This window comes from Ciconia boyciana, chromosome 1 (genome assembly GCF_034638445.1).
Source record: "Ciconia boyciana chromosome 1, ASM3463844v1, whole genome shotgun sequence".
In the NCBI taxonomy this organism is placed as follows: domain Eukaryota; kingdom Metazoa; phylum Chordata; class Aves; order Ciconiiformes; family Ciconiidae; genus Ciconia; species Ciconia boyciana.
Genome location: NC_132934.1, coordinates 12,764,007 through 12,836,095, shown reverse-complemented (window position 1 = coordinate 12,836,095; position 72,089 = coordinate 12,764,007). Strand labels below are relative to the sequence as shown.

Genomic DNA, 72,089 nt, shown 5'->3' with positions numbered 1-72,089 from the left:
CTGGGATGGGATGCAGTGCTTTGAGCTGCTGAGCAGCCTCACCTCCGTGGGCTCTGAAGCATCCAGCACTCGACAGAAACAGGCCTGTAACGTGCAAAGAGTGCAAAACTACACTGCAGGAAAGCGGTAAAACAACTGTGGTTAATATCTAATCTGAAACTCAAATGAAAAAAGGCGTCATGGGACATCCCTGAATACTGTTAAGGCCATGGGACTTACCACTGCTCATTACTCTTTCCTCTTGGCTTCTAGTTGCTGTGACAATTGGGTAACTTTTCTCTGCAGCCTGTTGTCCAGCCAACACTAATATGTTCCCACTTAGTGCTTTACAGTGTGCCCTGTCCACTTCACATTTGTCTGCTTTCTGCTTCTCAGTCTGTATTGGTCTTGAATCACTCCTTTATGCACAAACTAAATTTGCCCTTATAAACCTGCCTTAGCTGCAGAGCACCTGGCTTTCTAAAGAAATAGCTGGCTTTCTAAAGAAAAGGATTTAACAGACCTATAGACTGCAGAATAACCTGCAAAGGGAAAACTGTGCTAAAACTGTCACAAATCAAGCAGAGACCGAGCACAGCTTGCTTTGCCTCTGAACCTTTTTTCATCCCCCAAGAAGTTAATATTTAAAGAAAACAACAGGATTTGAGTTTGCTCCAGTCTGCGGGACCTTCCCTGCCTGTCGGTGAGACGACGGGCATGCAGCAGCTGGTACTAACCAGCCCCAGTCCCAAAGGCAACTTCAGTCTCAGGTTGTAAAAACCCTCTGACATCTTGTCTAAATGATTTCCATTCTGCTGTACCCTGTCAAATCAACACAGTGTGCTCAAACAAGAAACTAAAATGAAGAGTATGCTTGAAATATGCTGTGGTCCCAGTGGGTATCCCACATGAAACACCCTCTGCTCTGCACTGCAGCTTTCCCAGTGACTTCTTATTGGCCCTATGGACACACATCCAGGGTCACATCCCACAATTATTTAATGAAGTCATGAAATTAGGTCATTAATGGATGGACAAATTAAATGCTGAAAATCAGGAATATGAAATCAAGGTGAACTGGCTGGAAAATGGGAAAAAAAAAACCCACCGTAAATACTTCTTCTGCACCTACTGATTCAAATTAGTTATTGAAAGATCATAATTGTAAAAATTCTCACCAAGATATCATAAATATATTGTTGGCTGACATTTGTACCTTTGGTTTATACTATTAATCTCTCATAATAAACTTTTTAATTAACATTTTATTCTATAATTATAGTCTTCAGGGGAAAATTCACTTTCTATTTGCAATAAAAGATAGTTGCTATTTTGGAGTGGGGTCTGTATATTGGATTGAGGATGTATGGTCTGTTACTGACTGCAGGTATGATACACTGTCCCCATTTTAATTTGGGGTAAAGCCTCATTCACAGACCATTTTGAACAAACCATTAATGAATCCAAAGGTAAGACAACAATTTTTTTCAGGTTGTTGTTTTTTTTTTCCCTGTATTTTTTTATTTAATTCCAGAGCTTAAATATACATTTATACAGCAGAGAAGCAAGATCCATGTTTGGTTTTCTTGTGAAGAAAAGTCAGAGGACAGGACACAGATGAGTACCATTCAGTTTCTGGTTTGATAAATGCACATCATTTCTGCAGAAATACAAGCAATGTCATAGAGCCCATAGTTCAAATTCAATATACATCCACAATTCTTCCCAAGAAGACAGAGAGAGTTTACATGATTGTGGCATGGTGGGTAAATTATTTTCAGCATATCTGCCATACTTGCCAGTATATTTCTGCCAGTATGTTTCTGAGAAACAAACTGGAAAACAACTGAAACATTGATAAAACTTAACTAGCCCCAGGCAGGCTGTGTCCCAGGAATAGAGGAACTGATGTTATTTATGGAGTACTCACATTACAGAAAATCAAGGGAATGAGGGTGCAGTAAAGACTGCACTGACAGATGCAGAGCTAAATTAGTCAATATTATTGTACATAATTAGGCTAAAAAGTCACATTTGTAATCTAGTAGAAAAGCCTCTGAATCAGGACATGCTAACAGAGAGTCTATTCTCCCTTGAGTGGGCATATTGAATAAAAGACTATTTTTTTTTAAAGTCTGGGATATAAAAATGTAAATGAAATAAAGTACTGACCTTCCTAAAAATAATATTAATTATATTACAACTTAGCCTGATATTTTTCTTTTTATTCTAATCCCAATCAGGCCATACCTTTATAAAGCCTGGAGACTGAAAATGCAGGTTTTGCTCTTATTTAGTATGTGCCCTAACATCAGCTGACCTCTCGGTGCCAGCGGAACATATGTGCGTTACGCTGAAATTATGTTAATAACAGAAAACAGTGGTTGTGATATACTCTGGGAACTTCGCTGTCCGATATAACACACCGTAGTTATCACTAGGTGATTTTTGTAAAGTTGTCTGAGTTCTGGCCCTCTGTCAGAGCAGGTCTACAGAACCCAGGCACGATATAGGTGCCAGTGGTCACCGGAGCCTCAGAGGTGACAAGGTTCCAGCTCCTGCTGCCAAAACTGGAGCTGTCAGGCTGACAGCAATCATAGGCAGTTTTGAACAAAACCAATTAGTACAGAGCTGGTCAGAGAGAGTAAGAAAGAATCCTGAAGTCACAAATCCAGTAAGCAGCGGAGCTGAGACCCAGGAATAACTAGTTCACAGCAGCCTAAAAGCTTCCCCTTAGGCTATACCGCATTTTGTGTGTGCCATAGTGCGTCACACTCCGGCACAGTAGCGGACAACTTGGTTGCCCTTCTAACAGCACATCAGACTTCCCATGCTGTCTGAAAGTGATTCATAGCCCAAATTATCACAACTAATCATTTCAGTAGATATACTCGCGTTTATAACTAAATGCACATAGCTAATGTAAAACTGCATGTGAAGACAAAATATTGTCCCTTAGTGTTTTATTAAACAGTCGAATGCTTTCAAAAATTGAAATGTCAGAATATGTGATATTGCACTGTCTCATAGTTATTTTGGAGTGAGCATTCCAGCAGAAGTTAATATTTATTCATTTAAAATAAGTCAAATTTATACTTAGATGTATCACAGACACAGCATTTCTTACAAAACTGATAGAAATCATAAGCTATGACAGCTGTCGGTTTGTCCTGAGCAGCAAGGTCACATGCAGAACCTTTTGCTGATCATGTTAGTTTACTGTAAACCCAACACACCTTTCAGGCCACACCTTGTCCACATAGTTTTTGTGAAGGTGTTTGGGCTGCAGCCTGTTACAATGCAATGTTTGGATTCCTCGTCCCTGTGACTGAAGGGGACCATTATCAAAAGAATAAAAGTTAAAACTCAGATACTTGGGATAAAAACTATCAGAAGGATTTCATCTATTCACACACTTCCGTACTAATTAGAATTGCTTTGAGCAAATGAGGTTTTTTATAGAGCTTGCCAAACATGATTTGTTTGACCAAACTATTCTACGTTTGTAGAGGAAGTCGATGACCTATGAATATAATGCACGAGAAAGGAAAGTCTAGCAGTCTTGAATTTTCCATTCTACTGTTGGTAGCATTCCAGACTAGGCACCTCTCACACTTTTTGTACAAACATACAAATCTGATACAAAATTTACAACTTCCACAGCCTAGTACATTGGGCATCTTGAACTTATTTTATTTCCATAGTTTGCTTGTGGAGTTGATACTCCCTGAAATCACAGACCTATGCGTTCACATGCATTCATACAAACCCCCAAAGCCGGATCCCTGGCCACCACACAGCTGCAGTCTGTACGTTGCCACAGTTCTGGTGCAGACCTAGAGAGTTCACACAGCCTCATCTGGGAAGTCTCAGGATTCAATCATGTCTGCTGCTCTAAGCCCTGGCAGCTAATATCGTTCTTTGAGGATACATGAAAACATGGGATTGAGTCAGTTACTCCAGCTCTATTAATAGTTTTCATGCTATTTCAGATGAGCAGTGAGGTGCAATCAGCACTCCATTCAATTCATTTCTCCGAGAACTCCTTTTCTTCCTTGTGGGCTGCAAGCTTGAACAATGCAGCCACAACAAAATAAAGACTATGTTCTTAATTTTAAAAATGTATCTACATATGCTTCATGTATTTCGTTCACAGAAGAAACACAACATTTTCTAGACTGTAAAGCTGAAACATTTATTTGGGCATGCTGTCAAGATCATCTGTTTGAACTAGTGTCAGCCGCTGTTAGAAGCTACACAATATGCCAGTTGTTTCCATTCGATAGTTTACTGTGTATTATAAATAAGAATGCACAAAAGAAGAAAAGATGCAATTGTGTTTCATCTTGGACAGTTAAATGGAGTGAATTATTTGTTTTCAGATTTCTTTTTACACTTTTTATATTATGGAATTATTTTTCTCAAAGCTTTCCATCAAAATACATAGCTCCAAAATCACAGTTGGCATAAATCAGTATTGCTGTACTTACACCCATGGAATTCTGTTTATTTGTACAGTTGATAACTTGCTCACAGAGTTGATGTGCCTAGACATTGGCATCCATAGCTCGACGCCATTAAAATATTCTAGAACACTACCAGTGCATATAAATAAAACTACAAAACACTGTTACATTAGCTAATTTTGAGGGTTTTTTTTCAGTGGAAACACAATAATTTCAACACACAAGGTCAGGTCTCCACTTCTGGGGTGTACTGTGGTATTTTGTAACAAAGCTTCTTTACACTACAAACTCATTTACAGTACTTTACTACAATGACAGGTAGATCTATTGTTTTACTACTTCTGTTGTTTCACGTGTTAGCTTCTATGCAGTCCTATATTTCAGCTTTCCTCACTGAAGTACTTTTTCAACCAATTTTCCTGTCACTCAGGTTAGGTGGGATTCATGTCTCCAAGCTCTTATCATCTGAAAAGTGGCATAATCTAGGCTAGTCATATAGGTTTCATTTGTAATAAGTGTGGAGGGACTGATAAATCTAGGGGGTGACTCATCTAATCCCAAAATGGTTGAATACAATAGGAGACAAACTGTCTTTCAGAAGTTTCTGCCTTTCTCATTGCTTGCATGGCGGTAACACCGACTAGATAAATTGCTTAGATTAGATACCTAATTTCTAGATAGCTAAAATGAGAAGAAAAAAAATCTTGATTAGTGATGACAGCACAGTTTGGACATAGCTGATCTACCTTTAACCACTGTGGCAGCACAGATGCCAGCATGCACTGCAAACCCATCCTAGGTGAAGAGAAGGTTAACATGTGGCCAGTTCCATGGTGCTCTCCCTGGACTCCTACGGTACCAAGAACAGATCAAGTAACTCACCGCTAACCATGTGCTGCTGCAACATCCAGTGGGCCACCCAGGAGCAGAGGGCAGAGAGACGGAAAGTGAAGGCTGAGATAGACAGGTGGTGGTTGGAGAGCAGTGGTAGTACTGTTCCACATCAGGGTTCACTGAACTGGGCACATCTAGCTTTTATTGTCCCGGGGGAATTTGAGGATTCTTTTTATTTCTCTACATACAGAATTCTACAAAGCATTTTCACATCCGCTACATGTCAGTATGTTGTAAAAGAAACTCTGAGTAATATAGCTCCTCTTGATGTTTTTTGCAGTAAAATGAAGACATGTTAGCAGTAAGAGTCCAGGCTTCTCAGTTATGATCCCTCCTATTTCTTTGTTCATAACCTATCACACCCACTTGCTCTCTTCAGTCAATTATGACAGCAATTAAAGTGAATAGCTCATGAGCTTCTCTGGTAAACAGTATTTGTTGGATCTAGTCATGTATTACTGCCCTCAGCAGTCACTACATTTTCTTTGCAGTAGGTTATTGCATCTGCAATAGGAGGAGCAAAAGTTAATGTATGTCAGCTTCTCAACTGCTACAGTTGACTGCCAGCCACATTTGATTAGAAGGATACTAGGTGACAACAGGGAGAAGAATGAGCTGAATTTTCTAACCATAGCTCTGTCAGTTGTCTTTGCAAATTATTAGAAGATTTGTATTATTTTACAGAAGACTAATGAGGGACCCAAATGAACTTGGAGAACTCAGGCTATATGCTAATAGAAAGGACAAAGGTAATTTCTTGCAAGTAACACCAAAAATTAACAAAGTTGTCATGCTGATTAGTTACAGTTTGGGTGAATAACTGGGACAGAAGAGATGTGTAGAATTTGAGGCTCTAGCAAAAAAACCTCAACAACCCTTCAGCCTTTCCATCCTCCTCCTCCCCACCCCTACCAAAAAGATCCTCCTCCTTTCCTGGGACGTGAGACATGGCCAGTGACAGAATCAGAGCCAGGTTGTGAATCCAAGGAAAAGCAGCATAAAACTGCACAAGTTAATGATTAAAAGCCATCTGATTGAAAAGGAAAAAGTCACTAAAGGAAAAGTATTCATGACCTGGCTCTGCAACAAAAGATGTGAAGCCACACCAGGTACACAGAAAGACTATTGGAAGGTAACAACTGCAGTCAGTTTTCCTTTCCCACCATTAAAATATTTCTGTTGTTCAATAGTAAATAATATAATGTGGACAGGAGCTACATACAGAACAGAGATACGGTAACAAAAAACAGATTATACTTTTGTTACATTTGATTCTAACTGACAGAAGAACAATGACAGGCATTTCTCCAGTATTTCATAACTTGTTGAGAAGCAGAACTAATGAGGTTTTCTGGAATCAATAGTAGCAGTCAACAGCACTGGCCCCTTTGGGGCATGTTTTTCACACTAACCATGGTAACAGTGTTGTTTCTCTTAACGTAATTCTATGTCACTTGCCATACTATGCATTATTTAATGACCTTTCTCAGACATATAATTGCTTTTTAAAATCAGCAGGTGATTTGTAAGATTGTTTGATTATATCCCTTGGAGTTGGCTCATCATACCAGCCCAGCTTGTTATTGTTTTTAAAAGCACAGGAAGAAATGAACTGGCTAAATAGAGAGGGCAAGTGTTCACACAATGCCCAGACTGGAAACCTAGAGGGTTTTCATAGTAATGTGATGCTTAGAGAGTGTGATAATATAAATGACCAGTTCAAAGCCATAGAAACAGCTGTGGAGTTTAGTAAAAGGTCCTATGATTGACTGTTAGCTGCTCATTTTGAACAGATAATTTCCTGATGTTTTTCCCTGATTGATTCAATGGCTTCATCAGTTTTTAGTGACAGTATTTGATTTCCACATCCTTTTCAAAGTTTCAATATAAAATCAGAAGCTCTTTGTCAGACTTGGTTGTCATCCCTCATTCTTTCTTTTCAGCTGTGACTGTTTATTTATTGAGTTTATTCCACCTACCCTCCAGCTATTAGCTATATATTGTCTCCATAGCAATCCCTCTCTTCTCCTCAGCACAGAAGCACAAGGAGAGGCTTGGTAATTGCGATTTTAGATGCAAGGTGTCATTTGAGTTCTTTCAGGAGTGCAAAGAGCAGGGGATATGGCATTTCTGACACTTTCGGATAGCATCACTGTGTACATTGTTTTTTCCATATTCATGTTTCATCAACCATTTGCAAATTTTCTTTTAACTTGCCTTACTTGACCATTGGCTTTCCTCACATGTTATAATCATTAACAATATGAACTTAATAATACCGTGTTCTTCTCATCAGGCTGCTTTCATCATGCAATTTTACATTTACTCTACAAGTCGTAAGAGGCATTTACAAATTATCCTTCCTATAATGTGGAGGGGAAATCACTTGGTTAAACTCCCAAGATAAGAGGTGAATAGGACTCTTTCTCCCACAAACCTTTGCCGTATCTTTTCTATCATTTTGGCTTTTTTTACAACAAACCAGTATTGTTAATATTAAGAAAGTTCACTTTCCACAGCCGATAACAGTACACATCTTTTTCCTTGAATTGTTCACAACTAATCCCATACTTACGTGAAAGAAGACCTTTTTGTACGTATATGTTAAGAACGTCATCCAAGGGACTGGATGTTCTGTTTCTGCTTCATCCAAGTTTCTGCTTCCGTGTTCAAACGGCCTTTGTGTACTAACAAAAATGGCACCCTACATTTACAGTTTATTACAAAGAACTAAGCTGAGTAATGTACACATTTACCACTAATTGCAATGTTGCTAGATAGCAGCTGAAACATAGTAATGATATCTATGTTACCATGAAGTCTTTTATTTTGTATTATTATTTATAGAGTGAATTAAGTGCGGATGGTTCTTTAGAATATAGCGAGCGTTAGGCTACACCTTGGATAGTTTGCTGTCTAGCATAAGCCCTAACTAAACATTATGTAGAAACATGACAGTAGAGGCAGACAGGTTTATATATAATCATGGGGTGGAGCAACTAAGCCAAAGAGGGTTGACAGACAGAAAATTGATAGTTAAGGTAGTCACATTTAATATGGAAAAAGTAAGCTATGCCCCCAAAAAAGTCAGTGAAGTATAACATTTTCCAACTAGGAAGAACCACAGGGGAAATTTAAATGGAAGCTAATGACCTGAAGTGAAGTTTGGCCAGCAATCGTAAGACCTACTTTTGAAAAACACAGCAAAGGGTACTGTGTTATTAAACACTATACTTATTTCTCAAAGTCTATACAGGTTCATTCACCCAAACTAAATGGAAAGGATTAAATATTTGTAAGCTTGCACTTTTGCGTTGCCTTGAGGTAAATAAAGCCCACTATCAGATAGTCTGTGCAGCAACAGCATTATCTGAAGTTCACTGCAATTCTTTAAATATTCATTATAAATTCAGTGGGATCAAGATAAGGGTCTAAATAAGACCTTTATATCCTTTCTGTTGAAAAGTACTACAGTTTGGAGGAAACCTTGCTTTTCTCTCTGTATTTTTCAGTTTATTCTCACGCAAGATTTACCATATTTTATAAGATTTTGGTATATTATAGTTGGAAAGGTCTTTATTAATCAATTAGTATATTAAACAAAATTAAAGAAGCAATGATTAATCTGTCAGGCTCTTGACTATTTGTTGCCAACCAGTGCTTGATTGCTTTATGACTCTTTACATGTTTTTGGCAATGAACTGATTGAATACTACTTTCATAAAGAACACATTTCTTACTATCAAGGACCTGTCATTCCACAATTCTACACTGATATGCAGAGATGATGCACAGGTTCAGTTAAGGATCAGGCACCAGGGTTCTGCAAAAAGATGTAGCTCTACTTATTTATGTTGTTTCGCTAGCAGTCTATCCACACAAGAGCCCATGAGGAGGAAAGGAACTTGGAAGAGCAGAAAAAAGGTTTGGAAACAAGCCAACTTTAATAAGAAGATCAAATTATGGTTTATCTTCGCTGTTATTTAATAGTAAGGAAGGCTCCATGGAAGAGTTAAAGCTTAAATCTTTGCATATTTACTGTGTTAAGAGATGGAAGTATTTTGGAATGATTCCCTACCTAACTAGGCCTTGGAAAAAAAGCTCTGACAAAAAATAGCCTCAAGAGATTAATTAGCATCAAATTCAGGACAGTCATGTTGGTAACAGGCAACGATTGACAACTTAAGTTATAAAAACATTTCTTATTAAACAATGTTCAGTATTGTTTTGAATCAAATTTAATTTTCACTCTTCTCAGATTCAGCCTTTTGTATACTTGTTCCACAGATTGACAGCATACATCTTGACAAAAAGAAGTAGCAACCAAAACTAGCAAGCCTCAAAGCAGAAGAGACTGCATGACAAGTAGAGGCCTTTTTTTATGATTTAGCATAAAAAACCCCTGCTTCTTGATAAAATTCACCACTGTAATTCAGTTTATACATATTAAAAGCAGGAACCTAAGGGCAGATATGGAAATCTTGATTTTAATGCAACTTATAATTCACTTATTCACTACTATGAGGTATTTTTGTGGATATAAGAAGGTTTAAGGATGAAAAAAAAAGATCAGAGTGAATAACAAAATATTGTCTTTAGTCACACAAAATCAAGATATTAATATTTGCAACACCAGTTTGTATAAACAAACCATTTACTAGCCTCACTTACAAAAATGTTTCCTCATTGATTTGTTTTTACATGATTATCCTTTACAGTATTTTGGAATATTTACTGGGGAACATTAGGGGCCAGCTATCCTGAAAGAAAGTATATCACAAAAGAATAATTAATTTGAAATGATATTACAATTCCTGTATGTCAGTAATTAACATTCTTGGCCTCATCCTGGAAGTGAATGAGAGAACGCAAAGGAAGACCATAACTTATCCTTAATATCAACAGATTTATCTTCAGGCTACAGTGAAAAAAGAGTAGTAGAGATAGCAAATAAGCTTGTGCTATAGCTCCCCTGCAGCAGATTTTAATATATATATATAAAGGCTTTTTAGTGTACTTTATTTTTATAGAGAGAGAGAGAGATACATATATCTGTTTGTAAAGCCTTTCGCTTTTACAGTATAAGTTAAGTACACTGAAACTCCACAATTCCGTGTAGTTTAAGACCTTATTACCACTGGGAGAAGAGAAAATTCACACTGCTGCGGTTACCAATGTGGTGGTTACCAATGCAAGTGTATTTTTTCAGATATATTGTTGATATTTTTCTGTGAAATTACTGTTTTGGCATAAGAAAGAGCAAATAAGCATTAGCACAAAGTACTAAGCAACATTTTTTGCAGTGGAAAAAGCAGGAAGAAAAGCAGAGATGGCAGGACGCTAGCAGTGAGCTAAATTATTTGGATTTGTGAATTCTGGAACTCAGTTCTGTAACTAAATTAGTCTATAGCTATTTTAAAGGCATAGTAAAATATTTCTGAATAAAAATACATGTATTCCATATAGATCAATAGCATGTGTGATCACTAATCTGTAGTTTCATAAACCATTTACAATATATTACAGATGTTTTAGCAAAAGGGTGTGTCAAAGTTTGAAGACCTCCCAGATTTCTTATTTCAGCCTTTTCCAATCTTATTAGTATTTAGCTTTCAAGCTACAAATAAATATTTCTAAATTTGAATATTATTAATTAGAAAATTGATCAGCATATTGAAAATGAAAGCTTTTTTGTCTCTCCTTTTTTTTGGTTTCAACTTTGCTAAATGTGATTCTCGTTTTGCACAATGCCGAACATTTCTGTGTTGGCTGATCATGACCCATCTGCATTATGTAACTGTCAAAAGCCTGTCCTGGCCTTGGATCATGTTGAAAGCAACTATTGTACAGAGGGTCACTTGCCATTTTTATGTAATTGTCCAGAGAATGTCCTAGTTCACATTTAAATGACTCTATGATACGAAATTTCTCCCAGCATTCAATCAGGCTTTTGTCTTGCTCTGAATAGATCCTATTAAAAAGCAGAAATCTATGAATAGAGAGATACCCCACTGCATGCTTCAACCCACTAGAAGCTGTAACATGTTCGTGAATAAACAATATATGTACATATATAAAGAGGAAGTTAAAATGAAAAAGTTTGGTGTGAAAAATAACATTTATATTTGGATAGGCTAGGCTGGTGTGGCCAAGTCAGTACTGTAACACCTATTCCTGAGAAAACTGCCATGTTTGTATGATAACTTTATTGTTCCTTGTCCCTGAAATCTGGGTTGTTTGCTCTCTTATTATGGCCTTAAATAGGGCACAGCAAGCTATGAACATTTGTTACTGTTTTGTAGTGTGGACACTTGTAGGGGCTGTCTGGGTCACGCAGACACTTTCAAACCATGCTGAGGAGCCAGAGGAGCTGGGGAGCCAGTTCTGTAATTCTGCAGTTTAGGCAAGGTACTGCAGCACGCCTGACCTTATAAGCCCTCCTTGAAGCACAGTAATGCAAAGTGTTTTTCTTGCACGGCCCTGTTAGCTCAGAAATGTCCGTGGTCCTGAGCACTGCACAGTGTGGGCGTTCCTTATGCAAAATCAACTCACTATCAGTGCTGGGCACAGTGTCCTTTGTCTCTGTCATCGCCACGGTCAAGTCACATATTCGCATCACATGTTCACTCATGATGCCATAACTGGAAAGCACTATCTGTTCTCTCCCCAGTTCTTACTGTCATATTTATCAATTACGTGTACTATCCTCTTTAGATATCAGATGAGAGACTGAAGAGTCGGACTACTCTGCACAATAATATAACTACAAAAATGATTTTTTAATGCCAACACCAGCTTGCCTTTCCTGTCAGTCACCAAGGTCTGAAACTTTAGTAAAGTAAGAATCAAAATTGAGCAGCCAGATCCAGTAAACAGCTTCGTAAAGCTGGTAGACAGACCCGTACTGCATACTCACCTGCCCATACTTCTTTTTTCCAACAGCTTTTAGGTGATTTTTAATCAGCAACATAAATCAGGCTTTGAACTACAACTGTAAGGCCTAGCAGCCATTAGGCCAGCAATGAGCTAAGAAGGACCTCAAAGTAACATGAAAGTTGCCAGGTACCTCCCGCATGTTTCATAATGAATTAAAAAGTTCCTTTTATTCAAATTACAGAATTCTGTATCATAGCTATCTCTAGCAAGTCACACAGCTGTAGTTTAACTAGGGGACAATCATGCTGTATTGAGAGTCGGCTTCACTCACGGGATCTTTCGCAAGATCACACTGAGGCAACGTGTAATCTCTAATTAGGACAGATTTGCTACAGTTCATTCCTAAATTATTCTACCATAGATATGCTGACATTAAGGAAGTATAAAACCCAGGTGATCTAGTTTGATTTTCCATCTGTCACGGACCCTTAAATTACGTACCTGTCATTTGGGACAGAAGGTTTCAGCCGTCTCCTCGGTGCACTGCCTGGCATGAGGCGACTGCTCCGACCCCAGGCCTTCCCCCGGGGAAAGCAGAGATGGCAAGGCCGCCCGGGGGGGCTGGCCGAGCCCTGCGAGGCACACTGCAGCCGCCTCCTTCTGTCGCTGCTCACGCTCCTCATCCTCTCTACTACAGAATTCTCCCTGGGCATTTTTATGATGATTTATACACTGACTGTAGATTTTCAACTTCCTGTTTTGCTGCCTCCATACTAGCTCCGTAAGTAGTATTTCAATATTGGTCTCATTAAAACTTCAAGAAGATTGCCTCTTCATACACTTATTCTTCGTTTAGCTATATAAACACCTTTTTTTTCCACCCAGGGTCCAGCATTACAATCGTTCTAGGTCACTCTGTATAACTGCCTTAGCCTCATCATTACTTAATGTTTTGTTGGCCTGTGTGTCATATGCAAGTTTTATCAGATATGGTATGATAATGAATTCAAAATTATAAGATACAGTGTCGAACAGAACAGAAATGAGTCCTGTTTTCTGCAGAACCCTTCTACAAATCCCATCCACTGGTGAAAATCTGGACATAAGATTTACATAAATGTCACAAATGACAAAAATACATACCTATATAAAGACAGAAAATTTTATATATATTTTAAAAATCTGCCAGCTCACTTCTCTTAAATCCCTCCAAGGTCTGAATCATGGATAAACCATATTGCTGCATTTTCAGTCTGAATGTCATGGAATACTTAGTGAAAAACCTTACAGGTTTTCATCAAAAAATTAAAAAGATTTATTTTTGGAAAATAAAATTCAGCAAAACATTGATTGGAATTGATTTTATTCCCACCTTTTAATTCATAAGGAAGTGAATTGTATATCTGTTTTCTGTTCTTTTGACTCAGGCTGACCAGCCTACTGTAGCAGGGGATATCTCAGCAGCATTATTTTATTATTATGTTAATATCATACAGTTTTTAAAGTATTTCTATCTGTATTATCTGATTGCTACTTTTTAACAGATAATACAATAACATCAGATCTGTTTTTCTAGGAACAGAAACTCATTGTAGAAACCTACGCTTTATACATTAATTTAACATACTTCAGAATATCTCTGGAAATGAAAAAGCAAAATATAGCCCAAACTCATGCCAACTTTGCCTAGCAAAAACAAGGGTTGTGATGGGACTTACTCTTGCTTTGCTCCACTATGCAAAGGAAGTGTAGAGCAGTGAGAGAGAAGGTTTATTTGAGCTGAAGGAAACCTATCAAATGGGTCAGTTTAGAACTTCTGAGAATGTTATAAGGTTTTCGTGTTTTTTTGTTTGTGGTTTGTTTTTTTGTTTGGTTGGTTTGGTTTGGTTTGGTTATGTAAAAATGCAGTTTGTGGATTCCAAACTGTTTTGCTCACTACCTATCTGGTTTCAGTCTAAGAGACAGTTCTGGGGGAGACCTGCCCATTGCTTGCAAGTCTGCTCTGAAGCCAGAGCCTCAGGCTCCAGCCCAGCCCACCCATGGGAGACGAGGGACCGCTGTGAGCCTCGGGAAGTGGAACCTTGTGAACTGCCGCTATGCATTGACATAATAATTCTTATCCATCAGCAAAGGAGCTGCTCAGAATTGTAATGGTTTCTCAACTGACAAGTTTCATGAGCAGTGAGCCTTGCAAGCCTCTGGGTTTTCCGGTGCTAAGCAGCACTGCAAGCCCATCCGCCCCCAAGTGCCTGTCCATAGCCCACCTGCCTTGCCACACCCGTGGGAAGTGCAGCCCGTGAGTCACACCATCAAGCACGCTATCATGATGGCATTTAAACCATTGGCACATCTTCCTTTTTTCCAAGGCTTTCTGTCCTGCAGATAAGGACCCATTCTGTGCGCCAGCACCGTACCTGCTTGTACCTCCATTCGTGATCAGCTCCCGATTACTGTATCTGTACTCTATCACTCTGCTCCAGCTGGAGCTTACTGCTTGTCTGGACTTCACAGCTTGCCTCTGACTTCTCTCTGACCCTAGCTGTAATACTTTGCTTTCTTTAGAGTGCCCTAGATCTTTTTCTGATCATAAATCTTGTTTGCAACTTGGTCCTACTAATTTAGGGGACAGTTTGACTTCTACTCCCTTGTCTCTAATTCCATGTTCAGCATTTTTAACCAGCAAAATACCTTGTGGACCCCTTTGCACTGCTGACCTGGATTGCCTGACCTTGGGCTGAGTTTCTGTTAAAGCTCTAATCATTAGGGCAATGGTCGTTCTGCACACAGCATCAGCATTCTGCAGTCCCAAACAGTGCTCAGCCTTTCCTGTTTAAATTCCTGACAGCTCTTTCTCATCTAAAAACATTTCCTGTTTTTGTTCCCTTAGGCAGTTTTATCAAGACATAGTTTTCTTAATCTGGGTTCCTCAAATTCTTGCAGCAAAGGCTCACAGCTCAGTTTTATAGTTCTGCTTCAGTTAGGGAAATAACTGGATCTTCCAAATGCCTCTAATGAGAGAAGCTGACAACAGCATCTACTCTCTTGGGAATAAAGCCCAAGATACACTAGCCAAAATTCAACATGACGGAATAAACTGCATAGAATTGTCTGCCAGATTATTCAATCAGGTGATCTCGTGACACAGACAAGGAAGAATTATTTTTGCATAGTGGAGAAGAGAAGAAATTATTTTGTTAAGCGAAGTTTTTATTTCTAGATTCTTTTACCGCTTTCTTCAACACTGTGGAACCCAAAGTTACAACCAAGTCTTACGGATATTGATGACAGCATTCTTCTTTCATTACAGTGAATCTAGGATTTGTTATTAATAATGTTGACAGTATTTAGCTAATATATACTATTTCTATTGCTAACCATAACAATTTTAACACAAACTATTACTTAAAATACTTCCTTGTTACTTTACAAATAGATTTTATGCCTGTTTCAACATTGCATTTTTATAAAAAACATTTTTTGTGTTACTTGATTTTATTCTGTTAACACAATTGATTCTACAAACATTATTCAAGAAAAAGAAATCTTCTGTCAGAATCCTCCTCTGGTACATGTGATTTTTTTTGTGAGATTTAAACAGACCAACAGAGGCAATACTCCAAGGCAAAACTTCTTAGCTTTCAAAGGGAAGATTATATTCAAAATGTAATTTATAATACCAGGCACCATTAGACATAATGTATTATTCAGCTGAACACTATAATGGTATTCAATTCACGATGAAAATTAAAAATTAATAACTTTGCAACCACTGATTTTCTGTATTCTGCACAGATATTGAGAAAAAGTGAACTAGTCTACCTGAAAAAAAAGTAGCAGCCCATTATTACTACAAGCTTTAAGGACACTGAACATGTAAACAAACAATAGAATTAATAACATTACCCAGGCAACTTGGACTAATTTGATATTTATATAAAAGTGAAGCAAATGCCAAGGCAAACAAAGGAGCACTGAAATATAACCAACTACGGGCTGGGTTTACTTGTTCCTATTTGGAAGATGAAGGAAGAAGCATTAGAAACCGCTGTTTCCTGTAACGAGGCTAATATCTGTTTTGCGCTGAGTAATTATTCATTTCATATAAATCAAGAAAATACAACCCATCTTGCAACCGCATTAGAGCATATCCTGCATATTTATCTGCATCTCTGTGATGACAGGAAATGTTCTGCTTTTTTCAGGCAATTGAAGGAGAAACTGAAATGAGAAAATTACTCAGTCCACAGAAACACAAAATTTTGAATGGAGAATGAAATTAACTTAGATATTATCATTTCAAGGCCTTAACTATGAGTATATCTTTCCTCCCAAATCATTTAGGATCAGATCTTAGACAAAAAGTTATAATTACTTTCTTCATTTACCCAGTAAAAACAATGTTTTTGCAACACAGTAAGTGTCAGTGTAATCTGTCTAACTATATAAGACTTACTTTTGAAAGATGCTGAGTACCCTGGCTGTAAATCAGGAATGCACTTAAACACATGTATTACTTGAAGCACTTGTGCAGTTCCAAAAGATAAATTCTGGCTGTACTGAAGTACAGTAACAGTAAAGTAATAGTAATGGTAGTATTTCCATTGACTTCAGTATAGCCAGGATTTGAACCATTTGTTGCTACTAATAAACTGCTTAAAACTAATTTATTTTTGGTAGAGGTAATACCTTTTATTTAGATCCACTGGTGTAGCTAGGACAAGCTTTAGGACACACAAGCCCTTCTTCAGAAGCAGCAGAGTTCAAAGGTAAGTACAAGCTAAGAGTAAAAGAAAGCATAGATGTAAATATAACTCTGAATTGAATCTGAGACCTTGTATGACTGAGAGTGAACACGAACATTTTGAAGATTCAGAATATATGTAGACATAAAACCATGGCAAAGGCCTTCCTTCAGGCCTGCTTGATGTTGCTGCTCAGTAATAATTACTAAAAGGAGACAGGCAGTTTTATTACTTTGTTCCTTCTCCATCTCTTGTAATCAAGAGAATCCTATAGAGTCACAGTAATAGAATCCCAAGGTCTAGTATTAGACTTTATGTCATCATGCCTGGGGAAGAGAAGGGCAAACCCACTTCGATATATATTTCAAAGTTATTTTACTTGGTATTATTGTTCAGTACTCACAGTTATGCAACATTCTAAAATGGGAAGACTACTGCCATAAATGCCATAAGTGCCATAAACACATAAATGTTTGCAAAAATAAAAAGGACCACTTATTAAGAAATTATTTTTCATTTACATGCGATTTTCCAGAATATCTCATTTAGTATAAGATCTTACATGGTTGTTTCACTCACTATATTTTTACAGATCTTGAATAAAGATGTTTATCTTAAATTCATTTAAAAAGGCACCAACTTATGATGACCTAGCATTGCAAGAGTAAACATTATACTAATGGATATTTTTGCATAAACACTGATGTTTACTTCCTACAATTCAAAACTGAAACAGTCACAACAGAAAAGATTTACTAAAGCTTTACACAAATAGAATTATATCCACCCTATAATTTTTGCTGACAACTGCACATGAATATACATATTCATATATCTAATTTTTACTCACATGCAATAACATTTATAAACACAGCACTTAGTGGTTCACAGTGCTGTTTCACACTTACTGTGAAAAAAATTAAATTTATCCATACCTACAAAGGAACAAATAATAATAATATAGAATATAATAATAATATAGAATATAGAATATAACTGCCCAGACCACATCCCAAAGATGCATGTATTTCACAATATTAACTGTTTACCTGATTTTCTGTGGTTTATTTTACGTATAATTTGTTTCCGCTATGAGTACACTAAAGGCATAATGTTCTGAAGTTCTACAGGATTTCGTGCTGGCCTCTTAGCACTATGGAAACAAATGTGTATCTCTGTGTCTCTCTCTCTTTGTCTCCCTTTTACAAATTAATATAATCTTTATTAATAGCATGCTGAGTTTTTCAATGTGTTCTTCTTTTGTTTATTTATACTACAAAGTCCATATCATGATTAGTTCATTTGCAGCTCAGGGTTACAACGGACAGTAGATTATGTAGTTTCTTTTGCCATAACTATTCAGAATTAAATCTAAGAAGATAATCTTTCAAAAACATGCAAATTGCACAAAAAGAAATCTGCCTTGCTGAACATTTGCTCCAGGCTCTATCATATTCTAGCAGTGCACTTACCTACAGTGTTTTGAGCATTGAAATCAACTTACAGACTTGCACAACTTGTTGGAAACCTGATCTTTTGGAAAGGTTAACATAATATGAATTAAATGTCAAATTCCCCTCTGCCCCATTGCTGAGCCTTCTCCTAGCAAAATACATGCAGTCCACCTTCAAGGACCTCTGGATTACACTGTATGCATACACAAAGCTAATTCACCTCCCACATTAGTGTAATTAGTGTAACTGCCTTCATTAAAATTAACAGAATCCTCACTGTGTGTTTCAGGGCAGCAGTGAGTACTAGGTCGTGCGTAGCACTCACTGACCTACATGATGTACATCTCCTCTCCCTCCCAACAGCACCATCTTTGCACAATATTCACCTTGGAATCTCCCAAGGCACTGACAATAATCGCCTGCATCCATATTAACAAGCAGTATTGGTGTTAGCATGCTACTGAGTTACAGCTTAATCAACTCAGTATTGTTCAGCTATGGCGTTAGGAAACTTTAAAACTGAACTTGTTTTGTGGTTCCAAGAAAAATTTCATTTTGAATTAAACATACAAAATCTCTTACTCAGAAAGACCCTTTGCAGAGGTGTTGCACATGACATCTGAAGTCTGCCCTGTCATTAGTGACATTGCTGAACAAGGATATTATCATAGCTAATTAACATCTAAAGTATCCACTACCTATTAATTAATCACACCAACATGAGAGGAGAATCAGCGTTGTGTATGCATACAGTGGAATGCAGAGGTCCTTGAAGGTGGACTGCATGTATTTTGCCGGAGAAGACTCAGCAATGGGGCAAAGGAGCACTGGACGTTTCATTCATAGAGTGGATGTGGGAAAATAACAGAAGATTGACGAGGAGGATTTGTAAACATGCTCAAGTGACTTGCAGCTAGGGTGTAGAAAAACCACATATATCGTACTGATTATTGTCTGTCCTTGTGTGCTTCACAGGTAGAACATCTGTGTTTAGGTAACACAGGCCTGTGACAGACTCAGAGGCACCCTATCGACCATGCTTGAGATTCCTGCCCTGCTGTGGGGAAGATCAAAGCACGGTGGTAAACTATGCCTGTGTGAATCCCTGATATACAGGCGAACACAGCAGGTTTGGCAATCCTCTAGCAAGGACCAAGGTCTGCAGTGCCTCCGTCCCCGCTTGTGTCCCTGCCTGGGTGCTGCTTTGGGGATCCCCCGGTTGTCAAGGTAACGAAAATAAATTTACTCTTTGCATTTCATCCGTGGTTTTGTGGTTGTTCCCATGACCTGCCTGTGTCAGCTCACACAGTGGATTTGTACTTGCTAACTACCTTTGATGTCTGTCTTACCATTTGTTCATCTGTTTAAATTTCCAATAGCGTCATACAGCTTCTTACCGTTGGTAATGATTTAGATATGGTGCCACATGGGACCACAGCATCATGCGGGAGGCCCCTAGTTAATATGGAAAAAAATGGGGGTTACTAGAACTGTAAAAAAGTCAAGAAGCTGGCTAAAGCCAAAACTGCAGTATACACACTTCAGAAGTGAAGCAGTAGTATGGAAGAAGGTACCTTGCATTGAATCTTGGTAACATTCTGTTTTCTTAGCACAAAAATAAATTAAATAAATCAGACAAAATTTTATTTTACCTTAGGCATTGAGTTATAATTACGCATATAGTTACATGCTTTATTCAGAAACTATTTTACCTTGGTCTGTTCACTTTTCCAAAGATAGAAATATAAATTCTTTCCCACTATCCTCTATTTCTTTCATAACAATTATATTCAAATTCTCATATGTGATTTTGTGTACTGTGTCTAGTTAAAGATGAGAGCAAGTAAGGTGGCTGAATCCAATGATTTAATTTAAAATCTGAAAAACAGCAAAATAGAAAGGTGAAGTCTGATCATTATCCCCACACAACACTGTATATTGCACACCATGCACAAGAAATTTTATCTATTAAGCCGATGCAATAGCAGCTAAAGATAATCTTACAGAAAAATGAGCCCAAGAGCAGGTGATGGGGACTCGAAAGGAGGTCATACCAAACAACAGCTATTTGTTGTTAAAGCAAGCAAAACAACACAATCTCTTGAAATAATCCTCTCTCAGGAACGAGGCTGCAAAACACACAGCTTCTGAGCAATCTCCCAACTTGTCAGATGAAGGGAAAAGCTGTATAATTCTCACTATAGCAATGAAATACACTATCTTGTATAACCATACTGCTGCGAAGTGACTCTGACCAATGCGTTAGAGCAAACACGTTCCTGACATTTTGGAATAAAGCTGATAGATGGTGTACTGCCCAAATATGGACTATATTTAACTATTTAACCATAGTTTCTTTTGCTACACTGTAGAATATTTTAGATTGTAAAAAAATGCTTTAAGACACCAGAAGTGAACCTCTGCCACCAGGTACAGATCTATACTACCTCTGGATGTAGATTCAGGCCTCCGCTGCTCTACAACTTAACATCATGTAAGACATTATTTGTTGTAAAGCACTGCACTGACACACTTTGTTCTGAATATTGGGAGTTTCTTGGCTGCAATAGTTAGCACATTCTTCAGCTTTCTTGAGCACTGTAAAAAGAGCATGCATTATTCCATGATCCTGAGAGCTTCTATTGATGCGAAGTAACTCTAGAAGATAATAATTTATCACCTGGACCATTATTCCATAAGTAGAACTAAACAACTGACATTGGTGAAGACAGTTGAAAAGATCTTTTATTATTTCAAAGGAGACTGCATAAGGAAATAATATTGGTGAATCACATGTAACCTGTAATGAGTATTTCTTCTGCTCCTGTAAAATTAAAAAACAATACAAATTGCCTGAAAATTTCAACACAAGTAACATACATGTCAGAGAGAACATATGCAAGCAGATCTTCAGGAGTAGCCCCAGTTTTGGTAATGTCCATGTACAAAAAGGTACACTTTATCCACAGGATTGTAATAGGAAAAAGGTAGTAGAAAAGTCCCTAATTAGAAAATAAAGTGGTTTTAAGATAAAAAGGACTAAAAAGAGAATTAAATCTGTTTATATTTAAGACTAGCTAAATGTGTAAAAAAGGTAACTATATGGTTCTTTTTTCCTGCTACAGGGTGATAAAAAGAAAAGGAACTCGAGCCTCTTTCACCCTTTATACCTATGGGTGTAGTGACAGTGCTAAAAGGGCAAGAAGGGCAGAGACAGAACCATAGTAGACACTCTTAGTCAAAAGTATAAAAACGTGTGCACTAGGCACATGATTAAATGAAACAAAATACATGCAAAGTTGGGGTGTCCTACTTGTAGTATCTCCATCCTTATAACATCTACCTCTCTCATTATCACGTATTTCCATCTACCGTAATCTCTGTTTACTACTCTCTTATCCTTTAATCTGCACACTTTCACTTGCCAATATCCAAGCCACGTGTTGTTTATCTCAGAAATCATTCTTTATCCTTTATTTCCAAAGCAGAAAATTATCCCTAAGCTTATTAATTTTCCTCTCCCCTCACTCCCTTCTTTCCTGAGCAGCAGCCTACATCACTACCTCTGCCACTTTGTCCCAGCAGACACCAGGAACCCTAAAACACGACTCAGTTCCCATACGTGAGCTGAACTGTCTTGTAAAAACTCTTATCCCATGGTCCCAGTGTGGAAGTCTGCACAAGAGAGCACAAAGCGGACTGCGTACATGAACCACTCAGGAGGGCAAATGGCTGGTGGCAGAGAAGCAAGTCACACCTCTCAGCTGCCCAGCCATTCTCCGCAGCGGTAGCACGATGAAGATGGCCAAATAAAATGTCTCAGAGGTCTTATGAAGTGTTGAGAGTTAATGTTGTTCGGGGTTTTTTAAGAAAGGATTTTATGCCATACTTTGCTAGGGTTGAGTGCATGCTTACCAACCGGAAAATGTTAAAATTATTTAAGTTACAGTTTAATGGAGCATTATCAACTTCATTTTACATCATTACTTATGGTTTATTCAGTCTCAGCATTTGAAGACCCCTGTAAAGAAGAAAATGCAATACATCCAATAAGAATTGAACACTTGATACACTTTTCCTTCAAGATCAAGTATTACAGGAAAAAACTTTTAATTTACCAAGTATAGTAATAGCTGAGTCTGACTTAAAGTCTTTGTACTCTAATGGTAAAACACCTCCCGTGCTGTAAAATTCTGCTCTTTTCGAGCTCATTCTGGTGGCAGAAATTCTTGAGATCCTATAGAAACAAAAAATCCTAAGGACTCCTTGGGGAAGATGAACCTTAGCAGATTTGCCTTGTAGACCCTTGTGTCTTATATTTTGACTGAAACTTCTCCTGAGATTCACAAAGTTTTATCTCATGTGCAGGGTGTTTTATGTAAGAAATTCTGTGAAATCTACTTTGTTTGAAACTGACTGTGCTCACAAGTTGGGGGAGGAGTGGTGGATCCAAAGTCACGCAGAAGCTCAGCTGATCCTGCTTTAAGCAGGAGGTTGGACCAGATGACCTCCTGAGGTCCCTTCCAGCCCAAATTTTTCTGTGATCCTATTATAAGGTAACAAGATCTTTCTTTTGCAATCCAAACAGCTCAGCATGTGCACAGTGGGGACAGAGCTGGAGACACTGCATGTAGTTTCCTTAGGGGTTTTATATTAAAGAACAAAACAAGCAAGCAACAAACCAACCCATCGATAGGATGTGGATATGCAGCCAGTCCTGCACTTGAGCTCTGAGAAAGTACACCAGGCACACAAAAGTTGACTGAGTAGTTTTGAGCCGTGAGGTGGGATTGCTTCGTTTGGCTTTCTTTTCGTGGGGGTAAAAAATACTGCTGCCTGGTGAGTCTCAGGAGGGCAGAAAGCTCGGCTGCTGTCCCAGGGCCCCTCCAAGCCCCCTCCCGGCCTCCTCCTCCCGAGGGGAGGATCGCCCTGCAGCCCACAAGCACCCAGCGCCATGGGTGCGGGCTGGACCCCGAGGCCCTTTGACGGATCTCGGCAGTGAAGCGGCGGGAAGCGAGCACAAGGCAGGCGGGGACGCTGTAGTCGGCGGGGACGCTGTAGCCGACGGCGACCGAGGCAGCCCCCAGGCGGGCCCGTGTCTGAGGAGAACGCTCTCCGCCGCCAGCTCCCGCTCCCCGCCTCAGGCGACCTCAGCCTCTGGAACCGCCCCTGCGGGCGTTGGTACAGCCCTGCCCGGCGCTCCCCCGCCCGCCCGAGGAATGGAACCTCCCGCACGGAACAGTTTAAATTCGAGGCCTCAACGGTTTCCCCCGCGCCCCTGGCAGGTGTGCGCGGCTCGCGCGCGATGGCGTCACACAGCGGCAGCGCGCGCCCGGACGCCTGCCCGTCCTTAGCCTCATGCACGCTCTGCTTCCGTCGCGCGCCCCACCCCCCCGGCCGCTAATGCCGTGCGCACGCGCAGTCGCCCCGCCCTTGCCGCCGTGCACGCGCTCGTCCCCTTCCCCCCCTCCGCGCCGCCGTGTGGGCGGCGCGCGCGGCCGAGCGCCTCCGGAGGGGCGGGGGCGGGGCCGGGGCCGCGGGAGCGCGAGGGCCGCGGCGGCGGGAGCGGCAGCCTCTGGGCCGGCGGCAGCGCCCGCGGTGCGTGGCCTCCGTCAGCAGCCCTCCGCCTTCACCTCTCCGCGTCCCCCGGGGACGGCTCCAGGCAAGCCTCCCGCCGCCCCCCCCGCTTTCTTCCTCTCCGCTTGCTTGCGTGTGAGGTAAAGTCGGTGTGTGGTGCCTACGCCGCCGTTGCGTTTCAGGTGAGGGAGGGGGGGAAGGAGAAAGAGCGGGGAGGCACTCACTCCCCCTCCCTCCTCAGCGCCTCTCCGGCGGCCCCGGGCGCGAAACCCCGCCGCTCCCTTGCTTCTCTTCCTCCGGCGAAGTACAACAGCCCCCTTCCCAAAATGGGCTGCACTCTGAGCGCCGAGGACAAGGCGGCGGTGGAGAGGAGCAAGATGATCGACAGGAACCTGCGGGAGGATGGCGAGAAGGCGGCCAGGGAGGTCAAGCTGCTCCTCTTAGGTAAGGGCTCCCTAAGGTAGGAGTCCCCCTGAAGTAATCCCCCCCCAAGGCCCTGAGGCAAGGTGCCCCCTCGCCTCCCAGCCCCGAGGTGAGGGCCCCTGTGTAGGCGAGGGCGGGGCAGGTGCCCGCCGAGCCCGCTCGCAGCTAATGTAGCACCCGAGGATGGCTGAGGAGAGGGCCCCGCTTCTCGGGCTTGGAGGGCGGTTGGGCGGTGGGATGCCTTCTTCGGATAACGTGGCGGAGGGAACGCCGCTCTGCCGTGGTGGGGTATGCGCTTACGGCCCCTCAAAAGTTTTCGGGGTAAGGGAAGGCACAGCAGCCTGTTAAGGCAGGTGGGCGCCTCGGCGCCTTTCGGGGTTAGAGGCAGGGCTGTTCTGGGGAAACGGCACGGTGTCGTTTGTCCTGGGGCCCTTGTTTAGAGCGGGCCCTAACTTCCATATGAAGGGGATAACATCTCAAACTTTTGACGTGGATTCTGTGTACCTCTGCTCAGAGGAAGGAAATTTTAGGTTGGAGGATGTTTGCTCTTACTGTTTCTTGTAGACCCGAACATCTCCTAAACTGTTGCTGTAAGAATAAAGTGCAGAAAGCATTGAAGGAACACAAGACAAAGAACTATTTAACTTTTTGCATTGTTTTATTTTTGTCTAAGTTGCTTTTGTTGTTGAAACCTTACAACGGGAAGTACAATCTTGATGGGGGTTCTAAATGTATAATATAGTGACTCATATAATATGCTGTCATGTATTCTTGAGTTTTGCTCACAAGTACTTGAAGCTAGATTTTTTGTGTATTTTAAGTGATATGCTTGTGTGTAAAGATAAGTAATATAAGATTATTTTTAAAATTTACTATGCAACAAAAAAGGAAGTGAGGATTTTAATTAGAAGTACCTCTCTACAACTTGCAGACAGCTGAATGCTGCAAGATTTGTTTGTATTAACGTTGTAGGGAGTTTTGCAGTATATGCTGTAGAGCTAAACCAGACTGGATCCTTCTAATCCGGAGTTAAAAAGCTGTTGAGTTGCAGCTTTCTTCGTGCTGCCCTTCCCCTCCCAGAGCTACAGTTTCAGGCAAACTTTTTAAACAACTGATCAATTTCTGACTCCCCTCGATGTTGATTTTGGTAGATTGCTCATCTGCAGTGCTCTGTTCACTACAAACATTGTAGTAGACCTCTTAAATAACTTATTTCTGTTGCTAAATTCTAAAATAGCTCCAGAAAGGTACAGGAAACTGAAGCACTTTCATGGGTAGATGAAGAGATGAAACAAACCTAGTATGGGAAAAACAAATGTCCTAAAATGTGTTTATAGACTTAAAATTTCGCTTGTGAGAGAAACAATTAAGGCTTTTCTTTTTGGTTTGTTTTCCAGAAAGTGTTAGGCTTTTGGTTGGTACTCTGCCTAGTCGTATACACCTTTGGAACACTCGCATTGTTCCGTGGAAGGGTTATCCTGTATGTGATCGATAGCAATACTGCAGAGGATGTTACCATCTTTTTCAAAGGTGGCAAAGTAATGCTTTATATGTCTTCTGGCAAGGCATTTAAAATGATTGTTCAGTATTTTGCTGTTCTGTATGGACATTTTAGTACATGTAGTTTGGTAGTTGTCTTCATATCTTTCATCCATTCTGTGGATACGGATAAAGTCCACATCTATAGAAAGATGCTTTAAACTTGGGAATGAATTTTGTCACTATTTTCAGTTGCTTAATGCTCTTATGTATAATAAAGTCCTATGTTATGAGCTTTTATCTTTAAATTTTATAAATTCTATGTTTCTAATACAGAAAAGCTTTTGAGGAAAGTTTCTTTTTCTGTTGGAATATCATGAAATCTTAGGATATGGAACAAATGCTCAAGTACATGTGTTTTCTTATAGTGTTCTGAGCAGTAGCTCAGTTGGTTTAATATTTCCCCCTCCCCTATTAAAAAAAGGTGTGAAAACTAGCAGACTAGCTTATTTTAGAAGCAGTGTTTGAATCATTATTTAACAAAAATTACCTAAATGTTTACTGAACTCAGAATGAGGTTTTGTATATGGGCCCATGGATGCATTTGTGTATTTCACGTGTCTTGGAATGAAAGTTTTTCTGTTACTTTTCCTTGCAACTGTGTCTGATGTCTTAAATGTTATGTGAATGCTTTATCTGATGGCAAAACTATTTAAAGTTACTGCCACTAGAGTCACTTTCTTCTCATCACTCGCTTTCCCAATTGCTTGTTCAGCTCGTATGTCATAGTTTATCATCTAGTCGGTTGTACTCCTACATCTATTTATGGGCTGCTTCTGTTAAAAAGATACTGAAATAAAAGGAAAAGTACAAATTGCGGTCTGCTGCCAGGAAGATACAATGTATGAGACACATCTAAAATACCTTGCTTATGTAGAAAAAGAGCAGGTAGCTGTACACCTATTGACCCAATAAGACACATTTATTCCAGCATCTATAAAAACTATATTTTTGTGTGGTGATTAGAGGATCCTACTGAAGCTTAAGCTAGAATGCTCAATTGAGGGAAGATGTGTTTATAAAATCAGTCTATTTCTAGTCTTTAATTTATTCCATTATATGCTTTTCTAAAGGTTTTTCGAAAACAGGAAATTGCAGTGATTTAATTAAGAGATAGATGTGACATTGTTGTACCTAAACCATGACTATGTGAACAATATCACTGATGCATGTTAGATTTATATTTTGTTGTCCTGTCTCTAGAAAGAAGCAAACATATTTAAGCTGTGCAAAATACTATTGTCCTGGATTATCTAGCTTCTTTTGTCATACCTGTAAATTGGTGCATCATTTTGTACAAATTTGACTGCAGGTCATTTGGAATAAAAATACTGGATTCTGAACATTATCCACATATAACAATATTTTAACCTTGTAATTCTGTGTACTTCAATGTACTATCCCAACAGCAGGGAAACCTTTTCTGGAAAATTTCTGAGAGCCATCCTCATTAGAAGTAAGCTGAACTTGAGCATATAGTTTGTAAGCCAAATGGAAAATGCTTGTTTATACATGGAATTTGGTGTTTTTATTTTTAAAAATAATTCAATAAATGAGCTTCTTTCATTTAAAATTATTTGCAATCAATGTGTGTGACAAATGCTTAAATTTCATGGGAACTCAACAAAAAATATGAGTGGTCTAGTATATTGTCCAACACTAAAAATTTAAAATACGGAAGTACTTTTCCTTAAGCACTTTAATATCCGTGTCAACTTGACAGTTCCTAAACTTCTGTTTCCTAATTGTTTGAAGTAATATTTTGTTTTATTGTGTTTTTTTGTTGTTGTTTCTTACAGATAAGCTCTTACACTTTGTGTAAGTGATATTTTTGGAAAGCAATGTGTATTTTGGCTGGCTTTTAAGTAGAGAAAGCAGTAGACCCAAGTTGTTTTTTCTCTTCCATGGTTCCTCATCTTAACTTTTAGTGTTCAACAAATAAAAATTCCAGTGATGCTTGCAGAATGAATGTAATTCTACTCATGTTAGGAGATGGTGGTTCTGTGTGACCAATCTGTGTGCTGCATTAATACACATGTGATCCAGATCAGGTGTGGATTTGCAAGTACATTTCTGTTGAATTAGCTAAAGCACATAAGACTGAATTTATGCCAGCTGCAGGAGAACAGGCAGTACCTCATTTAGTAGAAAGCCTTCTGGTATGAGGTTAACTCATCAGGTTTTATGAATACATTCAAACTGGCAGCACGCGTTTATAGGATTAGCGCTTTGTCTTGTGGATTATCACATTCTTCACCTAATATAGCAAATTCAGTGTTCAGGTTCTTAGTATCTTGAATGAAAAAGGCAATAGGTATGTCTTAAACATTCTTTAGGAGTGGATCCTGGGATCCAGGAGGTCACAGACCATATATTTGACAACTGTAATTATCCATCTTCTTTTTGGATAATCACATTTGCAGATTTAAGTTCAATGGATACCTTTATACTCATGACCAACAGAGCCACTTTTCCATTCCTGAATAGATCCTTGTGATTTGTACTGGAACATTGGCATGTTGCATTCTTAAAGATACCCGTTTTTGAACTTAAGACAGAGTGCTGCTCTTAATCTTTTTCATTGCAGTTCTTCCTGTTCCTTAAGGCAGTAGCTAGAAGAACTCTATTCAGTTTTTCTAAATCTTCACAACTCAGGCATCTTTTCCTGGCTGCTTTTCTTTTGTTACAGACCTGCATCTTTCTGTCTGCTCAGTCAACTGACTCCCACTGCATACTTCATCTTTTCAACAGCATGATCCTCACAGTCCTTGGCAATACCTGCCTTCCTCCAGACCTGACTGCACACTGGACTAAAAAAATATATATATGCTATTTGTACCATTACTTCTCTTGCCTTTCCTCCAGAGTAGTCTCTTTCTCCACACTTGCAGACAAAAAAGACTTCTGAAGTCTGAACTTATGGGAGCTCTCAAAAAAGCCTTATTCTCACAAACAAGTATTGTGCATTTCAGAGATGTTGACTTCATCTTTGTAAGTTATGCCAGCCTAGTCTAAAACATTTGTGACAAAATATTTCCTGTCTTGCCTTCAGAGACAATTATCTATAGATATTTACAAAGTTCACCTCTTATTTAAAAGCTGTTTTGGGATACCTAAAAGAAGTGTTTAATGTTTAGGTTTGTTTTGGTTTTTTCCCCCCCTTGTTGCTCTTGTCTGTCCATCATCCATGTCATCCTGTGTCCGTGTCATGTCCGTGTCCCCCCCCGCCCCCAACTTTCTGCCTGTCTGCTTAGGTTTAGCAGGCATTATGACTAGGAGCTGTCTTGCATTTTAATATGGTACAGTTGGACTCTGGCAATCAGGATGTTATTTCTGTGGACTTTTATATCTGACTTTGTAGTTAAGTCAATGAAATCCTCAAGCCTTTGTACCAAATATAACAATAATTTCAAAGAACAAAGTCAAAATTACTAGATTCCCTTAGTGTAATAATCCCCCTTGCTTTTGTGAAAGGAGGCTCATGGATGTACAGAAAATACAGCCATTCAGTTAAGGTTGTGTTTGTATAATTGCAGTTTGAGTTCTTTTATGCTTGTCTCTATTTGAATGTTGTAATAATTTACAACACTGTAACATTGGTCTTTAATGTGTGTATAGACTTCTTCACTACAATACAAATTATCTTTAGTGATTTCAGGTCATCTGTTGCATTATTATTTTAAATCTTCATTTTGTAAGTTTCTTTATAAAATCACCATTTATGATTATATCATGATTTTAATTCTTTAACATTCTTAGGAAAAAATTTACTTCAGTACATCTTGTTTTAGAAAGGGCTAAAGAGAAACTGTATGTTTTGTACTATGTCATGATACCAGTAATGGCAGCTTTACTTTTTTGTCTCTTGATTAAAAAGTGTAGTTATGAATATTTAAAAATTACTTTTGCATCAGGCATTAAGTCTTTTTTTAAAAAAAATTTATTTTAAGAGTTAGAAAACATTTTAGCTTAAATTATTTTCCTTCAAGTTGTCTTTTAAAAAGAATGTAATGCTGCTTTTTTTTCCCTCCTGAATTAGAGACCGAAAAAACTCTGGTAAGGTACTTTTTGGTAAGCTGTTCACTCCCAGCGTCAGTGGTGCCTCAGGACTACACAAAAGTTCTGTAACACGCTGACTTAATTAGTTTCTTCCTATGTTTTCTGGCAGCACAGTTTATTGTATCATCATTGTGCTGATATGACAGTTTACTTCAGTCCTATAGATTATATTACTGAAATGGTGGTGTATTTAAGCTAACCTCCTTTTGTGAACTTATTTTTAACTCCAGAACTAAAGTTTACAGTATAGCTCCTTGCATAGTTGTGTTGGGACAACTTGAACTTGGGCTTTGTGCTATAAAGAGTTAGGCTGTGCTTATTTATATGATCATATTGCCAAAGTGGATTGTTCTTTTGCTGCCACATTTTACCCTTTAGTTGTTTTGGTTCTATGAGAAGGAAGACTTGAGTAGTTGGCACATCCTAAAGTCTGGCTAAATATTTTGAAACCAAGCCATGAGTCTGGCTTCAGAGGGCATGAAATTCTGAAGTTGGTTTTGCTGCTGAGCTGGATGGATGTCTGCAGTGTTTCCTGTAATATACTATCTGGCAAATGTCAAGGTAGAAGACTGGAAGTAGAAAAGAGATATTTAAGATGTTCTGTTAAGTGTGAAGTTTTTCTGCCATGGAAATGCTGAAATGAAGCTCTGAACTGACTTGATAATTAGCTATTAAAAGTTTTTTTCCAAGAGGTGTATAGGAGAACCTGTATTGATGAAAACTTGCTATTCTGAGGTTGAGTCTTAGTCATTGTCCAGCTTTACCGAGATGAGCTGTTCTATTTATTGCCCTTGTTTGCTCAGTGTCCTACTGTTACCTCAGGCTTTGTGTAAATTACTGTTTTGTTATTCTGTAAATGGAACTTAGTTGGCTTCACCTGAGAGATTCTGTATCCAAAAAGTATTTCAGTTGGTAAGGTATATAGAGAGCAGCTAGAAAAATCAGAACTTTGAACTTGTGAGAGCAAGAAGTGTTGAGTTCACTATTCAGAAAAATGCAGAGTTTTTGAAGTGGCTCAACTTAGTGAAATTTCTGAGCGGAAGGATAATTAAGATATTGAAATTTATTAGATGATTAAGACAAAAATAAACTTCTTGCTGAGATACTTTTGTGTACTAGCAATGTATGCTTTTACTGCAAAGATTTGAACTCATCTCTTCTTAATGCTAAACATATTTTGTTCTCCTTGTCCATTGAGTAGGAGCAGACAAGACAAAATAAGATTTCTTAATGAGAATCAGGGTGGGAAATGAATGATATGATGCCATAGACTAATTATCCATGTTTGTGACTGCTCATAATCCTTTCACATTGTAGCTGTAAGAAGTGTTAGAGTTGGGGATTTGGAAGATGTTTCCCATCATCATGGCTTTGCCCTTGGAATTTGCAAAGCTGTGGAGCCAGCTTCAAAATCTCTGGCATTATCTATAGCTTGAATATGTAACAGGAGGTAAGGTATCATGTACCTGTTTATGCTGTCCCAGCAAAATGGCCTAAAATCACCTAGTGTCACAGATACCCACATGCATTATTCCTTGATCTGAAAGTATGTTATCTGTTCAGGTCAAACTTTGACTTTCTGTTTCATTTTGGTTTAATTGATGGCTAGTCCCTTCTTTGAAAACCATATTTCTGTGTAATTTTTTAAAATTTCTCTGGATATCGTTCTTTCAGGATCTCAACTGATGGGGGTAATTGACATAGAACATTTAAGAACCAATGCTTTAAATAAGAGATTTGTTGTTAAACGTATGATAGGCAAATAAATTGCTTTCCTTTCCTGGCTTTGGTAATCGAAGGGTCACTGAAGCTCTGAATAACACAATTTCTAGTATGTTTAGGTATCAACTTAATAAATCAAGTAGTGGTGTTGACATATATTTGTGTTTATTGATCCATATATCCAGGGCGCTATGTATTTATATTTAGAGGTGCATGTAAACTGCAATACTATACCTATATAAATTGATACTGAAATTAGAAAATACTTTTTGTAAAGCCACTTATTTGAAGGAATCGACACCATTTGAATATCTAATGCTTCAATTTATGAAATAAACGGTACCTCATTACTTTTTTGTATATGCTTTTTAGAAATGTAGTGTTGCATTTGAAGTGCATAATATACTTAGCAAAGGTACCTGATTAAATCTTTAGTGAAATATAACAGTATCTAGGCAACCAGAATGGACAGGAAGTCTTTACAATCATTGCTCTAAACAGATTGCTTTTAAAGAAGAAATCAATGTAAGGTAATGAAAATTCCCGTTGAAGCTGTGAAGCAGGTTTATAATTCTTAATAACTTCTAGAACTTAATATGATCTGTTTCTTGAAATGAGAATACTGTTGGAATCAAATGGCTACCTGTACCTCATCTTCCCTTTGCAATGTTGATAAAATAATTCCTTGCATACAAGGAATTGTTGGTTTTTACATGGATGAAGCTGATGTAGTTGTTCGGCTCGTAATATGTGTTGTTACCCATCATGATCGTAAGGATGTTCTGAATCTCTGGGTTTTTTTTTAATAGTTTCCAGTAAAACTTGAGGTTCTTGCCTACTTTCTAAATACATATCAGAGTGCCGGAAATAAACAGTGCATGTTATCTAATAAGCAGTTGAGCCGTTCTAGAAGCTCTGTGTTGCTAAAAAGGAGAGTGCTCTTGCAGCAGCTGGCTGAATGGTTTTGCCCTCTCCCTGATGCTTTTAAATGCTTAATTCAGTTTTGTGCTGGTTTAATAGTCAAGTTGGCTGTCCTGTTTGGACTTAGTTTGCTGCTACAGTGGTCAGTTTAACTGGTATTTCATAATGGTCTGGTGAGGACCTGAATAAAACGCATGATGAGGAGCAGCGACACATGCCTTATGCAAATGGAGTACTGGAAATGCATAGCAGTGGGTGGAGGGAAAAATGGGTGCAGAATAGGATTCTTTCAATTTCTGCATTTCTGTGTCACAGTTTACTGTAGAATTGGATTAGGAATACTGTGAAATGGTGTTCACCTGCAAGGTCCAGTTGATAGACACATTAAACTCTATTCAAAACTCACTTATTTTAAAACCTCATTGCTGGAATAGGAGATAGTGCCAGTCTTTCTCAAGGAGTGTGTTGATTAGGGCACTTGATCAAAAAATAGAGGTAGGAGTTTGTTTTCGTTCCAAGTCCAAGGAGTCTCAGACCTATGTTTCCTTATGCTATTCTAACTTACAGGTCGTAGGCTTGACTAGGAAGAATCCTCTTCTACCTAGCACTTTGTGAAGAATGTAAGATGGTAGTGGACAAGAAGTGTAACTGCCAGCTCAGTGTCCAAGCAGTAGAGGAGAATGGAGACATTAGTGTCCAGTTAAAACAGTAAACTTGTACTAATATTATAAACAGAATACAGTGTGAATGTAGTATTGGAATATAATTTTAAAACTTCCTATGACTGGAGCTAAATGTCTTGCAATAACAAAATTGGGAGTAAACAAGACAATTGAATGTCTATAGGTTTTATTTAATTAAATTTATTTTGAATGCTTGTTGATTTCAGAATCTACCAGTGATATATTGTACAAGGGTGGACTGAAAATAGGCTGCTAAATCTCATTTAAGTGTTGTCTGTATTCTTCATGCATTAAATATTTCTTGAAGCGTTTTGAAGGTGGATTTCTCAGCTGTATGTAGATTCAGTTACTGATCCTTAATAAATCCAGTAAACTCTTAGCAAAACCATTATATGCTTTCTAAACCTCTTAAAGACATTGACAGGGATTCCTTTTAATATGCTTTAGTGCCTCTGTTTGCTAGCAAAGGCTGTCATTGAATTCCTAGATGAGAGACTACTTAGGCTATTTTTTCTGTCTGCTGTTCTGGAACATAGGACCTTTTGGCATTAGATTAGACTGGGCTTTGACAATATACTTGTTTGAGGCCTAACAAACTGCTATTTAGGTATCTATCATATTCCTTGCTTCTGGGCCTGTTGGGTGCAACTGCCTGTTTGAATGGGTTGAAATTTTTATATACTTCAAAGATTTCTCAGTTTAATTTGAGACCAGTTAAATGCAAAGTCTGTTTAAACAACAACAAGCCAGATTTTTGCTTTAGTACTGTTAACCACAAATAGTATTCTGCTTGTAGGTAGTTTTGTGTGGAAAATGCATGTGCATGTACAAAAGAATATGATTGAGTGTACACATAAATTTTCTTTCCTGGTTCAAATACAAATAAGAGTTCTGAAATGTTTGCTTTTGAAAAAGATCAGTCTGAATAGCTAGATCTTTTCATTTAACATTGCAGTCTGTGTCACTTTGTAAGTCCTTACAGTTTTTTGGTGGAAGTGGAGACCTTTTTGTAGTGAACTTAGGTCAACTATCAATATGCTTATTTTCCTTATTTTTGTGGATCTTTGTCCTTGAGCTACAAGATGAAAAACACTTAAGTTAGGCGTGGATGAAGACTGAGAATTTATGTGAACTAAAGTTTATTGCACTACTCTTACAGTAATGGGCTAACTTTTAGTATAATTGCATTTACCCATAAACTTTGACAGCACCCATTTATCTCATTTGCAAATAATGCCTTGGTGTTACATGACAAGTAGAGCTTTGAATAAAATCAGTTGAGATTTACATGAGAGATCTTTTTCCTATTTTGATAGGAATGCACACACTTTGCTTTCTGATTTTTCCCAACTCTTTGTATAGTTATGTGGTAATATGAGGTAGGAGGGACAGTCAGATCTGTCACAATTGTAGATAATACAACAGTAGTGTTGTTCTGAATTGCAAGTGGAGCCTGAGATGAAAAGGTGCTGTGAATTCCAAGTTCTTTTGTTGTATCTCTCCACCAGAATAACCTGTATAAAGTATGCCTCTGTTGCAGGGGGGGATTTTTTGTAAAGTATCTTTGATTGTGATTAATTATAGTCTGCTTAGTAGTAGGAGTTCCCTCTGGTATCTCAGTCACTGAACCTACCATCTTTGCACACCATATTTATAGCTCAGTGAACAGTAAAAGGCCATGAAGGCCAACCACACTGTCAAGAAAAATGTCAGGGTGCTCTGGATTTCTAGAGATTTATTAGATGTATATTTGAAGGTCTGGATGAGGCATGCTGTACTCTCTTGGCGGAAATTGACAGTAACTGTCCTGGCAAACACTGTAAGAGCAAAGGAGGTGGTTCTTTGTGTTGGAGCACTCAGCATTTATCCGGTGTAGTGTGGTCATATACAATATCCACTCAAAGTCATGTTCTAGAAGGTCTTTAATCATGTTCTTTCATACCATGATTTCAAATTATGTAGTGATTGTTTCTGAGCATACTACTATGTATGGAAGAAGAAAACCACTTCAATTTTTTTAAGTAACAAATTTAAATCTTATTTTAATTTTGAAGAGAAGATCAGTTATTTGCTATTAGTAAAGTTCCATTAGAAACACTAACAAGTTTCTGGACTTTGAATTTTGAGGAGATTCCCAAATCTTTTAGAGGATAGTAGTCTGGAGGCTGGCCTTTGATGCATTTAAGTAGTCAACTGATAATCTTACCAAGCTGCTGCCAGCATTGACATGTTAGATAAATCTGGAGCCACGAACATTTTAGCCACTGGTGATGTGGCATATAGTTGTCAGGCAGCAAGCATGATTACTATGTGGTTTTCATCTCCAAATGTGCATCCATTCCCTTATTTAATTTCTGGTATAAGTAAGAGGTTTATTTCCAAACCTTTGAGTCTCAGCTTGTCACGGTCCTGCTGGGTTTGGCACCTCACACAAAGGAAGCTATGCCTATATCTTAATTGAAGAAAATGCTTCAGATTTTAAAGTACAATGGCACTGTCCCTCTGTAAGGCAATGATACTGTTTCTTAAGAGATCTCTTGTACATTCTCAACAGATACATCTTTTTAAAGTAGATTCGATTCCAAGGTACTAAATTTCCTTTTGAATGTTTCACAGAGTTTCTGAAATATGACACTTGGGATTGTATTGGTGCTCTCCTTTATAGTGAGACAATGAGTCCACAATATGGTTATGGTATAAGTGATGCACATAATGATAACAGGTTTCCTACTGTATAGCAGTAGCTGTACAGCCAGTAATTCGAAACAGTTGAGGCATATAAATATAAAAACAGTTTTGAAGAGCTAGATATGATTTGTATTCAAAAGCTGCATGCATTCAAGTGAGTGGTACATAAAATTATAGAATCATAGAATCAAAGAATGGTTTGGGTTGGAAGGGACCTTAAAGATCATCTAGTTCCAACCCCCCTGCCATGGGAAGGGACACCTTCCACTAGAGCAGGTTGCTCAAAGCCCCATCCAACCTGGCCTTGAACACTTCCAGGGACGGGGCGTCCCCAGTTTCTCTGGGCAACCTGTTCCAGTGTCTCACCACCCTCATAGTGAAGAATGTCTTCCTTATATCTAATCTAAATGTACCCTCTTTCAGTTTAAAGCTATTACCCCTTGTCCTATCACTACATGCCCTTGCAAAATGTCCCTCCGCAGCTTTCTCGTAGGCCCCTTCAAGTACTGGAAGGCTGCTGTAAGGTTTTCCCAGAGCCTCCTCTTCTGCAGGCTGAACAACCCCAACTCTCTCAGCCTGTCTTCATAGGAGAGGTGCTCCAGCCCCCTGATCATCTTCGTGGCCGTGCTCTGGTCTCACTCCAACAGGTCTATGTCCTCCTTATGTTGGGGGCCCCAGAGCTGAACGCACATAACAAAAAAATTCTGCTAAGGTGTCTGCTTATCACATGCATCGAATTCTAAGCAAAAAGAAGATTTCATAAAACCTTTGTCATAAAAAGATATTAAGCACTAACAGAAAATTTGAAATAGCTGGAAACTCAATTCATACTTCGAAGATAAAGATGTGAATAAAAGTTACTGTAAGGTTTGCAAAATGGAGTGTGTGCTCCGCTTGTTTCACCATAAGCTTTATTTTATAGAATTTAGAATTCATTGCGTTCTAGAGGTTATACTGAATATAAAACCATACTTTTTCTTTGTTCTTTCAATACTAAACTAATTAATACGGTCTTTCTATCACTTGCTTATGTGCTTACTATAGTAATAGCCTAGGTATCTAAGAAAATTAAAACAGTTTATTGGAGGTCTAGACCTGAATAAACACACAGGATGCTAATGTGAGTTAATATGTGATTGCTTCTTAAGGTAACATTTTATATTAGCAATTTTCTTAAATTATGTTTTGTATATCTTATATTGACTATTTTCTTGTGTACTGTTGATTTCAAACATCTACTACGAGCAATACTGAGGACCTAGGAAAGAAATAATTAGTTATAATTAATTCTGGATTTGTTAGGGAATTTATGAAAGTGACAGTGGCTTATAGGTTTAAATGGTGCTTCTTCCATAGAACTAAGCCAGCATGCAGCTACTGAAACCTTAAGAATTATCTTAGATCTTTTATCTGAGTCAGTGACATAATTTTAGAATCTGTCACTCCTGTGGCTTCAAGCAGTGATGTAATCTGGGATTCACACTCTATTACTACATTGCTAAGTTACTGAAATATTTTCTTCCAGATATTATTCACACAGCTTCTTTCTTAACTCATTCAAAGTTTCCTGGCATGTTCAAATTCCAGTAGCTATGGAAATTCCAAGACTAATGCCACCTCTTAAGTAATAAGTACTGTCAGCCTTTGGTTGACTATATGAAAACAGTTGAGAAGGGGAAAAGGAACATAAACTTTGTCAGTCGCAGCAGTCGCCGCCCCAGAATTAGAAGAATACAAGATGGTGGTGGATGAGAAGCATAACTGCTGGGTGGCTTCAAAAAGGGGGAGTGGGGACACAAGACAAAAAAAAAATTCTGCAGGGAGATACAGCGGTGTGGGTGCTGGTGTCATAATGTTTCATTTAGAGGTCAACCTGTCTAGTGCACGTGTAGCAACAAGTTTCCACCATGGGTTTCTTGTACTAGCATTGATGTAATTTGAATATAGTAACAATGATTAGCCGCTTGAATTCTAATTTAAGTTTCGTGTCTGGTAATGTGTCATGAGATGTGTTGTGGTTTAGCCCTACTCAGCAATTAAGTACCACACAGCTGCTTGCTCACCCTCCCCCCCCCCCGGTGGGATGGGAGGGAGAAACAGAAGAGTAAAAGTGAGAAAACTCGTGGGCTGAGATAAAGACAGTTTAATAGGTAAAGCAACAGCCACGCACACAAGCAAAGCAAAACAAAGACTTCATTCACTCCTTCCCATGGACAGGCAGGTGTTCAGCCATCTCCAGGAAAGCAGGGCTCCATCACACCTAATGGTTACTTGGGAAGACAAATGCCATCACTCCAAACATGCCCCCCTTCCTTCTTCTTCCCCAGCTTTATATGCTGAGCATGACACCATATGGTATGGAATAGCCCTTTGGTCAGTTGGGGTCAGCTGTCCCAGCTGTGTCCCCTTCCAGCTTCTTCTGCACCTGGCAGAGTACAGGAAGCTGAAAAGGCCTTGATTTAGTATAAGCACTACTTATAGCAACAATAAAACATCTCTATATTATCCACACTGTTTTCAGCACAAATCCAAAACATAGCCCTGTACTAGCTACTATAAAGAAAGTTAACTCTGTCCTAGCCAAAACCAGGACAAGGTGATAAATTTAAGAGATCATACTTCCAAGCTGTGTAATTGCCATGTGCTTTTGTAAGAGATAACTGGCCCCATAGCAGAAACAGTAGAAATCACTGGGCATTTAGCTTGTCCTGTGACAGGTGGCAGCTGAGGAACAGGCACTATTCATCTTGTGCCTTCTACTGTGAGATACTAACATCTGACAGAAGACTGGATAGGAGAGTTGTGGGGAGAGGACTTTACAGTAGGTGGATCCAACAATTTATGAGTCATTGTGTTTTATTTTAAATTTTGTGTGCATCTCTATGTTTATGTGGTACAAGTCTGTTTTACAGCCTGGAAAACTGACAAGCATCCATTGAAAGATTTATATTAATTACTCATGTCTGTACTTGAACTCTCTTCTGGCAACATACAAGACTATTCTACTGGTTTGTGGGCTCTGTTCCTTTGTCTGACTTTGGTGGTTCAAAGCCAGCCCCATTCTTCTCCCCCAACTCTTCTCCTAATCTAGGGGTTTTTTTTCCCCAAAATTTAGTCTACAATTTTTTTCTGTTTTAGTGTTATGAGGTGTATATTTGTGCTATTAGGAATTGTTGTACTTGACATTAGTTTTGTCCAAAGAGGGATACTGTGAACTTGGTTTGCATTGCTTTTTATTTTGGTATTTGATTAGTTTCTTCAGTAAGCAATTAGCAAATTCTTCACAAGTTAGAAATGTTGCTGTGAAGATCTCAGCACTTACAAACAGCAGTTTCTGTGCTTGGGTGCATAAAACATTTGTTCCAGAAATTTGTAGTTCTGGAATGCTTGCTGTGTAGGCAGTGTGTGGGATAATAAATCATGAGACACTCTTGAGTGGTTTAAAGTAACATTTTTGCTGACCTGTTATTTTTAATCAAATTATAAAATACTTATTTGGGTTCCTTTTAAACATAGACCTGCTCCATTTGAAAAATAAAAGAACATTGAATCTGTCTAAAATGACGTTTGCTACAATTTCATAGTAGTGATTCATAGGATCATAGAATCATTTAGGTTGGAAAAGACCCTTAAGATCATTGAGTCCAACCAAGTCTATCTTTTTAATATTTTTAAGTAAGTTCTTGTGTAACTGACCAAATAGCAGCTTGGAGAATCAAATATTGCTTTAGCTGTTTCTTAAATTTATTTGAGCTTTGCTAGCCCTACTCAGTTCCTTCAGAGTACTGTATGTGAGGTTGATCTGTTAAATGTTTTTTTGGTTGGTTTTTTGAACATGAAGATGCTTTGATTGTTCTATTTCCAAAGTTGAAAGTTGGCTTTGAAAGAAAAATTACAATACAAATTTAGCCCCTCTTACTTAGCTGAGCTTTAGATTAACTGTGCCATGGATGGTGCAGCAGGGTTAGTCATAGGCCTGGGTTTATGTGCTAGGTGTGAATTCAGTGAGTGCTGTCATAACTCATGCTGGATCCAGGTAAACGACTGCTTTGGATAGCACCAGTACTAGCTGTGGAAGTATTGACATGTGAAGATAGAGCCTGATTACTAAACTTTGAGGCAAAAGACCCTTCAGATTCTAGTAGAATCTATGGGGGAAAATGGGGTTCTGCTGTTTCCTGTGTTAAATTGTGCTGAATTTAAGTTGGACATGCTTTGCTTCCACACTTTGTCAGTCTGCATAATGAAGCATAAGGATCTACCTGCTTTCTGGCAAGCAGGTGTAATAAGAGTATTAGACTTAGTTGAAGTTATATTCCTACTGAACTATGTGAATAAAAGTTTTAAAATTCTGTGCTTTAAATTGGATTTTCATAGGATGTGTTGCCCTCTTTGTGAGGCACACACGAAGGACACACAGTGTGCAACAGAGATGAAAATACTCATCAATTATTAAAACTTCCTTTTGTCAAAGTAATGACCTAACAGTTAGCTTAGACTCATTTAAAACTCAGCAAACAAAAAATGCCCACCATTCTTTCAAATTCAGAACTGATACACTGTGTTTTTCTAGTCTGAGCAGAACCATCATGTCTTTTTATTAATATTTTTTATATTATACATAAATAGTAACTGAGCCAATAAGACTATCTGTTCAAATTATTGGCAATAGTGAAGCTGAAGTCAAGTATCACACTTCGGTAAATAAATAGCATCCTTTACTAGATGATTGTATATTCCTCAATCAAGCCTGTCTAAATTTGGGTAGGGTTTGGTTGTGACAGTATAGCTAGCGCTGACATTTTATATGCAGCTGTCACATGAAATATTTAATACTGCTTGCTGCTGTCTAAAACTTCCTAAAACAGAGTTAGTTCTCATTTTGTTGTATGGACAACTTATGCACACTGAGATAAAGGAGGAAATTTTACAAATGCATCCATCAGAAAACCCGGCTGAGCCCTGCATTCAGGAGTGCAAAAATAATTAATCTCCTTTCAGGAGGGGAAAGTGAGTAAGGTGTAATTTTCTTACATACTTTGCAAAGATTATTAGGCAAGCTGCAGGCATTTTAGCATGCTGTTAAAGAAAAAACCCAAACCAAACACAACTGTTTCTATTTTCCATTAAATAAAATAGGGGAATGCATCTTCCAGGAACTCAGTGTTGATGTGTTAGGTTCTCTGTAATAAATTACTTGGGTTTTTTTATATGTATTATGAGTGTTTGTGGTTATGTTACTGAGAGGGCTTTTATGAGAATTCTAGATATTTGGTACACCTGAATTCTAACACCACAGAGAAACACATGTATCTGACTCAGGAAAAACTGAGTAGAAAGTGTATTACAAAATAATTAAATTTTGATACTGTGACTAGCCCTGACACTGACCTGCTTGGTTAGTCAAATGTTGCAAATTTTTAACAGAAAGAGCACTTCACAGGGTTATATACGTTAAATGCTGTAGTAATATTTCTTAATATCTCCAAAATTGCTGTTGAATGCAGGGGTGTATGCTTTCTTCAAATTGTTTGAATAAAAATGTTAACCCAAAGCAAATTACAGTAATTTCATTGATAAAGCTAATCTTTAAACTTTTGTCACCTATTTGTGCTTAAGTGTATAATTAGTTATCTACAGATTAAGTGTTAATTTAGTTTAGAAATGCTTCAGGTGTCACAATAACAAATTACTTTTGTATTGGTGTCTCTGTTTTCTCTTTATGTTAATATACTGATATTGAACTGCCGTGGCAGTTCAGAGTCTGAGAGCTATTGCTACTCTATAAAGAAACTTGCAGGTTTATAAAAAAACAAGTCTTGTACATTAGCTAAAGATGGCATTAAGCAATCTTAGACCGACAGGCCTACTCTATTCCTTAGCTACTTAATTCTGCAGTACACTAGCTCCTGTTGGTGCTAATACTCATTCTACTGTGTGTTGGAGGAAGGGGAAGTCTAGCCACATCAGTAGCGGTGCTGGGGAGGAGGTGGGACTACTTTTGGCAGCTAGTCTTACATTGGCTTGAGCCTGTCATGAAGCTACATATTTGGTTTAATAGGAGGAGTATCCCAACAGCATCACTATACAGTAGTCAAAGTATAGAAATACTCTGTTATACTGACATCAAATAATATTTTAAGTTGGAAGAAGCCTCTAGAGGTCATCTAGCTCAACCCTTGGCTCAAGCCAGGCTAACATCAAAATAGATAAGGTTGCTCAGAGTCTTGTGTCCATTTGAGTCGTGAAGATCTGCAGGGCTTAGTTTCTACTGCCTCTATGCACAATTGGTTCCAGTGCTTAACCTCTTCCATGGGGATAGGTTCCTTGCCCCCCTTATATCTCTGTGAAACTGCCTGTGCTGCAGCCTCTTGATTATCTCACATCTTTTTGTTGTGTACCTCTGAGAAGTTTGCTTCTGTCTTCAGCTGTGTTAAGTGGGTTTTAGGAGAGGACAGCAATTAGACACACAGCTCACCTCACCTCCCCCCGTAGTCTTTCCAGGATTAAAAAGCCCAGTTCCGTGTAGCTTTTCCTTGTATGCCACGTGCACCAGCACCCTAATCACTTAAGTGACCATCTACTGTTTTTTGTCTAGTTTATCAGTATCTCTCTTCCTGGGTGCTGACAGGGGGAACAGTATGCAGTACTCAGATTACAGCATCATGAATGCTGACTGCTGGGGAATAACAGCTGCTTTTGACTTGTTGACTGCAGTTTTGCCAGTGCAGCAGGGGTAGCTGTTGGCTGGGGTCAACCCAAACACCCACACAGCTGCTTGATCACTCTCTCCCTCAGGATAAGGAGAAAATAGAAGGAAGACAAGAAGGCTCCTGGATCAAGATAATGGTGTTTTAATAGGGAAAGCAAAAGCTTGCACACACAAGCAAAGCAAAAAGATGATTTAGTCCCCTGCTTCCCATTGGGAGGCAGATGTTTGGCTACTTCCTGCAAAGCAGGGCCTCAGCATACGTAATGGTTGTGTCAGAAGAATCACAGAATCATTTAGGTTGGAAAAGACCTTTAATATCATCAAGTCCAACCGTTAACATAGCACTGTGAAGTCCACCACTAAGCCATGTCCCTAAGTACCACATCTACACATCTTTTAAATACCTCCAGGGATGGTGACTCAACCACTTCCCTGGGCAGTCTGTTCCAGTGCTTGACAACCCTTTAGGTGAAGAAAGTTTTCCTAATATCCAGTCTAAACCTCCCCTGGCGCAACTTGAGGCCATTTCCTTTTGTCCTATGGCTTGTTACTTGGGAGAAGACACTGACACCCACCTCACTATAGCCTCCTTTCAAGTAGTTGTAGAGAGCGATAAGGTCTCCCCTGAGCCTCCTTTTCTCTAGGCTAAATAAACCCCAGTTCCTTCCTTCAGCTGCCTCTCATAAGACTTGTGTTCTAGACTCTTCACCACACCCACCCTTCCAAAGATTAGGACAAAGGTTAAGACAAACTCTATAACCAGAAATGTCCACCCTTCCTCCTTCTTTCCCTGAGTTTTAGGGCTGAGCACAGCATCATGTGGTATGGAATATCCCTTTGGTCAACTTGGGTCAGTTGTCCTGGCTATGTCCCTTCTCAACTTCTTGTCCACCCCCAGCCTACTCACTAGGGGTGGGGACAGGATGGAAAAGAGAAGACGACTTGATGCAGTGCATGCACTTTCAGCAACAGCAAAAACACTGGTGTGTTATCAATGCTGGTTTAGCCACAAATCCAAAGCACAGCACCATATGGGCTGCTGTGAAGAAAGTTAACTCCACCCCAGCCAGATTCAGTGCAGCAGCCTGGTATGTGGTTGACCTTCATTGCCACAAGGGCCTACTACTGACTCTTCAAGTTATTGATCCCCATGGTTGTTTTTGCATAAGGTTCTTCTCTAACCCATTAGTCCCAAGTCTGTATTGTTGCATGGGTTATTCTGTGCCACTTACAGGACTTTACATTTGTTTCTGTTCACTGTCACGAGATTCTTGTCAGCTCAGTCCTCTAGCTTATTGGGGACCCTCTGAATAGCACCTCAGTTCTCCAACACTGTGACCACTTCCTGGCCTCTCAGGCTGATGTTGCCTGCAGACTTCATGTAGGTGCATTCCATCCTGGCTTTCACGTCACTGATGATGTTATAACTATATTAGCCCAGTATCATCTCCTGAAGATTGCCCCTTCTAACTGGCTTCTGGTTAGATTTTAAACTGTTGACCACAAGCCTTTAAGTCTGGCTGACTAGGCAGATTTTCAGACACCTTGAAGTTGATATTTATCCAGTTTGGTACAAGGATGCTATGGGAGGTGGCATCAGAAGCCTTATTAGAGTCGAAGTAAATGACATCCATTGTTGTCCTTCATTCTCAAAACCAGCTGTTTCCTCATGATAACTGTTTGAAAAGTTATCAAGTTAGGCACAGTTTGCACTTTGTAAATCCATGCTGGGAATTCCCAGTCACCTTGTTGTCATTCATGTGCCTGGAAATGACTTCCAGGAGTATTTGCTGTATAGTTAGTGTGAGGATCAAGGTGAGGCTGACTGTCTCGTAATGCCTCAGATTCCCCTTCTTGCCGTTTTTTGAAGATGAATAAATACAGCCTTTATCAGTGGCTTCCCATGGTTACAGTGACCTCTAAAGAAGAGAGTTTTCTTTGGTTGTATTGGGACTGGACAACTGGTGATCTGTTTGCATTAGAAACACCTGTAGACACTGTGAAGTTTATACTCACTTCTGCAAAACCATACTGAGAGAGAGGAAATGTAAGATGGAGAATTCAGCACAAGTCAAAAACAAGCTGGGAGCATGCTGGCTAAAGGGATTAGATCACAGCTCTAAGAGTTCCATAATTTTTTCAGAGAAAGAAGCAGACTAAAGAAAGTGGAAGTAAAGTAAATTAAGGTGGTTGAGACAGCAAAAACTGCATTTTTTTTCTCTGTCTGCTGACAGACATACTAATTGGTTTTGTAAGCTTTGTATTTTAACATAGCATGGTTTGGGTGTGGTGGGGTTTTTGGTTGTTTTTTTTTTTTTAAATTTGTTAAGCACTGAGAATGGTATCGGCATGTCTGGCAAACCTCATGTAATCTGTTCCAAAGTATTCCGACTCTATTGATTTACTCTTGCAAAGGCCAAAAGATGGTTACAAGGACTAGAACCCTGAAGAGTTTGAAGATGTTCATTTGCAACACTGAAGACCATTAGTACATTGTGAAGAACTTATAAAGCAGGTTTTTGGTTAGGTGTTGATTAAAAAGGCAGAAGAATTTAGCTTCAGACCCCATTGAAGTTGAACAACTGATCACCTGTTTGCATTAGAAACTCCAGCAGACTGTGTAAAGATATGCTCACTTCTGTAAAAAGAAAAGCAAAGACTTTTTAGAACTGAAATATTTGTTCTTAAAATGTCTTGATTTTGAAACTTCCAGCTCAAGACACTTAGATTTTGATATTAAAAATTAATTTGTAACAAATGTAACTTTAACTATTTAAGGTTTCTGTATTGGTTAGGTATTTGAAATGTAGAAAGCAAATGTATTTCCAAAGATTAATAGAAGTCTAATCTAATTAATTTTCAAACATTTATTTTTCAGGAGCTGGTGAATCAGGGAAAAGCACAATTGTCAAACAAATGAAGTAAGTATGGTGAAATACTATGATAGAGAAATATTTTTTTTTAATTTGAATAGAGAATTTATTTTTTTTTCCTTCCGTAGGATTATCCATGAAGCTGGCTATTCAGAAGAAGAATGTAAACAGTACAAAGCTGTTGTCTACAGTAACACCATTCAGTCTATTATTGCGATCATTAGAGCAATGGGGAGGTTGAAGATAGACTTTGGTGATCCAACCAGGGCTGTGAGTATTGAAGTATACACACAGATATGCAGCTGAAATATCCATTCATTTTCAGTTTTTGTCTGTTACTATTTTCTGAAAAAATCTCTTGATATCCAAAAATCTTCTTTGTAGGATACAAAGTTTGATTGATGACTAAATGCCATTGGTCTTTACATGGCAAGGTGACCTACAGAGCAATCGGCACTGGGTTGATTCACAACAACTATTTGGTTTAGATACTATTATCCAAATTCTGTCTAAATTCAGAGAACTAAACATCTGAGTCTTAGGGAGTTTTTGAAAAACATTAAACTATGCAGTCATGTCTCTATTTGTATGGACTTGTGGGCTGTTATGTTCTGTAAGTCATTTAAGTTAGACATCTTTACGTTCGTTAAAAAACACAGCTTAAATAGGTAACCATCTAGCTACTGTCTGCGCTTCTCTATTAGGTCGTAGGCACAGCAGTGCCTAAAACATTTCCAGCCTCTGAGCTTGATCCTATTACATACTGATTTCCAGTGTGGAGGTCTTTTTTTTTCTTGAAGCAGAGACATGGGCATAGCCCTGCTGCTGGTATCCCATTTTTTCATGATACCATATGGATTGAGGATTTTTCCCAAGAAATAGGAGACCTTTTTCTAAGCTTTTCTGCATTTTTCCATCTAATTTCATCTAATGTCCCTCATACAAACCTCTGATGGGTCTATTTGCCATTCCGCCTATTGAAGCTGGTCTGCAGGATTGATTCTCTTGGTTTATTGTTTCTCCAGTCCTAACCCTGTACTCTTACCTGTGGTGACCTTGGGTACATCCATGTCTGGTCAGGAGTTCAGGTGCTCTGAATCTCTCTGTAAAACACTTAGCTTAAGTGTTTTTGCTTGTCCTCTGGTTACAGGAATACACTCTGTGCTGCAGTGCTGAAATTGATCACCAAAGTTGTTAGTCTGACCAGCATTGAAACTTAGTTTGGGATCTGTGCTTTTATTTTCTTTCCATAGAAATCAATGTCAGAATATGGAATGCTCACCAATACAGTTTTTGAAGCAGGAACTAGCCACATTATGGCTGTCTTGCAGGAAAGATGGAGAAAGTTTTTTTGCTGTTCATGTTTTGAAATATGTATGTAAGGTAGTCAGAGTGATATTTTGTCATAATTAAGTTTTTTCCATCATGTTAAGGTTGAATTACAGTTTGGGAGGAAGGGAGGGTCTTGAAAAATAAGAAACAGTATGTAAATTATTCATTCATTATAAAGTCTTGTGTTCAAGATCGTATTGATTGCTTAAAAAGCAATTTATAAATATTAGGGAGTATACCTTCAGTGACCCTGTGAAATGCATTATATATGGTTGTCGTAAGGAAGACAAATGTTCATAAGATTATGTAAAGTGGGTCATAAAGTTGTATCTGAAGTCTAAATCTGATTGGCAGTTGTGAATTATTAGTTAATTTTCATTTTGCTCTTTGATAGTCATTATTTTACGTACATATGTTAATTCTACCTGAAACCTCTTCAATTGTAAACATAACTAGTAAAAGCTTCACTTTCATTGGTTATTCCTCTACATTTGTTCTCATCTTTGCTGTTGTCTTCTCTTAAGACCAAAGTTTTCCAGGGCAGCAACAGTATCTTATCACATGTTGGTTCAGTATTTGCGCAATGGAGTCCTCTCTGGAGTCTGGCAGTTAACGTTGGAAAGAGGCAGATGGTAGACTCGTTACTAAATACATAGTAAGAGAAAACGGAGGAGGAGTAAATTTAGGTGTTAGCAGATAAAATGACTAACAAGATTTTGAGGGCTATTTTATATATGATATCGATTTGAAGTCATCTGAGTTTCTCGACTTCAGAGAGCTGTATAAATGATGAGACAAACTTTAGTCAGGGATAATCTTAAAATAGCTGTCCATCCCTTTGCACTTAGGCAGGTCTTGGTGGTCCAAATTCTTTTTTCAGAGCAACACTGCTATGGAACGTCAGTACTAGATTTTTGCCAATTGTAAAGTGAGAAATGGAAAAAGGAATTCAGAGCTTGTGTTATACATCAGTTTCACTTAAAAAAAAAAAAGTATGGTTACTTCATTATTATAGTATAGCCTTTTAAATTTTGTTCTATTTTGTTGTAATTTTGTCATTTTTTTGACCAAAAAAACCAAACCAACCAAACCTCAAAATTGTAACTCCTGATTGAAAACTGTTACATTCAGACTCTTTTCCTTAAATTTCTGAGGGGACTTTGTGAGAGTTTTACTCTAAATGGGATCAGTTTGTTTGGAAAATCATATACTCTTATTTCTGTCATCAGACTAATGGTAAAGCATTGAGTTGAACATTTTCTTTTTTTAAAGCTATTGAAACAAGGGAGCACAGATTACACCAGCAGCTCCAGTAATGGTCAGTCTCAAGACTGGTGTATCTTCCTTTGTCCCACAGGATGTCTCAGTACTAAAGTAGAAACTATATTTTGAGAGACATTTAGTGAATGTGCTTTAAAGGACTATGGACCACTTTCTGAATGTAAGATTTGCTTTATTAGCTAGAGGGATGGTTAAATTAGTTTATTTACATCATCTTATTTATGAAATCTCTATAAAAATAGTGACACCTAGAGAGGAAGCTGCCCCATTCCACTATAATTAAAGGAAAGTATCTAGCATTGGTTAATAATGAAAATAGGACTTGATCATTGTATACTACCTCACTTGTGGTGTCTGTAGTACTTGCCATCCTTAGAAAAGGGAGTATGGGGGTAAGAGAGACCACTTTTTATTTTAATGTTTGGGCTTTTAAAAAGCTGAAATTGATTATCTTGTTCCACCTCCCCTTTCCCCTCCCCCCCTTTTTAGAGCATGTAGAGATTAGAGCTATTTGAAACAGTAAATTTTGTATGTTTGAAAGTCAGACCATGTGAGGTATAGAATGGCATCATCGTTCATGACAAAATTGACTGTCAGTTTCTAAGCTGTTTCCATCATGTGTCTTAATATATTGACTCTTCTTCAAGATCTGCTGCTTCTGTGAGTTGTAGGTCCTTGGCATTTGCATCCACAAACAATATTTAAGACCAGAATTGTCATTCAGGTTTCTTTTATGCAGGCATATTGCTCAAACTACAGTCCATGAGATCTGACTATCCAACCCTTTGATCTTTACTGCTCTGTTTTTTTCATGTAATTATTAGTACAATCCATTGAATTTTTATTAATTTTCCACAATTTGTCCTGTGCATGTACAGTAATCGCTATTCTGTTAATTTTTTTGACAAATGTTCTTTTTTAGATTTGTAACTACTCTACCTTTCAAAAGACTTTTTGAACTATATATCAGATACCTGGTGTTCATATGTATAACTACATATGTATACTTATAGACACATATAAATCCCTTCAAGTTTGCCTTGAGTTGACTGAACTGCAAGCTTTTTGTTTTCAGGCTGTGAATATCAGTATTACTTAATCCATCTGTGAACAGTTTCCCTGTTAGCTGTCATAATCTTTTGATTATTTAAGTCTACGGTGGACAATATCTTTAGAACAATCACTACTTTCTGTGCTTATCCTGATTTTTTTTTTCACAGCTTATTGTTTGAACAGCAAAGGTGACAGAACCAGATTTTTCTACAGATTTGCATCTGTATCTTCACTTACTGTTCTGTGAGAATAACCTTATATGTTGCTTTTTTAATCCTTTCTTGAAATACTTTCAGTTCCTAGCTGATATGCCTAAGTCTCTTCTCCTTCCTCCTTTCCAGTATCATCTGTTTTCTTTCTTTTAATTATTGGACACACAGTACATGCTGTGGGTAGCAGTTATAAGCCACAAGTATGCTAATTTTTCTGGCAGACATACCTTGGCATTAGATCACATACAGCTAATAACCAAGGTCAAGCAGCTAACCACAGGAGAGTATTAATGTGGATTTCTTTCCTATACCCAGCTGCTATCTTCTTTTTCCAGTGCCTTACAGGTCTAACGTTTTTTTAAGTTTCTTTCCTCAGTCAAAATTGGATGAAGGTAGCCACCTGGTCAAATTCTGTTAAAGGAGGCTGGTGGATTGACAGCCTGTACTTCCTTAGTCTCACTCTCAAAGGCAGTCATTATATGTAGTCTTAAAATCCTTCATTTGCTCTCTTAAAAATCTTTGTTTGCTTGATATTGCATTACCAAGAAAACTTGGTCTCTGTAGAACAATTAAGGTAATGGATATTTGTAACTGCTTTATCTGGAAAGGTTTTAAGAAGTATTTTTCTATTTCCTGATGGAAATAGAAAAATTTGGGAAGAAATGATCATTTGTCACTTTCAAACAAAGTTGTTTTTTGAAGCTTAAGTGATTAATGTGTTTTCTTCAGTCAATCAGTATCCATCTGCATTTCTGAAGGTTCTAGTATGCATTGCAACCATTCTGTTCAGTTAGCAGTATTTGATAAGCAAATAAGGTTAACTTTAGACTTGAGCACAAAATATGTTACTACTTCTGTTTATAGAAGCTTAGTTCAAGTTATAAACAGATCAGAAGAAGCTTTATCAGCTAATGAGAAATTTTGTTTACTAGTCGTTTTCTATTGTTGAAAAACATGAGAATTAATAACCTGTGCAGAACGCTAAAACCGATTGTTTTCCTTCATGTTTTTTTGTTTGGTTACATTCACACGTACCAGGTCAAGAAAGTAACTAATTTGCTGAATATAGTTCTTAGGTGATAATTCTTCTGTTATGTTTCTCAATGTTTGTCTCTCCACTTTCTGTTTACATCCTAAAGGATGATGCTCGTCAACTCTTTGTGTTAGCTGGAGCAGCAGAAGAAGGATTTATGACTGCAGAGCTTGCTGGAGTTATCAAGAGACTGTGGAAAGACAGTGGAGTTCAAGCTTGTTTCAACAGATCTAGAGAATATCAGCTTAATGACTCTGCTGCCTAGTAAGTACTATGTGACAAACAAGATTGTCTTGTAAGTAGTCGCTAAAGGAATATAAGGGAAGTTTCATCTTTTGAGGAACTCTGCTCCCATGTGGATGGAAAATTTAGAAGTATCTGGACAAAGATACTGTCTACTTGGGTCAAAATACTCTGATTAGGCTTCAAGGTTGGAAAGGAAGAGGTGTGGTATAATTATGAATTTGAGTCATGTTCTGACCAGTCATTTCATCCTCTTGAGGAAGACAAAAATTGCTTTAAGGTGCTTTAATAGCATTTTTATTACAAAAACATGACTCGAGTACCTGTTCAGTGTCTGAACATGTCCAGGAAACTTGATTATGTGATGTGAATCTGTATTACCAAGGATACTACTTTCATGTTCATAATAGAGTTTCTCCTATGGTTCAACATTGCTGCATTTTCTTTGTTAATTAATGGTCTCTGTTAGAAATGCGTTGAGCAAAGGTAACCATCAGGATGTGTCTTCTGTGCTAGGGTACTTCATTAAAAAACCAAAATAGTAAGGAATCAAGGGTGTGAGAAATAACATGTGATGGTAGCAAGTAATGGTAAGTCAGTCAAGGAAAAGACTCCATTGAGGGAGAGGTAAGATGGTAAAGAATGGCATAGCAGTGATACTGGCCTTATAGGGAAATTTTTTAAAGCTTTATCATTCTGAATTAATTGGTAGTGTTTGAAGTTGGTTTTTGCTTTCCTTAAAATAAAGTACTTCTGTTCTTTAGAATAACTGTACATAAATAAACAACATGCAGGTGAGGTAACTGTGAGACCACAGCTGGAGTAATGAAATTGTAGGCATGCCAAATGAATAGAAATGCGGTCAAATTGTATTGAAATAACACTGATACTTCCAGCATGATTGTTACTCGTTTGCTGAAGTTGTTCTAAGGGTACAGAGAGTAGATGGCAGCAAACTGAGCTCACGATGACAACAAGCTGAGCTCATGATGACATATCTCTTGACTGAAGAGATAGCACTTGTATAAGCCTTCGTCAATATGGAGTACTTCATTTGGAGGATCACTTTCCTCTGGTAACCTCTTGTGTTCTATTTTGTTGTTTTAGATACCTCTGCCTCTAATTTCAGAAGAAAACTGTTCTTCTAGCCATGCAATTGTATCCTTAAAATTGCTAACTTCTGGTTACACTGAAAGAAGAACATAATGCCTTCCCTATTTACTATGGGAAAAGCACAAATAAGATTTGTATGGTTTTTAGAAACGCTGGACTTCTTGGTCTGCATCACAAGAATTTTGCAATGAAAGTATAATATTGTAAAAAATGTGTGCAATTAGAAATTCTCAATAGAAAGTTAATTGTTATGTGTCAAGCGTTTTCTTAAACACATTAATTCTGGCCAAAACATGAGTTGTTCTTTTCATACCTATTATCAAATCCAGGGTAATTTTGGGCTTTGGTTATAGTTCAAAGTAACTTGTAGTTCTGTAGGTTACAAAGATTAAGGTGTTCTAGTTAGTGCAAATAACATTGGTGTACATGGAACCATGTTTGCATTTCAGGATTTCAAAAGAAGAATTCTTTGTAGTGGAGTCAGTTGCATAAGTTTTCTTTCTTCTAGGATGAAATACCTTTGTGTCTCTAAAGCTTATTTCAAAAAGCCTTGGAAAATTGAGGGGAATAATGTGTCTTGGTTTTGGTCTTATCTCAGGAAAATTATTTTATAAAAGTCAAGCACAATATAATGAATGAACCTAGAACTTCTGTAATTCTTTGTAATTATCTTGTTACTCTTTTATGAATAACTGAAAGTAGTATTTATTTTTACCTTCAGTTACTTGAATGACTTGGACAGGATAGCACAAACCAGCTACATTCCAACCCAACAGGACGTTCTCAGGACTAGAGTGAAAACTACAGGAATAGTGGAAACTCACTTTACTTTCAAAGATCTTCATTTTAAGTATGTAAATCATGCTGCATGTTCATCTGTTATGGTTTCTGTAAAGTTCTAGAAGATGGACTTCCAATGATGTAATTTAACAAATTTGTCTAACCACAACTTTGATTCCACACACACACCCCCCCGCCCCCGCACCCCTTTTTTCTGAAAAAAATTCCTCATGCTTGGCTCAATTTTCTGAAAGGGTGTAGGAGTCTTTGGAACTCCTGTAATAACTCAGAATAAATATGCAGATATTAAGTAATAAATGCTTTGGGTTTATTGGAAGCTTTTTGTAAAGATATTTTATATGTAAATTAAACCTCAAAATATTCATTTTTCTGCCATGTTAAATAGCTGTTCTTCTATCAGATTCTTCCCTTTAAATTCAGTTGGAGAGCTGGAGGCTCATAAATGTTTGCTGGTGTTGTATGAAAGAGTAAATCCATTTTCCTGAAGAACTGAATTCAAATATGTGTTGTACTTAAAGATAGTACTTTATTAAGTGATGAAAGGATGTGACTTATGTTTCCTGTGGTGTAGGATTTACAAAATAATATTAATATTCTGAACATTTATGTCCAAAGACATTCATGATGAAAGCATAGGATAGTATGACTAGCTGTGCAATATTGTGTACTTCAATTTTTTTCCTTATATTTTCTTTACTGTTTTGCTGTGTGTGTTTAGATTTGTTGAGGTTGAGCCTTATTTCAGCCTTCTCTATAAAGAGCTTAGCATAGCTTTGATTATTGATTCAATCTAAAATGCAAGTAGCAAGTCATCTTCATCCTGTTTCTATAGACTATTTCAGAAGTTGAGTCTGATTATTTACTACTTTTGTCTTCAAAGAACATCTTATTTTGTAGAAATGTTCTTCTGATAAATTAACAAATTATTTTGGAAATTCAGGTCTTAGTACAAAATTATAAATTAAAAAATTATAAAACATTAGCATTAGAATTGACAGAAGTAACAACTAAGATTTACGGTATTAATTATTAAGGTATACAAGTATGAAATATCTTCCTATGGGTACAGCCATCACTAATTATTTGAGAACTAAGGAAGAGTAGGTGGCTGACTTGCGTTTATATAGGGTGATATCCGGAAACTTTCCCTCAAAGATCTCTCTGAACGTAAGGAACACTTTTTTCATTTTTAAATTCTAACAGGAGTAATCTTTAAAATGTTTTTAAGATGGCATTATTCCATTGTAGAACATTAAAGGGGCAATGAGCATTGTCACTTGCATGATAGTATACCCAAGTAGAAGACCTCGTTAGAGGTTATGATGTTTCTGACAGTTTTTGATGAGAAAGCCAAAGGTCTTTTGTTTTTCTTCTAATTTGTTTCCTTCTCTACTTATTTTTTACTGTGTTTTTTTAAAATAAAAATTTAGCAGCTCAGAACACTTGAAGATTTCTAAAAATAACAACTGTAATTGAATCCCTTCTAGTGCAATTTACCTAGTCATGTAGTATACTAACATTAAATCAGTAGGTTTTTTTACCTACCTGCCCCCCCGCAATCTTACAGCCCAGGGAAAACAGGAAAGGGGGGTAATGAAAAATACAGGTCTGTTTTAATAAGTGTGTAATATGTGAGACTTTTCCAGATATGTATCATATTTTTGTAAACACTCACCCTGCCTCAAAAAAAAAAAAATTGTCAAATTCAGAGTTTTTTGCGAGGCTGGGGACTGGAACGAACAACTTGTATAACCTTAAAAAAGAAGTGAAAAAAATCATAATAAATATCTGGTGTCCTTTTGGCCTATATCACATTTTGTATGGGTACTGGAATCATGTTCTTTGCTGAAATAGTCTGAAAGAAGGAGAACATAGCAAATCTGGCAACACTAGCTTTCAAAAACGTATTGTGCTAATGAAAGGACCTTGTGTAAGTCCTTAAATTTGCACAATTGCAGAGAAACTATTCAGAAAGCTAGTTATTTAATATAGCTAAGTAACATAGCTTAGTAGAGTGATGACTGGAGAAGTGTCTTTAATGCTTTACATTTAGTTCAGTGAAGTAATTTGTCTTAATGTGGCATAGTCACCTTGTAATCTCATTGGAGAAGTCTGCTTTCTTATAATAATTATTATTAATAATGGAAAGTCATTAAACCATTTTTCTAATACCTTCATTCTTTAGATAAGGGGGGTCGACTCAGCTGTTACAAACTTCAATTCTTTCAGAACTGCCTTATATTTCTTCTTAGTTCATTGTAGACTCTGACTTACCTTGCATAAGCAAAATATGGTTCTTTTGGGTAGTCAAACCATGGATGGTACTATGAATTTTAGCACCAGAGGCAAGTGCTTAAAAGATGGGCTTGCACACAACCCTGTGTGCACACCGTCCGATATTGGAAGGTGGAATCTGTAAATCATTCTTTCAAAACTTTTTAAAATTTATCTGCAGATTAAGCAGCTTCTATGAGTGTTTCAGTCTTTTGGGACTGTGAGCTAACAGGCCTCAGTATGACTTCTAACAGGGCTGATGGAAAGCTGATGAACTTTAAGACCACTCTGTTCAGAATGTCTATTTTTTCTGAAAGATACTTGCAGCCTTATTTTTTTTTTTTTACGAATTTTGTGTGCCAAATAGGTTTGGTTTTTTTCTGTATGCCTGTATTTCTCCATACTGTTATTATATGGAGAAGAAGCTTCATTATGTAAAACAATCCATCAGGTTCTTATTACTTGCTGTTGAGGTGTTCACTGTGAAACTGTGGTGCCAAAACTTCGTGCAGTACTAGATTTTAGAGTATAAAAATTTCAAAGATGAGTGCAAAAAGATGGTTTGTATAAAGAACTGGGAGTTTGTTAGGTGCACTCATAGAATGACAACCCCAAAAAGAGACCAGCATCACTGGTGAAATGCACCACTGGCAGAGAGGCTATTCTGAATTGAAGCAAACACTTATGGCTAAAATCAATATCTGCAAATACAAACTGGAAATTACACTTATGTTCTAGATGTTGTCTGTCTTCTGCATTTTTCCTCCCTTCCCAGGATACATGCTGGCAACATAGTCTGAACAAGCCAAAATCATACAATGCCTCTTGTGCAGACCTATTTTCTTTACATATTTTTTCTGTTCTTTGAAAGAATACTTTCTACTACTACAATTTTTTTATTAATATGGGAAGTTGTGCCATGTTTTCATATACCTCTCAGTTACCATCTTAGTAGTAATATTTTTGCATTGAGCAGTGCCGTAAGATATTGAACTAGGTGAGATCCATGCAGCTTGATATTACAGTACTGCCATCACTATAAAGCATTTAATTTCTCATTATCCTTAGAAGCTGGTGTCCACAAAAACTAAAAGGAGCTATTTTCTTGTTCAGTTTCTCAGTTAATTTTCCTGTCTTGTATTCTGTTCTGTCCTATAAAGAATGGGATTTGTTGTTGTTCAACCCTACATGCCCTACTGTCTACCAAAAGCCCTCAATGTGATAGCCTTATTACTAATATAATTCTGAATGATTTTAGGCCATGCTGGAATATCTTTACAAGAATTATAACTATGCATCTTAACAATTGTTGTTTTGGTCTGGATTTCTCTTGCTGTTTGTATGACATTTTTACCCAAATAAGGCTTTCATGATAGAGCTGGCCATTCTACTACTTAGAGCAAAGAGGATGGAGATGTAGGAACTGGTCTGTCCTCTGTTCTTTCTCTTCTCTCTTCCTCCTCCCATTTGAACGTTTTTATACTTACTGAATTCTAAGCTCTTTTTTTGTGACAATGTAGAAAAAAGTTAAAATAACTTGTGAAAACCCCTGAAGACAAAAGTCAGGCCTCTTTTAAAAGGAATAATTGCATTTGCTTGTAAGTAGGAGGAAAAATTAAATTTTTGTATGATAGAATATTGACTACCATAGCGAGGGAAGTAGTATGTGACATTTACATTGTTTTTAAGCCATAAATCATCGCAAGAATTTGAGGAAACAGACTTTTTTTCTGTGGTAGGAGAGACAGGTGGAAAAAGTCTGTGTTCTCTCTCTTTGAGAAGATCCTGCAATGTCTATATCACTTAACTTCAGGATACCACTGTTCGTCTGCCTTTTTGGGGTTTTTTTTGGTGTTGGGTCCATCCCCCCATGATGCACAGTTCATTATATCAAGATGCTATTTATCTGGCTTGCAAAATACTTGAAGTTCCTAATGATGTCTAATGAAAGTTCTGACTTTCAGAGTGAGTGTAGCCCATAATGGTTAGTAAATGGCTATTTAAAGCATTTAGATAGCAAAGAAAAGCAAATCTATTCATATCACGCTAATTTGCTGATTATCTGCTGTTAAGTTCTGGAATGTTGTCTTTTCCTATTGCTCTATTTCTGCTAAGCTAAAAATTCGAAAGAAACAAGACTCACCTTTATAGCTCAGATTTCCCACTTAACTGCATTTCCAAAAAATGCATTTATTAGAGGGAAAATTATTATTATTATTATTATTATTATTATTATTATTATTATTATTATTATGTAATGCTTATTTTGTCTTTTAAGAGAATTTTGAAAATAATTTTAGCGTCTCTTAAAAAAATATCCCATTTAAACATGGACAGTTGAAAAATAGATCAAGTTGCAATTTGGTTTAGGAGAGAGAGGAGCTGAAACTCACCAGGATTTAGAGATTCCAGATTAAATCTGAAAAAGCAAAAATTAGATTTTATATGTTTATATCCAAAATACTAAAACAACAACAATAGTCAGTGTTACTTGTATCCAGCTTCCTTAGTATTGCATTATTTCCAAGTATTAAAACAGACACAACTCTGGTCTTAAGAATCTTACATTGTTGATCAATACCTTTTATTATTTTAGACTTTTTATTCACTTGGACTCAAGGTTGAATAACACTTTCATCTAGTTTACATTTACTAAAGCTACCTCTGTATTTTTATTTTTTATAGATTACAATTAACTTTGTTAATGAAATATAATATTGTAAATAATCAGTTTTGTTTAGCTTTCATCTTACACTTTCTCATATTTTGTAAAATGTATAGGAAGGCTATAAAATACTATTAAATACTGAGACATTAAATAGTAATAAATGTTGCAGATTTTTACGCCTTTTTAAAAATGTTGTGGTCAGACTTACACAGCTGATACTTTCAGATTTTATTGGTTAACATTCAGAAAGCTAGAAATTCCAAAGTTAATTCCCTGTTTTGCGCTTCTGTTTTGCAGAATGTTTGATGTTGGAGGCCAAAGATCAGAGCGGAAGAAGTGGATTCATTGTTTTGAGGGTGTTACAGCCATTATTTTTTGTGTGGCATTAAGTGATTATGACTTGGTCTTGGCTGAAGATGAGGAAATGGCAAGTACCTTAATGTTGAAGAAGGGATAGAAACTAAATAAGTTTGAAAGGAAAGCTATAAATACATCTTTTAGAGTATTACTGCTTTATAAGATGTACGGGTTTTGTGTAAAAGGTCTCACAGACATGGTGATAGAATTCATGCTTTCAGGTTTCAAAGTATTTTTTCATTCTCAGAAGGAATCTGAGACAAGTATTCTTTTCAGCTACACTCTTTAATGTTTTAAAGGATGCATAAATTAATGAGGATAGATTGTCACTAATACACATTTTAGTCTCTTTATGGATGCTAGAAGTATACAATAAATTGCTTGATTTATCTGTTTCTACTTTACTGCATGTTTTGTTTTCCTCTCCTTCCTCAGTCTTCAGTTTTTGTTTCTTTCTAAATGTGTTTCTCTGATCTCTTTCCTTAGTTGCAGAAATTTTGCTCTTCCTTCTCCCTTCCAACCCCCTCCACTCCTTTCTCCTCTTTTAAGGTGTGACTCCTCCATGTCAGTATGCGCAGGGTGCATGCTTTTTACTATCCAAGTGGTCTAAAGTAATGCTTGTCTATTGTGTGTGAATCATTAACAAACTTCTGTGCTCTTCCTCATGTTCTGCAACTTCTTATAAAATATAGTTTGGGGAGGAAAGAGAAATAAAAAAAACTTTCAAGTCAAATGTAGTCAGAGGGTAATAGCTAGCATCCTGCTACTTAAATGACTGGAGCTCAGCCAGAGTACTTACATTTTGGATAATTTTTCTACAGAGTTAAAAATTAGGGTAAGAGGAAAAAAAAACCTGCTCACTTGATTCTCTAGTTTTATAGAACTTTTTTTTTTTTAAGTGCTGGAATCTCAGCTAGGTGCAACATTTAATTTGCAATTTCCAGAAGATCTAATCAGTATAAGACAAATTCAGGTAACTTGGCAACTCTTGTAGAATATCTGTACTGCAAAATGTCAGTACACACCAAAAACTTCTAAAATATTAAATAGCTTAAGCCTGGAAATGAGGGGGAGAAAAAATAGTTGCTTAAACCTTACTCATTAAAGTGTTCTTTGTTAGTGGTCTTGGCCTCTCTGTATTTCCCTGTGGTAAAATGTGATTCTGTAGGCTAGAAACTTAGTTTTGTAACTTAATCTGGTTCACTTGTAACTAATCAAAAATGTATGTGTGTTACAAAACGTTTGTGTATTACAAAAATGTAACTACACAAAAATGTATCCTGATTTTACTACTGAAGTTTGATAAAATACAACAAGGTGGGGTTTCTTTTTTTCCAAATACAGAATCGGATGCATGAAAGCATGAAATTGTTTGACAGTATCTGCAACAATAAATGGTTCACAGACACTTCTATTATTCTCTTCCTGAACAAGAAAGATCTTTTTGAAGAAAAAATCAAAAGGAGTCCTCTCACTATTTGCTACCCTGAATATGCAGGTATTGGAGGGGAGCGCAGGTGTCAAGTAATTTTTGGTTAAATTACCTCATTTTTGACGCACAAATCAGGAGTTTAATAACTGTAGGTGTCTAAAATATTTAAATGAAATAAAGTTTAAGATGGGGGGGGATGTTTTTATGGGTCACAAATAAAATAGTGCTAAGTCAGATTCATCTTTTTAACCAGGTGAAATAATGCTGGTCCACTGACAGCATTTACATGTTACTGCTGCAACTCTTTCAGCCTAATTTATTTAGCGCATTCTTTTTTCTGTTGTCCTCCTATTTTGGTACTTAGGTGTAATTCTTTTCACTAGCAGGAATCCCTGAACAGGGAGTGTATATACATGTTAGAAATAGATGGCTTATTCAGGAAATACATAGCAAAAGAGGATGATTTCATTTAACAAGTCTTGGCCTTGTTATGTATCATTTTCGTTGTAACTTCAGACTATTCTGTTGTACAGAAAATAGCACGTTGGAGGTAAAAAGCTTAGGAGAAATATATATGCCAAATGTCTTTAATTGAGTTTGGGAAAAACCCAAACCTTTTAAAAACATAACAATTGAAAGTGAATAACTTGAATGAAGGAAACAAAATATCCTAATCTATGGAACAGTGATTGGTCATTAATGACTTGCTCTGTGTGCCACTGAAGTAAATGGGAAGACTCTGTCTGCAGCTGGAATTGAGTCCTTAGTTTTAATTATTGAAAATGTGTCCAAAAGGTTTCCTTCAAGATTTATTTATGGTTTCTTAAAGCAATGGCTGTGGAATTACTCCTTTTCAGGTTTAGGTTAGCTATTTCCAAAGAACGACTTCCTTCAAAGATACAGTATGCATCTTGTTCTTTCTCAGTTTGAAACGTTCTTACTGAGCAATTTTCTCCTTCTAGGATCAAACACTTACGAAGAAGCAGCTGCTTACATTCAGTGTCAGTTTGAAGATCTGAACAAGAGGAAAGACACGAAGGAAATCTACACTCACTTCACGTGTGCCACAGACACAAAAAATGTGCAGTTTGTTTTCGATGCTGTAACTGATGTCATTATTAAAAATAACCTTAAAGACTGTGGCCTCTTCTGAGAACGGACAGAGCATTGCTAAATGGTAAATTACATGCCTGAAAACAGGACGTAGGCATTTGGAATATGCCCATACTGTGTAAAACCTGCATAGATATACTTAATTCTCTTTTATTTTATTTCTAGGTTTGGAGAACGACTTCGCACAATTCTAATCTGATTCTTTTCAAGGTGAAAGAAATACAAAATACATTGTGCTGAATGATAGATCAGTACTGTACTTGCCTGTTTTAACAGCTTTATTTATGTTTGTCTTGTAAATTTAAGTAATTAGTTAACACTGAGATGTCAGTTGATTGTATGTAAACTTATAATTGTAGTAATGTATTTGTATAAACGTTGAACGGAATATTTTAGTAACTTGATGTCCTCTAAAATTTCCATGTTTTATGAAGACACTCTTAGAGGAGACAGACACTTTTTGCTTTTGGATTATTTAAACATCTTGTAAAATTAAATTTTCTTTTGATCTTAAGGGTGCATGCTGCCTTATTCTTTACTTTTGTTGGTAATCCTCTATATGGCATTAGCTTTTTTTACATTTAAACAGCCTCGTACACCTGCTCAGATTTAAAGAAACATAACCAATAAAACTTGTTTTTGCCTTAAGTTTTGAAAAAAATCTTTTTATAAATTTAAGATAAATGCAAAGATTATTTTTTAAATTTAAATTAAATCCACAGTTTATGAAATCTGGGCTTGCAGTCTTTGCAGTGCAAATGTGGCAACACTGAGAAATTGAATTTTAAGGTTCAACTATCATTGAAGCTGATGGAAATGCAAAATGGAAATTGTTAAAACCATTCATACCAATAAAAAACCAGTTTGAAACTGTGGTCTTTACTCAGTGGAGTGAATGGCAAATTTACCTTTGGGGTTTTTTTTATAGACCATTAACTTCAGAGTAATATTTTTTTTTCTGCTTACTTAAGAAGTGAAATCATGATGTTCTTAAACTTTTTGCTATTTTCTGGTAATAAAACTAGTTTGATAATTTAATAACCGTAGAAACATCAGGTTCTCCCACAAGACATGGCACAGTGGCTTCACAGATTAAAGCAATTTCCTGTTGCATATAAAAAGAATCTTCAGTATTTTGGATAGGGTGTTTTAGTGACTTGCAAATGCTGATTCTTTAATTTCCTCTTTAATTATAATTAAAGTTTCACAGTTTCTTTAATAAGTTAAAGAATATGATTTTCTTCTGGTTATGCTTTCATTATGTGATTTGCTATCTTAGGTACATATCATCCATTGCCTTATGGGTAGTGCCAAAACTGATTTTTTTATACAGATTTTAAAATGAATAAGCTTCTATTTGTAAATAAGTTCATGGATGGTTGTCTTAAATATGTCATCTAGAAAATACGAATGTACCAAACTTGGAAATATGATTTTCTATAATTGTTAAAATATTTCAGGCAGCTACAGTACGCCATAAGTTCTTTGAGAAGTAAATAAGTCTTTAAACCTGTTGCTATTTTTCTATATTATCTTAGCATTTATGTTCTTAGAAATGTTCAACCAAAATATTTAAGTCATTGTTCTGTTATTTAATTTTTGATGGTGTATGTGTTTCATTTAGGCCTCAGATAGCTTGAGTAAAACTTATCTGCACTTCTCATTCTTTAATGCTTTCTTTGTTAGGTACAGAATTGCTAAATGCGTTTCAAATGAAAGATTAGAAAGGAGATAACTTATTACCGGAGGTTGTTAAATATATTCATACCTTATGAGCTCTTTTAGCAGTTACAGTAAGCAATCTGTATATCCTGGTCTGCTTTTAATTGTGCTTTACAGTTCTGGATACATAACTGATTTTAAATCTCGTTGAACTACTTTGTGGAAATTGTATTTACACCTACGTTCAAGTTGGTTTTTGTACTTAATGTAAAAGGAAAATTGGGATTAATCAAATTACATAAATAAACCTAAATTTTGTGCCTTGCTTGAAAGAAATGTTTTTCATTAAATGTGCTGATGGAAATCTTTTTGCATCCATCCTGTGGAGATAACTAGGTAGTAAAAATGAGAAGATACAAAGTCAAGAGTAAATTTAAAAACTTTATGCAAGAAACAGTAAAATGAAAATGAGCCTAATTTGATGATTATTGATTAATTCCTAAATATTTTTCCTTTACCATTGTTCCTAACACCTTCAATTGGAGAATTTTTGGAATTGTGTAACTGGTATTTTCTGAAGTATTTACATCTTAAGACGGAATAAAATTGTGAAATACTTTTTCTTGCTCGTCCAGGCAGATGAGCTTGTCTCTTCCGACTTGATGAGTAGACAGCAGGTATGTTTCCTTATAGATGCTCTGTACTGGTTGATCAATCTTTGTTCTGTGGGGAAAGTTGTCAGCCTAGGCCACTACTCTAGGAAAAGCTACAAGAGGATTTACGTGCAAGAGTGGGAGCCACACACTTAGTTTTCACTGCGGTTGTAATAAGGCTCCGCTCCATCTCTGTTCTGTCAGGAGAGTGCTTCTCAGTCAGAGCACTGCAGAAAATGGAGGAAATCCTGCAGGTCCGCCACTGTCTGAGAAGGACGGTCTTGTCCCTCAGCAATCTGAGCCTCTGTTCTCTCCCAGTTCTCCGTTCCTCTCATTTCTTCATGAAAAGTATCCAGGCAAACAGCTTTTTCTAGCCTTACACAAGGAAGCTCCCTCTGCTAGTTTAGGTATTCCTTCAGATTATTTTAATTCCTTCAGATTAAATTTTATTCCTTCAGATTATTTAAAATATTTTAAATGTAGTATATATAGGGAATTATAACCTTATGGAGGCTTCTCCAGCCCCCGTGGTTTTGTGAGCATATTGTCTGTGGTTGAAGTCTCTCAGTAAAATGCAGCCATCATTAAACATGTAGTTATTTTTAAGGAGCTTAACTGGGAGGAAGTGTGGTTTGGAAAATTGGGTATTTGGCTTCATGATGCTACCTATTGAATTTGGAGGAAGTTTGATGTTAAATGTAGTAACCTCTTAGTAACTAAAACAGGGTCCAGGATCATAGCATGGGAACAGCGTAGCATTTGCTGGATCGCAATTTCTGTTTCCATGTATGCAATTAGCAGCTTCGTGATTTAAATTCTGCATAAAACCTTAGGGAGCAAAAGAGATCAATCTGCAACATAGTGAACAGCAGGATGGCTAGTACACACTTAGAACTGGGGAAAATGAAAGGATAAGTTTCTGTTCCAAATCAAGCAAAAAGGAAACCCTACCAAGATACTGGCTATCCTACTGTGTGGATATCTCTTGAAGTTACTATACTTCATATTAATAACTAAGAGCCTGTGGGTCAAAGAGTAATGCCAGGGTTGTAAACTTCAAATCCTTGACTATTTCATTTTGAAAAAAGCCTAGAAGGTGCAACAAGAGGCTGAAAGCAGCTCATCCTCGAATAATTCATAGCCTGTGAGAGAGTGCACTCACAGGCTATGAATGAGGAAGATGAGACTGGTGAAACAGTAACTTAATTGCCAGACATTAGCTATACCAGTGCCTGTAGTTTTTGCAAAAGTTTAGGTTTTTTGGACTGAAGAACAGGAATATTAAAATTTCAGTTGTATAGGTGCAAGAAAACCATTTCCAGCTCTGTCTCTGGAGTTCTTGCAAAGAAGCTGCCTTGACATAGAGGAAGCTAGGAGCAGAATTTCAATCAGTTATGTTTCCAAGTCATGAAAATATGCTGTATTTTAAAATGGCTGAGTTAAAATGCATTTATCAAGCTTTTTATCCATAGCATATTTAGGAGCAGTGCTTTTCAAAGTTGGTCATGGTTCCAGATAAGGCGTTTCTGGTTGGTTTGCTCTGCATGTGATTTCTTTTTTGTGGTGCTGGTAAGGCTTTATGACTGTTGCCTGACACAACAGAGACCAGGGTTATTGAGCGGTTTTATTTTAGTAATAATTTGCTTGGACTAAGGCATAATTCAGATTTTTTTTTAAAGTGCAGTCAATGGGTTGAGATCCATATGGGATAGTGTAATGCTATACCATTTTTGGTCATATTCCATTCTGGATTTTAGGAGGGGAAGAAGTTGAGCCCACAGTGTAGAAATATAGTTTTATAGTAGGACTATTATTTCTGAAGTGCAGTGCCTCAATTCTGAAAGGAATTTCAGAGCAGCTGTTACAGAAGAAAGATGTATGTAAGCAAGGATATACTGATCAGAATGTGCTATCTGAAATTTGAGTCTGGTTTTAATTGCAATGGAACAAAAAATGTTTAAGACCAAATATGTTGTCAGCAGAAGTCACTGCAGCTTCACAGAACTAGCCGTTCCCAGCTAACTTCTTTATTCTCCATCCTTTTCTGTCCTTCCACTAATAGAGAAGTTTGAGAAGAGGTGTTGTCACTGTGCTTTCCCACTCACAGGTTGTGCTATTGTGTAGACATCTAAGGAACAGGTACTTTGAATCCTGTGGAATATGCTAATCTTTAATTTCTTTTGCAGATAAAGAACATACAGATGTCTGATGTAATGTAAGATTATTATTATTATTACGGTAATGTAGACTAGTATTAGTATTTCGGTAACATAGAATATGCAGACTGATTAGAGGATAAATAAAGGTACTTAAAACTGCATGTGTTTATATTGAAAAGCATGAAGAAAAGCCTGGGAAACCAGGAACTTGAGCAGGTGAACCTTCTCAGTTATGTAGCTTATAGTTCCAGAGTGCTACACAGTCTGATCAGAAGTCCTTACAGTATGACACAGAGCACATCTCAAATACCTCTTACAAATAAGTGTCCTTGTTTCTACAAAATCAGAATGCACTTTGAGACTGTACAGTACAAATGGCTGAGTGGGAGACACATTTCAAATAGATACCAAGATACTTCCAGAAGGGTTTGGCCATTTGTCAAAATAAAGTAGCAGTCATCTAAACTAAAACAAATGACTAATTCATCAGTTTTGCACATAAGCTCAAAGGTGTAACAATTTACCTCAGGAACTCTAATGTTGTACTTTGAAAAAAATATGCTGAGGTATAGTCTCACTCTTCATCTGTTCCACTCACAAATTCTCACTCTTCGTCTGTTCCAATGTAGTGATTCTCTTATCACATTTTATCACATTTTATCAATGTGATAAAAAACCCCCATGAAATCTATTCTAAAAATCCTATGAAACGAAGTCATCCTGAGAATGTTACATAGTTTTGATTGAAAAAGGCTAATACTTGTCCTGTATGCCAGCATTTTTTTTGTAGATTAAAACAAAGATGCAGCTATTCCTGTTTTGATTCCATAAATCACAAGCTTAAAATACTTTAATTGAGAGCTTTGTTATTAAAACAAAGATAATTTTCCAATGAGAATAGTATTAACTTTCACTTGGTGTAAATTGCCAAAACTTATATTTCTTCAATAAGAGTTATTGGTGGATTTATTAAAATAAATAAAAATCAGAAGTTATCAACTGCATAATTTAGAATATTAAATTGAACACCAACAACCAGAAAAGGCATATCCAAATTCTATTCAGTGAATTTATTGGAGCAAACATATTTGAACGTGTTCAAGATGTGATTTTGTCCTGTGTATTATGTCTTAAGATACCTGTAAGTCAGCAAGGATAGTTCATCACATCCAGTTTCTAATGATGATCTTTCTACTATTTTTAATCTTTAACAAAAATATGATCTTAAACCTTCATACTTCTAGAAATGTTCTTGTAAAAAAAGTCTTAATTTGTTAGATACTGCACATGGAGACTTGAGTACATTTGATTAAATTCTGAAGTTGTTGCTTATAGACTCTGCCAGTGTCTTTCATAGCCAAGTTATGTTAGTTTGGCTTAGATGTCGTTAGTTTGCCTTGGTTTTCTACTTATAACTTAATTCTTTATAAAATTCTCAGTCTTTGGCCTTCTGACTCTATTTAAGGGATGGAAGAAAGTCATAAACTATATCATCTACTGAGACGAAAAGAACACTTTCATGATGTTTGTAGTCAGTCAGGCATATGAGACTGATGTTTGGGAAAGCTTTAAGGAAAATACTCCGTGAGTATTTGAAATGAACTTCACAGCTGTGTCTAACATTTGAAGAAAGCAACTTTGGGAGAGCGATGTGGTATAAACTTTTTTGGTATGTTCTTGTATGGTTTTGTTGTCTGGAGCTCTAATTGTGAGGAGATACAGTGAGGTATGTACAGTTGCTCAGCTACTTACCCCTGTCCCAGGTGAGGCTGCTGGATGTTTGCGTATTAAAAGCCCAGGCAGCCTGATCTTACAAATATTGAGGAAAAGGGTTGTGAGCTACTCAGCAAAAAGAAATAGGCAAGAGGCACCCTGGTTCTGCAGAGTAGAGAGGGAGCACTCCCCAGAGGAGTGAATAGAGATGGAGGAGGAGGAAGGCAGCTGCTCTTCTGGTCTCTATTAAGTTTGTATTTGAATGCTCTCAGGGTTTAATACAATTTTACAAGAGATGATGCATTTGGGTGCTGCTGGTAGAAAGTTGTTGGTATATTGTACACTTAATCTTGAAACATCTTGTCCTATCCAGATTCTCAGCCCTTGAAGATCTGTCTTCCTCTTGTTAGAGGAATAAAGAATAAAATGCTAATATACAGAGTAATAGTTTGCTAGTCTTGAATTAGTTTTTTCTTCAAAACCAGAATTTTTAGTGTTGTAGAGTCTCAAAGATGATCTAAAAGATAAATCCCAAGGCTGTTCAATGAATTTTATAGTGTTTTAGATATTAAAGTGCAGAGATAGGGACAAGCTGTTTCATTTCACTTCATTTTTTCCCCAGTAAATCTGTGAAAGGAAGATTAATGGAGCACTCCTAGTGCTCTGTGTGAGCCTTCCTGAGACCAGTGCTGAAATACAATGCTTCCATAGGCTGTAAGAGAGGCAGAATGAAGCATTTGTATCTTCTGTGGAATTGCAGCGAAGAACTGATAGTGCTTCCCCATAGCTCTAATGTTTTAATCCAGTACATTGACAGTTGACATTCTTGATGAAGAGGAAAGAAATATTAAAATAGTATCAGTGATATAGAACCCTAAACTCCCAGAGCACAAGTGTTGAGGTCCTTTGAGGCGAAACAGTGATGACTGCTGTAGGAGAGTTGTTTACATAAACTGACTTTCAGTGAAAGCTTTAAAAGGAGTTAGCTGTTTCATCACTTTCAATAGGACTTCAGAAAGAAATGAGCAGTTCTGTTAGAAATGGGATAATTTGCCTCACTTTAATGTTCAGCATCTCAAGTGGGTTAAAACAGTTTGTCAAGTGATCCTCTATCAGCTGGCATGTGGTAATGAGTATGTTTTCTTAGACTTTGACAAGTGCAGCGTAGTTCAGTTTACTTAAAACACAATGAAACTTGTACATCTAAGAAGTAAGGAAGACATGATCACTAAGGAAATAATTTGCAAAATTAAAATCATGTAGATTAGGTAACCAGGGCTTGCATTCTTCCAATAACACTTATATACATGATCACATTATGTCATGTCAGCATTTCAGAAACTCATTTATGAAGTAGATCTGTGCCAGGTTTTTTGAGATAGCAGTTCTTATTGTCATAGTATATACAGAACTGAGGGGACGATGGCACTAGTAGTATTTGCTGTAATCCACTTGCAAGGCTATTCAGCTGGCAACTGGGATGCTAAGGTTCAAACTCAGTCTGATTTTTGAAATACATTTGGCCTGCTCACATCTGAGAAGTGCCCTGATGAATGGGCTAATAAATACGCTGAAATGGTTATTTTTACCTTGTCCTGTTAAATTTATAGCACTTTACATAATACTGACTTCTCATTTCTGCAAGGGCTAGAATCTGTATGTATTGGTTGCCAATCCTAATCATTTATTCTTTTGCAACAAATGTGTGTATCTTGTACGAAGTAAAATAAGTTCAATAGAAGATCTCAGAGTTAGACCTTTACTCAGATCTTTGCTCTGAACCAAAGCAGTTGCTGAACTCATTTGCCTGTATCCTGAAGGAGTACCCTAGCCAGCTGTGTTACATTGTGTGAGACTACAGCTGTATCCCTCCTCTTCGCCTTTGAAGGGTAACAAAATCATCCTTTTAGACCATTTTTCCAGGTCTTATTTATACTAGTTTACAATGTCTTAATTCAATTTGGAATTAATTTATCAATTATTTTTTTAACTACCAGCAAAGACAAAGAATGTACAGAGCTCACTTAAGACTGATCTAGTCATCCTTTAGCTGTGTCTTTGAGCTGGATGGATTCAGCCTGTTCTTTTAGTCCTTCCTTCTTGTAATTCTTTCCTGCATCAGTTTCTGTTTCTCCTTGTGTATCTTGAATTGCAAAGCTATTTATAAGTGAAAAGGGTTTAAAAGTGGAAAGCTTTTTATTTTTAATTTTCCTTTTGGTAGGATGGATGGGGAAAGAATACGAAATGAGTGTTTTACCAAAAAATATCAGTTTGCATCATCACAACAAGCTTCAAAATTTTCCATTCCTAAAGCTTAAATATTACTTGAGAGGTTTGTAGATTACTAAACAATTTAATACACTTTATTTAAAAAACTGCAGATTGAAAGATAGAAAAATACATTATCATAGGCTGAAATACCAAAACCCCTTTCTGCCTTCACGCTGTTTCTGGTTAGACTACAGTAATTAATGGATGGCTTCCATTAAGTTATGATGTTATTAGACCAGGGAAAGATAGACAAAAATCAGAATATTCTGTTCATTCTGGAAGAATTCAGGTAGCATATTGAGGAAAGGCCATCAATGAATAGAATAGAATAATTTAGGTTGGAAAGGACCTTTAAGATCGAGTTCAACTGTTAACCCAGCACTGCCAAGTCCACCACTAAACCATGTCCCTAAGCACCACATCTACATGCCTTTTAAATACCTCCAGGGATGGTGACTCAACCACTTCCCTGGGCAGCCCGTTCCAGTGCTTGACCACCCTTTCGGTGAAGAAATTTTTCCTAATATCCAATCGAAACCTCCCCTGGTGCAACCCGAGGCCATTTCCTCTCGTCCTATTGCTTGTTACTTGGGAGAAGAGACCGACCCCCACCTCGCTACAACCTCCTTTCAGGTAGTTGTAGAGAGCGATAAGGTCTCCCCTGAGCCTCCTTTTCTCCAGGCTAAACAACCCCAGTTCCCTCAGCCGCTCCTCATAACATTTGTTCTCCAGACCCTTCACCAGCTTCCATGCCCTTCTCTGGACACGCTCCAGCACCTCAATGTCTTTCTTGTAGTGAGGGGCCCAAAACTGAACACGGGATTCGAGGTGCGGCCTCACCAGTGCCAGGTACAGGGGGACAATCACTTCCCTAGTCCTGCTGGCCACACTATTCCTGATACAAGCCAGGATGCTGTTGGCTTTTTTGGCCACCTGGGCACACTGCTGGCTCATATTCAGCCAGCTGTCAACCAGCACCCCCAGGTCCTTCTCTGCCAGGCAGCTTTCCAGCCACTCTTCCCCAAGCCTGTAGTGTTGCATGGGGTTGTTGTGACCCAAGTGCAGGACCCAGTACTTGGCCTTGCTGAACCTCATACAACTGGCCTCAGCCCATTGATCCAGCCTGTCCAGATCCTTCTGTAGAGCCTTCCTACCCTCAAGCAGATCAACACTCTCACACAACTTGGTGTTGCCTGCAAAGTCACTGAGGGTGCACTCGATCCCCTCGTGAAACAGGACTGCAGGGGTTCAACTGGACCGCAGAACACTTTAAATTTCTGAATGAAGGCATGCAGCTTCCTTGCAAGGTATTTGTCCCTTGCCTGATTTGATTTTGACTAAAGGCTACCGCTAAAGCATTTCTTTGCCTCATTGCCAACCAGAATTCTGCTCTAGATCCATTAGTCTTTGACTACTGGGTTCAGAAAGAGCTTCCTAGGAGGTCAGTTTTCTTCGTTGTTTTAACTCTTTTAAATCCTTAGGAGACTTTTATGTTCTTAGGTGGGCAATGGCCCAGGAGGTATAAGCTGGACTTTCAAGGCAGATCTTTCTTATGAGCTGTATTCTGGAAGGCAAAATAGTGGAGTTAATGTGTCTATACAGGCTTCTGTGCTTTCAGCACAGGAAATTGATATTTATAGCCTTTCATTATACCAAAATAAGGTACTTTGTTAGCCATTGTATCAGCACAGCTCTTCACTTGTGTTCTAAGTAGGTGCCCAGTGGCCCTGCGTTCTGCCTCTATGCTGAATTCTTTGAAAGAGAGATGACATGAGAATTATGGTGAGAAGCTACCATCATTTACCTTCCTGTATCTATTAATCTTTGAAATCTGTTTTTTTTTTTTTTAATTGCTGTCAAACAACATGGAGGGCATGCTGCAGAGCACGATAATCATGAAACAGCGTAATCAAAATGTGGTTTGAGTCGCAAAGATGAATTTGTTTCTAATGCCAAAGGCTGTAGATAATGGAGGAGTTAAGGACCAAATGACAGAACTCAATATTTCTGTGGGGTATTTGAATAGTTTTGCTCAATGGTTCTTTGCTTTAGATCTCAGCTGGCTGCTGCTCATTGGAGGCTCTTCAGCTCGAGAGGCAGGTAGTTAGTTTTGTGGCCTTGGTAGTTTGTAACGCTTTGAAAAAATTTCATGCTGTCTTTGTTGCAATGTATTCCATCATAATTCTGCCTCTCTTCCAGAGACATGATCTTATGCAATATATGGAAAATGCTTCAAATAACCATCCTTCTACAACTCTATTCTCATTGCCCTATTATGGGTTTAAATATTTCATGGGCTTTTTTTTTCCTTCTGTGTTTTGTTGTTGTTGTTGTTCTCTGTTGTTGCTCTCTTTACCATGTTCTATAGCACTACAGCTGTGCTAAAGATACTGAGAAAAAAAACACAGGTACTTACAGCGTTGGTGATACAATTATTATTATGGACCACAATGATTAAATGTTTCCTCCACAGTTTAGAAATGTCACACATGTTTTCTTTTTCTGTTTTGGGACTCCACTTGAAGGTTTGAGTGCTTTTTCAAATTACTTTTTAGTGTAGGCTGCCTGAAATCTCTCTGTAGCCTAACTTGGGCCATTAGCTCAAGAAACAGACTTTGGTAAAAGCGAAGTAGTTTAATGAAGCTGTGAGCCAGTGTACCTTTCTACTTACAGCATTTTTTCCCCTCTAGTTATTTATCTACAGCTACAATAAATGCACTTGCCAAGTAATGCGTTGATTTAGGGGGATTTTTAATAGCAGAGGGAGGTAACAGGAAAGGCAGTGAGTGGATCTTGGGGAAGAGGAAGCAGCTGGGGATGCCAGTGGCTGTGGGATTTGTTATAGCTGAAAAATAAGACTTTAACGTCTCTGTTGTAAATGCTATTTTTAATGTTCTGGAGAGGAAGCAGATGGAAAGAGACTGTCAGATCTGCACAACATGGAAAGATAAAGAATAAGCCCTTTTAAAGCAATATATAATCCTTACGGGTAGATCCCTCTTCTGTAACAGTCTCCATATGATGGTCATATGGACATACATGCTGCCTCTGTCTTCCACGCAACTCCTGCGTATATACGATCAAAGGAGGTTTTGGCATGTGTTTCTGAGC

The 72,089-nt window shown here is 37.6% G+C and overlaps 1 protein-coding gene across 1 annotated transcript; it reads left to right on the top strand.

The window, feature by feature from the left end:
* Window positions 1-23,852: 23,852 nt before the first annotated feature.
* On the top strand, window positions 23,853-62,775 carry GNAI1 (G protein subunit alpha i1). Its single transcript, XM_072858592.1, has 10 exons — window positions 23,853-24,128; window positions 24,230-24,432; window positions 45,614-45,656; window positions 45,737-45,878; window positions 50,626-50,783; window positions 52,597-52,725; window positions 57,916-58,045; window positions 59,320-59,473; window positions 60,370-60,584; window positions 60,686-62,775. The coding sequence occupies exons 2-9, from the start codon at window positions 24,315-24,317 to the stop codon at window positions 60,558-60,560; spliced, it is 1,065 nt and encodes a 354-aa protein (XP_072714693.1). The 5' UTR covers window positions 23,853-24,128; window positions 24,230-24,314; the 3' UTR covers window positions 60,561-60,584; window positions 60,686-62,775.
* The last annotated feature ends 9,314 nt before the right edge of the window (window positions 62,776-72,089 follow it).

Excerpts from the sequence above, each read along its gene's own strand:
- GNAI1 (XM_072858592.1), top strand. The coding sequence starts at position 24,315 with ATGGGCTGCACTCTGAGCGCCGAGGACAAGGCGGCGGTGGAGAGGAGC. Across the intron at positions 24,433-45,613 it reads GGTCAAGCTGCTCCTCTTAG|GAGCTGGTGAATCAGGGAAA; the intron begins GTAAGGGCTCCC and ends TTTATTTTTCAG. Across the intron at positions 45,657-45,736 it reads ACAATTGTCAAACAAATGAA|GATTATCCATGAAGCTGGCT; the intron begins GTAAGTATGGTG and ends TTCCTTCCGTAG.